At 45.1% G+C, this 72,089-nt stretch overlaps 1 pseudogene; it reads right to left on the reverse strand.

The window, feature by feature from the left end:
* Positions 1–47,659: 47,659 nt before the first annotated feature.
* Positions 47,660–53,524, reverse strand: LOC102392984 (annotated as a pseudogene).
* Between the last annotated feature and the right edge of the window lie 18,565 nt (positions 53,525–72,089).

Raw genomic sequence — 72,089 nt, forward strand, 5'->3', positions numbered from 1 at the left:
GGCATTTCAGGTGGTCTGGTATTCCCATCTCTTTCAGAATTTTCCACAGTTTATTATGATCCACACAGTCAAAGGCTTTGGCATAGTCAATAAAGCAGATATAGATGTTTTTCTGGAACTCTCTTGCTTTTTCCATGATCCAGTGGATGTTGGCAATTTGATCTCTGGTTCCTCTGCCTTTTCTAAAGCTAGCTTGAACACCATAAGTTCATGGTTCATGTATTGCTGAAGCCTGGCTTAGAGAATTTTGAGCATTCCTTTACTAGCATGTGAGATGAGTGCAATTGTGCTGTAGTTTGAGCATTCTTTGGCATTGCCTTTCTTTGGGATTGACCTTTTCCAGTCTTGTGGCCACTGCTGAGTTTTCCAAATTTGCTGGCATATTGAGTGCAGCACTTTCACAGCATCATCTTCCAGGATTTGAAATAGCTCAACTGGAATTCCATCACCTCCACTAGCTTTGTTCGTAGTGATGCTTTCTAAGGCCCACTTGATTCACATTCCAGGATGTCTGGCTCTAGGTTAGTGATCGCACCATTGTGATTATCTGGGTCATGAATATCTCTTTTGTACAGTTCTTCTGTGTATTCTTGCCACCTCTTCTTAATATCTTCTGCTTCTGTTAGGTCCATATCATTTCTGTCCTTTATTGAGCCCATCTTTGCATGAAGTGTTCCCTTGGTATCTCTAATTTTCTTGAAGAGATCTCTAGTCTTTCCCCTTCTGTTCTTTTCCTCTATTTCTTTGCATTGATCGCTGAGGAAGGCTTTCTTATCTCTCCTTGCTCTTCTTTGGAACTCTGCATTCAGATGCTTATATTTTTCGTTTTCTCCTTTGCTCTTCACTTCTCTTCTTCTCACAGCTATTTGTAAGGCCTCCCCAGACAGCCATTTTGCTTTTTTGTATTTCTTTTCCATGGGGATGGTCTTGATCCCTGTTTCCTGTATAATGTCACGAACCTCATTCCATAGTTCATCAGGCACTCTATCTATCAGATCTAGGCCCTTAAATCTATTTCTCACTTCCACTGTATAATCATAAGGGATTTGATTTAGGCCATACCTGAATGGTCTAGTGGTTTTCCCTACTTTCTTCAAAGTCTGAATTTGGTAATAAGGAGTTCATGATCTGAGCCAGTCAGCTCCTGGTCTTGTTTTTGTTGACTGTATAGAGCTTCTCCATCTTTGGCTGCAAATAATACAATCAATCTGATTTAGATGTTGACCATCTGGTGATGTCCATGTGTAGAGTCTTCTCTTGTGTTGTTGGAAGAGGGTGTTTGCTATGACCAGTGCATTTTCTTGGCAAAACTCTATTAGTCTTTGCCCTGCTTCATTCCGTATTCCAAGGCCAAATTTTCCTGTTACTCCAGATATTTCTTGACTTCCTACTTTTGGATTCCAGTCCCCTATAATGAAAAGGACATCTTTTTTGGGTGTTAGTTCTAGAAGGTCTTGTAGGTCTTCATAGAACTGTTCAACTTCAGCTTCTTCAGCATTACTGGTCGGGGCATAGGCTTGGCTTACCATAATGTTGAATGGTTTGCCTTAGAAACGAACAGAGGCCATTCTCTCATTTTTGAGATTGCATCCAAGTACTGTATTTTGGACTCTTTTGTTGACTACGAGGGCTACTCCATTTCTTCTAAGGGATTCTTGCCCACAATAGTACATATAATGGCCATCTGAGTTAAATTCACCCATTCCAGTCCACTTTAGTTCACTTGTTCCTAAAATGTTGACATTCACTCTTGCCATCTCCTGTTTGACCACTTCCATATTTCCTTGATTCATGGACCTAATATTTAAGGTTCCTATGAAAAAGTTGGCTTAAAGCTCAACATTCAGAAAATGAAGATCATGGCATCCGGTCCCATCACTTCATGGGAAATAGATGGGGAAACAGTGGAAACAGTGTCAGACTTTATTTTTGGGGGGCTCCAAAATCACTGCAGATGGTGACTGCAGCCATGAAATTAAAAGACTCTTACTCCTTGAAAGGAAAGTTATGACCAACCTAGATAGCATATTCAAAAGAAGAGACATTACTTTGGCAACAAAGGTTCGTCTAGTCAAGGCTATGGTTTTTCCTGTGGTCATGTATGGATGTGAGAGTTGGACTGTGAAGAAGGCTGAGCACCAAAGAATTGATTCTTTTGAACTGTGGTGTTGGAGAAGACTCTTGAGAGTCCCTTGGACTGCAAGGAGATCCAACCAGTCTATTCTGAAGGAGATCAGCCCTGGGATTTCTTTGGAAGGAATGATGCTAAAGCTGAAACACCAGTACTTTGGCCACCTCATGCGAAGAGTTGACTCATTGGAAAATACTCTGATGCTGGGAGGGACTGGGGGCAAGAGGAGAAGGGGACTACAGAGGATGAGATGGCTGGATGACATCACTGACTCGATGGACGTGAGTCTGGGTGAACTCCGGGAGTTGGTAATGGACAGGGAGGCCTGGCGTGCTGCGATTCATGGGGTTGCAAAGAATCGGACATGACTGAGTGACTGATCTGATCTGATCTGATGCAATACTATTCTTTGCAGCATCGGACTTTGCTTCTATCACCAGTCACATCCACAACTGCCTGTGTCTCCTGCATTGGCAGGCATATTCTTTACCAGTGAGCCTCCTAGGAAGCCCATCTTAACCATTTTTAAATATACATTTCTATAGGGGTAAGCACACTAACATTGCTATGCATCGAAACTCCAGAGTCATACATGGGTTTGAAGCCAGAATGGTATAAGAGCTTTAATGTAAGTAAGCTTTTACTCTAGGATTTTAATGATGTTTTAGTATTCTGAGTTTTTCTGTTACTCCACCAGTGTTTTTTTAATTCATGCTTCTGAAATATGTAATAGAAATAGAAGGAAATCCTTGGTTACTTGTTCACTGCTATCCCCTCTCTGAATTTACTCCTTTCTTGAAAGTTCTTGGTCAACTCAGTTTCTCTTGTAATTACTTCTAAAGGAATCTTGACCTTTTATTTCAGGCTTCCCAGGTGGCTCTAGTGGTAAAGAACCTGCATGCTAATGCAGGAGACTTAAGAAACATAGGTTTGATCCTTGGGTTTGGAAGATCCCCTGGAGGAGGCAGGGAAATCCATTCTTGCCTTGAGAATCCCATGGACAGAGATGCCTGATGGGCCACAGTCCCTAGGGTCACAAAGAGTTGGACACAACTGAAGCAACTTACCACGAAAGCACACATGACCTTTTATTTCAAGAGACATGCAAAATTTCAGACTCAAAATGGTGTGGAAATATTAACACTTTCTTCTGTAGGACTCATTCCTTGGAGAGTGGCATGTGAAAGAAAGTGAAAGTGAAGTCACTCAATGTGTCTGAGATTTTGCAACCTCATGGACTATAGCCTACCAGAATCCTCCATCCATGGGATTTTTCAGGCAAGAGTACTGGAGTGGGTTTCCATTTCATTCTCCAGCGGATCTTCTGGATGCCGGGATCTAACCCAAGGCTCCCACATTGTAGGCAGATGCGTAAAGATGGTAAACATCTGAGCCACCAGGGAGAATGGCATATCTCTTGGGAAAAAGGAAAAGGTTTCAATCTTGTGTTCTTTTGCAAAGGTTTTGATCTAATTCAGTTTTATGTGCCATCCATATATGAGTTGTAAAATCATTTTCATTCTAGCTTAGCAACTGCTTTACCAACAGCTCTCTTGGTGATTTAACCTTATCTTCAGTGAAAGCTCTGCATGAAAGTTGTTAATGGAATATGTACATAAAGGCTTTTAGAACTTTTCCTCTTACAGGTTGAGGATTTCATCGCAACCTGCATGTTGAGGTCTGACTACTAACATTGTTTTGGATTGAACAAGAGAGTTGTTGTCCAGGACTCAGGAAGGGATGTGATGAACAAGGAAGCCCAGGAGGCCGGGACAAAAACTCACATTTTTGCTAATGGTTCTGATAACAATATCCTGTACATGAGGATCACAATTCATTAAAAAATTTATGGGCAGTTTGCATACCTAAGACTAGTGAATGCAGTGTCTGTTCTCTGGGACAGAGGAGGGCGTTAGATTTTACTAGAAACTGCATTGACCATGTGGCTTCATATCCTGTATTAAATGTAGCTGTCACATCATAATCCATTGTGTATCTCACATTCTTCCCTTGGAAGCTGATATCTTACCTAGTTGTGTATAGACAATTAAATTCAAACACTAGGAACCTCAAAATTGTTGACATTTGACTTTGGGGTATTTACTTCTTACATTGTTTCCTGTAGATGTTGCTAGCTCTGAATATTCAGAGGTTGATGGCATAAGAAAGTTATCCTAAACACTTCAGTAAATTGGCCACAAAACAGACACTAACCGAGTACTGATGTTATTAGAATAGGAACTCTGGGCAAAGCCTGGTCTACATCCTTTACCACCAAGGGTCATTTAGAAATGGAAGGGCTTCCCCGTCTCTTCTGGCTGTGGGTTTTCAGTCTCCCTACTGCATTCTCTCATCATCTTGTGTTTCATTTTTCTCTCCATTGGTCTTGTCCAGCCTCCTGCCTCTTCAGGGAAGCCAGGGAGGGTGTAAAGTGGACTCCGTGGAGAAGAAAGGGGGGGGAACCAATGAAAACATCTTTCCTTGTAGAATCTTTAATCTGTCGTATCTTCTTGGCTCTTTACTTAGAGATTTATCTCCCTCTCGTGAAACCAAACATACTTATATTAGAGATAATTTAAGTTTGGATTTTTTTTTTCTGACTGTTTACATTTTCTGAATCCTGTATATATAAAGAATCACCGTTTGCATCTTTGTAACTCTGCCTTTCTGTTTTAGGCTTAGAGGTGGAGGATGGTGATAGAACTAGAAGATTTATATTTTTCTAATTATAAAAGGAATATGTACCACAGCTTTCTTATCCATTCATCTGCTGATGGACATCTAGGTTGCTTCCATGTCCTGGCTATTATAAACAGTGCTGCAATGAACATTGGGGTACACATGTCTCTTTCAATTCTGGTTTCCTCAGTGTGTATGCCCAGCAGTGGGATTGCTGGGTCATAAGGCAGTTCTATTTCCATTTTTTTAAGGAATCTCCACACTGTTCTCCATAGTGGCTGTACTAGTTTGCATTCCCACCAACAGTGTAAGAGGTTTCCCTTTTCTCCACACCCTCTCCAGCACTTATTGCTTGTAGACTTTTGGATCACAGCCATTCTGAGTGGCGTGAAATGATACCTCATAGTGGTTTTGATTTGCATTTCTCTGATAATGAGTGATGTTGAGCATCTTTTCATGTGTTAGCCATCTGTATGTCTTCTTTGGAGAAATGTCTATTTAGTTCTTTGGCCCATTTTTTGATTGGGTCATTTATTTTTCTGGAGTTGAGCTGTAGGTGTTGCTTGTATATTTTTGAGATTAGTTGTTTGTCAGTTGCTTGATTTGCTATTATTTTCTCCCATTCTGAAGGCTGTCTTTTCACCTCAGCCATTAAAAAGAATACATTTGAATCAGTTCTAATGAGGTGGATGAAACTGGAGCCTATTATACAGAGTGAAGTAAGCCAGAAAGAAAAACACCAATACAGTATATACTAAAGCATATATATGGAATTTAGAAAGATGGTAACAATAACCCTGTATATGAGACAGCAAAAGAGACACTGATGTATAGAACAGTCTTTTGGACTCTGTGGGAGAGGGAGAGAGTGGGATGATTTGGGAGAATGACATTGAAACATGTATAATATCATATATGAAACGAGTTGCCAGTCCAGGTTCAATGCACGATACTGGATGCTTGGGGCTGGTGCACTGGGACGACCCAGAGGGATGGTATGGGGAGGGAGGATGGAGGAGGGTTCAGGATGTGGAACACATGTATACCTGTGGCGGATTCATTTTGATATATAGCAAAACCAATACAATATTGTAAAGTTAAAAAATTAAATTAAATTAAAAAAATAAAAGGAATATATTTAAAAAATTGAAGGTTCGAAAAGATAAGAGCAACTCTACCAGTAGTTAGTCCCATGAAGACCATTACTATTCATATTTTGATATTTTCTTTTCTATTTGTTTAAGTGCTGTTGACCTTATACTGTCTCTTTAGGTTTACTTACTTTAAAAAAAAAATTTTTTTCACTAAAATACTTCATTGTATTACAAGTTCTTTACAATACTTTTAATGACTTCATAACATTTCACTGGGTTCCTGGACTACTAAAAGCGGGAGGGGATTGTGGGTCGAGTCACAGAGTATGTCGAGTTTTTAGATAACAAAGATTGTAAAATTCTTTCAAAGAGTCAAAAATACTCTAACAAAATGACTCCTTCTTTGTCATTCATATATGTTGTGTCAGTTCAGACTACAGTCACCTACTTCTGGAATGTGGGGCACTTTATTAACTTTCATCTAGAAACATGATACATGTTAACACTTTGAAAGGAGCCTCTTAAAAAGTTAGGGTTGTGATTGACTCTAATCTCAGCTTTGTCAGGTTAGAGAAGATATGGTTTGTTACCTGATTTTATGCAGATGTGAAGGAGGAAGAGTCCAGTTGTAGGTGTTTAAAATTAAGTTTTAAAAAATGAATTTGATTAAAACTAAAAAAAATTGAGGAAGTTCTAAAGATGGAATCCCTTATAAGGTACCTCTCACAGTAGTTATGCTTCAAGAAGAGGGGTAAACACAAAAAAATCGGAGTTGTTTTTGGATCTTACATAGCAGAACACATGTAAATCAGTTTCTGAATGTCTTCCTCTTTGTGAAAAAATAGTAAGGTGAGGAGTCAAGATATGTCCAGAAAGTTTGGAATGGTAACAGGCTGCTTTAATCAGACAGTTAGCTAGCTCTGGTATTTGGCCCTTTTCTTTTGTTCATCTTGGCCTTATAATGTCCTGCCTTTGGGGCCAAGGATGCTGTCTGCTTGACCTCCCCCTCCAAGAAAGTAGTCAGCAACATCATTTCTGACCTTGATTAATAGATGCACTTAAAAGTCAGCAGGCCAGCAGAAGAGGCTTGGAGAAGTCACTGCAGCACTTTGTTAAGTGGAAGTGCTTACACTCTGCGGCAGGCTTCTCAACTTACTGTTTTCTGTTAACACCAATAAATCTGCTTTAAGATGGCAACAGATACCTATTAAAATAGATAAATTTTTGAAATTCCTTGGTCAGATGTGTTTGAGAAATATTGGATTAAACAGAATTTATTTACTGCAGGATCTTTTTAAGTTTACTTTTACTGGCTGTGCTGGGTCTTCATTGCTGCTTGGTCTTTTGCTTAGTTATGGCAACCAGGGGCTACTTGTTGCTGTACTCAGGCTTCTCACTGTTTGGGCTTCTCTTGTTGCAGAGTGCAGGCTCCAGTTCATGCAGACTTCAGTAGTTGTGACTCCCAGACTCTTGAAACAGGGGCTCAGTAGTTGGAACGCATGGACATAGTTGCTCTGTGGTATGTGGGATCTTCCCAGATCAGGTATTAAACCCATGTCTCCTGCACTGTCAGGTGGATTCATTACTGCTGAGCCACCAGGAAAGCTCCCCAGGAATTCTTAAACATATTTAATTTTCTTAGGGCCACTTTTTGTTGGGGTCCTTTAATAGACTGGAACCTGGTGGTCCGGAGTCGACAATAAGAAAGTGAAAGAGAGAAAGAGGCTGATATTCCCTGGTTTATGCAGAGAACCAATAAAGCCCTTGACACAGGGCTTGCATTGCTCACAAGGCACAGGGTGACTTCTCGAGGGGTTCTTAGAAGCTTGGGCAGGAGAGTGAGCACGACGGGTTTCTACGTTTCAGAGAACTAGTTGGGAAGAGAGAGAGAGGAAGAAAGAAAGACATGGGGACCGAAGCTCTGATGGAGCAAAGGTGCTTTAATGATCTTTCTATGAGTATATATAGGCTGTTGTACAAGAAATTTCTTTTGACAATGATAAAGATCAGAAAACCAAACATATAGCAACCGTTACCAAGGGAACAAGGGATTAATAATGGTCACAAGGTCAAGAAAGAGGATCGAGACTAAGCAGTTTTGTGGTAAGGAGAATGTTTACTGAAGGATATTCAAGCCTGTCGCATCCTATGACCTCAGTCCTGGGAGTGGCATGCTCCACTGGTTTCTGATAACAGAAACTAATAGGGAACAGAGGATTTATGAGAAACAGCATGTAGGAATCCTCCTGTTAAACGTTCCCTGATAACTTTTCAGCTGTAATAAGGGGGAATAAAGTAAGAAATAACCTCAAAACTCATTTTGCCCATTTAATCCTTTTTATTTATTTTTTTTTTAGAAGGACCTCTGTTGATGTCTGGGCTTCCCTTATTGCTCAGCTGGTAAAGAACCTGCCTGCAATGCAGGAGACCTGGGTTTGATCCCTGGATTGGGAAGATCCCTTGGAGAAGGGAAAGGCTACCCACTCCAGTATTCTGGCCTGGAGAATTCCATGGACTGTATAGTTCAGTCAGTCAGTTCAGTTGCTCAGTCCTGTCTGACTCTTTGCGATCCCATGGACTGCAGCACACCAGACTTCCCTATCTTTCACCAGCTCCTGTAACTTGTGCAAACTCATGGCCATTTAGTCAGTGATGTCATCCAACTATCTGGTTCTCTGTTGTACCCTTTTCCCACCTTCAATCTTTCCCAGCATCAGGGTCTTCTCCAGTGAGTCGGCTCTTCATATCATGTGGCCAAACTGTTGGAGCTTCAACTTCAGCATCAACCCTTCTAATAAATGTTCAGGATTTATTTGCTTTAGTATTGACTGGTTTGATCTCCTTGCAGTCCAAGGGACTCTCAAGAGTCTTCTCCAACACCACAGGTCAAAAACATCAATTCTTCACTGTTGAGTCTTTTTTGGTCCAACTCTCACATCCATTCATGACTACTGGAAAAAACATAGTTTTGACTAGACAGACCTTATTTGGCAAAGTAATGTCTCTGCTTTTTAATATACTGTCTAGGTTTGTCATAACTTTCATTCAAAGGAGCAAGCATCTTTTAATTTCATGGCTGCAGTCACCATCTGCAGTGATTTTAGAGCCCAAGAAGATAAAGTTTGCCACTGTTTTCATTGTTTCCCTGTCTATTTGCCATGAAGTGATGGGACTGGATGTCATGATCTTCATTTTTTGAATGTTTAGTTCTAAGCCAGACTTTTCACTCTCCTCTTTCACTTTTATCAAGAGGCTCTTTAGTTCATCTTCACTTTCTGCCATAAGGATGTGTAATCTGCATATCTGAGGTTATTGATATTTCTCTCAGCAATCTTGATTCCAGCTAGTTCTTCATCCAGTCTGGCATTTCACATGATGTACTCTGCATATAACTTAAATAAGCAGGGTGACAATATACAGCTCTGATGTACTCCTTTCCCAATTTGGAACCAGTCTGTTGTTCCATGTCTGGTTCTGTTGCTTCTTGACCTGCATACAAGTTTCTCAGGAGGCAGGTAAGGTCATCTTGTATTCCCATCTCTTTAAGAGTTTTGCATTCTTTGTTGTGATCCATGTAGTCAAAGACTTTAACGTAGTCAGTGAAACAGAGTAGATATTTTTGTGGACTTCTCTTGCTTTTTCTATGATCCAACAGATGTTGGTAATTTGATCTCTGGTTCCTCTGCCTTTTCTAAATTCAGTTTGAACATCTGGAGGTTCTTGGTTCACATACTGTTGAAGCCCAGCTTGAAAGGTTTTGAGCATTATTTTGCTAGCATGTGAAATTAATACAACTATCTGGTAGCTTGAACATTCTTTGGCATTGCCTTTCTTTGGGATTGGAATGAAAACTGCCCTTTTCTTGTCCTGTGGCCACTGCTGAGTTTTCCATATTTGCTGGCATATTGAGTACAGCACTTTCACAGCATCATCTTTTAGGATTTGAAATAGCTTAGCTGGAATTCCATCATCTTCACTAGCTTTGCTTGTAGTGATGCTTCCTAAAGCCTACTTGACTTCTCACTCCAAAATGTCTGGCTCTAGGTGAGCGATAACACCATGATGGTTATCTGGGTCATTAAGCTTCCTAAAGCCTACTTGACTTCTCACTCCAAAATGTCTGGCTCTAGGTGAGCGATAACACCATGATGGCTATCTGGGTCATTAAGATCTTTTTTGTATAGTTCTTCTGTGTATTCTTGCCACCTCTTCTTAATATCTTCTTCCTCTGTTAGGTCCATTAACTAACAGAAATCTAAAGGTTTCTGTTCTTTATTGTACCCATCTTTCATAAAATTTTCCCTTGGTATCTCTAATTTTCTTGAAGAGATCTCCAGTCTTTTCCATTCTGTTGTTTGCCTCTATTTCTTTGCATTGTCCACTTAGGAAGACTTTCTTATCTCCCCTTGTTATTCTTTGGAAGTCTGCTGTAACCAGGAACAAAACAGGCAGAAATCTCTATTCCCATGTCTAGGTGGGAAGGACAATTTCACAGATAAACAGATTGATGTCAGTTAGCAGTGGAAAACTTTACACAGATAAAATAGGAAATGAGCGATAGAGAAATGGGTCAGGAAAGGCCTCTCCAAGAGGTTGATGTGAGGGAAGAGGCAATGTGCAGTGTGTGTGTGTGTGTGGGCGGGGGAGTGTTCTAGGGTTGGGGACAATCAGGGCATGGCACAGAACAGGAGGATTGAAGGCAGGGCCAGAGAGACTGAAATGGAGTAAAGAGAGTGAGAGATAGCAGCACTGTGGAGATTTTGGCTTTATCCCGTGGATGTTGGGGAGTCATTTGAGGGTTTTGAGCAGAGGAGGACCATGATCTAACAACTTCCATGTTAACAAGACCACTCTGGCTGTAGGTAAGAGATCTTGTGGCTGGGGCAGCAGTGGTTGGACTAGAGGTGGTGAAAAGTGTTCCAAAAGGGAGAGATGCCTCGAAGATGGAGCTGATGGCATTTGGGAATGGATACAATGAAGAGACCATAAAGAGGAGTGGATCAAAGGTGACTTCTAACTAGAAGGTTGGAGTTACCTGTAATTAAGGTAGAGAAGCCTGTAGAGAGGGCAGGGGTTTGTTTTGTTTTTAGTGTGGATTGAGTGGAATGATAATGTATCCTGTTGGATGGTTAGAGGGAGGAGTGTAGAGGAGCACTGGCTTTTGCCATTCCTGTGTCCTGACAATGGAACCCTCAGATATTGCAGACCTCTCAAACTTACAGAGACATCTGCCCATAGCACTGTTGTTCTTGTTCAGTCACTAAGTCATGTTTGAGTCTTTACAATGCCATGGACTGCAGCACACCAGGCTTCCTGGTTATTCACTATCTCCTGGAGTTTGCTCAAACTCATGTCCATTGAATCATTGATGCCATCTAACCGTCTCATCCTCTGCTGCCCCCTTCTCCTTTTGCCTTCAATCTTTCCCAGTAGCAGCATCTTTTTCAATGAGTCAGCTTTTTACATCAGGTGGCCAAAGTATTGGAGCTTCAGCTTTAGCATCAGTCCTTCAAGGAATATTCAGGGTTGATTTCCATTGTATATATGTACAGCAACTACTTAATCTAGCCATCTGTCACTGGCCATCTAGGTTGCTTCCATGTCCTCTTGCTGCCTCTTTTTAATCTCTCTGCTTCTGTTAGGTCTTTACCATATCTTTCATTTGTCGTGCCCATACTTGCATGTAATGTTCCTTTGATATGTCCAATTTTCTTGAAGAGATCTCTAGTCTTTCCCATTGTATTGTATTCCCCAGAGAACTAGAATTCAGCATTTCCCTTGGAGGATCATGGGGCCAGGCTTGCAATGTTGCCAGGCAGAGACCTTAAGAAGCAGCCTTAGGAAATCATAAAAGGGATTCCAGTTGGGTCAGAGCTTCCTGATGGCACAGACCCTCAGGAATGGGTCTTCTTTCCTAGGGTCACTTAGTTTTCGATTTCTTTCATTACCTCATCACTGCCATTACTGCTGAGTCCAACCAGGGTTTCTCTGTTGCCCTCTCTGTCCAGAGTTTCTCTCTTCCTCCCTTGTTTACTGAGCAGCACAGCCCCCTTAAGATGCAAGTACACCCTTCCCTTGGTATCAGTGGGAGACTGTTCCCAGGACCTCCATGGATACTAAAATCCATGGATGCTCGAGTCTCGAGTCTCATGTATAAAATGGCATGCTACATGTTACAGGTGGTTCTTTCTTTATTCTCCCATGCCCCTTCTGTTTTTATCCATTTTGTTCCAATATGTGAGAATTTTACCATCACTGGGTTGCACAAATGGATATTTACCTCGTAAAATAATCAGAATTTATCTTATTTTGCAAAAATACACTTACTAGGGAAAAGGAGTCTGGTATTTCTAGGCCTTTTAGCATCAAGCTGGGAAAGGACGCTAGTGGTGAGGAGGGAAGCCAAGTAGGGAAGTATCGCCCTTCTCTCTTCCATCCTCCCTCTCATGCTCCTCCCCATTTGTCTGTCTCTCACTTCACTCCTCTGCGCCAGGTGCCATGCAGGTCCTTGTGGAAGCAGGGTGGACCTAGGGCTCCTCAGCAGGCAGGAAGTCTTCTGAATTCTCAGGTAGGCAGTGGTATAGTCCTTGAAAGTGTGGGTCTGGAGAAGAGCAGGACCAGATTGGGGTAGAAGGAGGACCCTGGCATAAACAGAAGGTCAGATACTGGGGGAGAAGCAGAGACAAGCTGGTTAGAAGCTGCTTAAAGTATGTTGTGGAGATGAGAGTGTCTCAGAGAGCCTTCTGGAGAGGAAAGCAGAGCAGAGGAGGATGCAGTGACTGGAAAGATGGGGAACGACCACAGGGTGACGTGAAGCCAAGTGGTGAGAGGTGCTGGAGTATCACTGAGGGCAGGAAACAGGAGAAGGTCACTGGAAGTTATGTCAAGTCTGAGGGCCTCATAACATCCCCATGTGAGTGAAAACAGTGTTCTGAGATTGCCACCCAGAGCCATGTTGAAGGCAGATGGAAGCACAGGGTGAGCTCAGGGAAGATTCAGAGATTAGAGAAAGACTTGAGAGTTCTGGGTATAGATTGTGGTGATTGAGGGGATAAAAATGGGACATGCTCTGGAGGACGGCTCTCAGGAGAAGATCGCTCTGTCTCTCTTAGATGCGTTTTCTTGAGAAACGTTTTTTTCCAGGGCATGTTTTGTGCTGGAAGTATGATGAAAGAGTTTGGCTTGAACAGAGATTAAATTATTTGTCACTAAACTCACAACAGCTGGGCTGTTACTCATCGCATAGCCCACATTAGTCGCATACCCTGGAGCATCCCTTGGAGTTTTGAGTTCCTTTCAGCAGTTTGTTGAAAAGGCATTCATGACAGAATCTGTGCTAATGGGAAATACGTCATGCACATGAACTAATCCTTCATGTGTCTGCTGGGGGCTAAGAGACGGCACCACCAGCTGCAGTTCATCACAGACACCAACGGGACCTTGAAGTCTTTGGTGGTGCTCTTGTGTCTAACGTTCTCAGCTCCTAATTTCCTCTCAGATCTGTTCTATAGCCCCAGAATAATTTTATAAACTTGCTTTGGTAGCTTAGGTTATAAAGGGTTCAAGTCTCTTCTCAGTGTAACTTCATGTGCATGGAAACCTTGTAAGTAGATCATTTTAAGAATAAAGTTTATTGTTTGAAATGTTCATTATCAAGGTCATGTTTCAGAGGCTTTGCTGCACCAAGAATTAAATTATTGGACAGCATTCCTGCATTGCTCCATACCTATGACATGCAATTCTTGTAAAGGTAGTAGTTTGTAATTCATTCCTCTGACCTGAAGGGTGTTTTCCTTTGAAGGGGTTTAGTAACATTTACAGAAATTGGAAGCCAGTGCCAGAACTAATCCGACTGCTTTTCCTTTGTCAAAGAGCCTCTTCCTAGCTCTCTTAGGAGCCAGGAGAAGCCCTTATGCCCCACAAGGCTTGGGCTCAGGGTGGCCCACCACAGTTTCTGAAATTGAAATCCATCAGTGGACTGCACTGCCATGGTGCTGCTCTGCAGAGCAAATACCACCAACCCACCTCGCAGTCCACAGAAGGTGCCAAAAGGAATTGCCTGTGGAAATAGATCTAGGAGACAATTCATTTGGCATTAGTCTGTGTTTTTCCCTTTGACCAAGTCAGGAGAAAGAAATATAATTTTTATAAGGTGTGTTTGATGTAGATTTTATGTGCTATCAATGTACACTTGTGTGGTGAAAAATTTTCATGAATTAGGAATTAGGAAGGTGATTTTTCTCAACAAACTGATATCACACTGTGTAAATGTTGTTTGTCTCCTTAGTTATTTAACACATGCATAATTTTCTTCTCACTGGGCTGTGGTCTCATAAAAAAGAGCAAAGTGCTTTTGCTATTGTGATCCATATAATTCTTGTCACAGGACAAGGCATATTATAGACTATTTCCTAGTAAATTTGTTTTGGCTAGAACTCAGATATAGTAGAAAATTCATGTTTCATATTTTCATAATCTGGATTTACTTTAGACTGAGCAGGAATTTCAATACATAACCACATTATATTCTCTCTCTGCTTTTTCTCTGTGCATACCCATGTTAGTAAATTTGGTGTGTCAGGATTATTCTTCGATTCATTTGGAGAGCAGTAACAGTCCTCAGGATTTAACTGATGTGTGAGAAAGTAGTTCTTCCTGATTGATTTTGAAGGAATCGTTCGGCTGCCACAATTTGTGTTCCTATGATATTATTGTCACCATGTTACTCACATAGGTTACTTTCACTAACATATGAAGCAGTAATGCTACTCTTTATTCTATATTCCCCATATCTCAGTGAATAAATTTGAGCAGCCAAATCATTCTTTGTGTTTCAAAGATCTCATCAGAAAATTGAAGATTCAGATCTGTGATGAAATTCTTGCTCATCTGATTTCTGCAATAAGGCCATGCAGTTTCCCTGCTCAGTAGTGCAGAAATAATGAGGGGTCTTGGAAGGGAGGCACTGTGGGTAGTGATGTAGAGAGACACTTCCCCTGTGGCTGCTTGTCATTGTGGGAGGCCCAAGTCAAGACAAAAGGAGACAGTGGCATTAACTTGCTCTGCTCTCAGGCAGCCTCTCCTGCAAGATTACAGATACTGTTGATAGAAAGTTCTGGAACATTAGAGAAGGACTTTAAAAAAATACTGTATGACTTAACCTAGGGAAAACTTTGACCTACTGCACAAAGGAGAAAAGACTGCATGTTTCATTAGGGGGGGGAAAAAAAAGATCACCTCAACCAACAGAAGATCAGTTCTTCAGGTTTTAATGTACTGGATTACAGCATTTTCATTATATCATTTAAAGCCATTAATTAGAGTCAGTAATTAACCTGTTGGTTGAAGAGAAGCTTATCCCCTTCTGGCCATGGTGGTCGCTAATCATTAAGCTCTGGTTGTTGACAGGCTCTAGCAATTGTATCTCACAAACTCTAGCCTTCCCAAAGATTCTTGAGTGCTTCTTTCACTGTATTTAAGAAATGGTGGTTGCTGAAAATCATGCTGGATTGGGTTATGTATGTGAAGTGAAACTGATCTTGTATAGTTTCACACCCCAGGTTTTGGCATCTGGACACAGCTTGAAAGTTAAAAGTTGTCTTTCTTACTCTTCTAGAATGTACCTTATAAAAGTAATTTTTGGCTAAATATAGTGATGAGTAGTATAAAACTTCACATCCAATGGAATCTTGACAGCATGTTAAGAAAAAATATGTAACATGAACTTCACAGTTTAAAGGGCTTCCCTAGTGGCTCAGACAGTAAAGAATCTGCCTGCAATGAGGAGACCAGGGTTTGGTCCCTGGGTCAGGAAGATCCCCAGAAGAAGGGAACAGCAATGCACTTGTTATTCATGCCTGGGAAATCCCATGGACAGAGGAGCCTGGTGGGCTGCAGTCCATGTGGTTCCAAAGAGTTGGACATAACTGAGTGGCTGACACTTCACTTCGATTGCAGTTTAAAATACTGACCAAAGAGGAGTACCTATGGGGTGCAAAGTCATTAATAGCCATCTATTAAAAAAATACTCACTATGTACCAAATACTGTGTTAAACATGGTGTGTTTGTATGTATGTGTATACATACCCATGTACACATTATACTTCACTACAGCCTTGTGACTATAAAGAAAGCTGAGTGCCAAAGAATTGATGCTTTTGAACTGTGGTGTTGGAGAAGACTCTTGAGAGTCCCTTGGACTGCAAGGAGATCCAACCAGTCCATCCTAAAGGAAATCAGTCCTGGGTGTTCATTGGAAGGACTGATGTTGAAGCAGAAACTCCAATATTTTGGCCACTTGATGCAAAGAGCTGACTCATTTGAAAAGACCCTGATGTTGGGAGAGATTGAAGGCAGGAGGAGAAGGGGACGACAGAGGATGAGATGGTTAGATGGCATCACTGACTCAATGGACATGAGTTTAGGTAAACTCCGGGAGTTGATGATGGACAGGTAGGCCTGGTGTGCTGTGGTTCATGAGGTCGCCAAGAGTTGGACATGACTGAGTGACTGAACTGAACTGAACAGCCTTGTGAAATAGGTGGCATTATCTCTGTTTTATAGACATGAAAGGTTCTAGAGGTTAAGTAACTTGCCCAAGGTCACCCATCTAAAAAGGAACAGAGTCAGGATCTAAACTCAGGATTTTCTACTTCTAAGTCATATTATCCTAATCACTAGGCCTCTTTCTATTTCTAAGTCATATTCTCCTAATCACTAGGCCTCATTTTTAAAATAATGTAATACAGTTATTAGGTAAATTTCAGAAGCAGTGAACATGTAAGATGTGGTTCTTACAGCTGTAACAGAAAGACAGGCACATTAAAAAGCTAGCTTATAAAATAGCTGACAGTTGAGCACCAAAAATCATAATGTATAGATAGTAAATCCAAGAACAGTAACAGAGAGCTTGGTTGAAGAGACTGGACTTGAATCAGCTTTGAAAGCAGTCAGGCTGCGAGCAGGTGGAGGATGTGTACTCTAGCTGTGGGATTTAATAAAGAAAAGTAAAAGACTTTTTGAACAACAGATTAACATGATATAGACATTTAAGAAAGAAGAAAGAGTTGGAGATGGGGAGATGGATGAAAATCTAGTTTGAGAGGCTGATGAAAACCTAGTTTCTTGTGGTGTTTTGGGGAACCACAAGAAAAGGGAGCATAAAGAATTGTTTAAAAATCAGTAGGACTAGGTAAAGGTAGAGGAGGGTCAGGTAACCAAAGCTGTGAACTTAATGGAAAAGTGATGATACTCTTAGAATTTTGAGTAAAGTATATGGAAGGAGAGATGACATAATTTTGGACACACTGAGTTTGAGGACAGAAGGGTGTAAAAATATTCAGGAAACACATGGAGATATGAATTTGGAACTCAGGTCAGGACTAGAGTTAAGGGAACCACTCCAGGTTGTCGATTGAAGAGCAGACTGGAAGATGCAGTCTTGGGCAGCACCCAAGATAAAAGGGAGGTAGGGAGATGAAGCTTAAAACTCAACATTCCAAAAACTAAAATCATTGCATCCAGCCCCATCACTTTATGGCAAATAGATGGGGGAAATTAGAAACAGTGACAAACTTTATTTTCTTGTGCTCCAAAATCACTGCAGAGAGTGACTGTAACCATGAAATTAAAAGACACTTGCTCCTTGGAAGAAAAGCTGTGACAGACCTAGACAACATATGAAAAAGTAGAGACATAATTTTGCAACTAAGGACTGTCTAGTCAAAGTTTTCCCACTGGTCATGTACAGATGTGAGAGTTGGACCATAAAGAACACTGAGCACTGAAGAACTGATCCTTTCAAACTCTGGTGCTGGACAGGACTCTTGAGAGTCCCTTGGATAGCAAGGAGATCAAACCAGCCAATCCTAAAGAAAATCAATCCTGAATATTCAATTGGAAGGGCTGATGCTGAAGCTGAAGCTCTAGTACTTTGGCCACCTAATGCAAAGAGCCAACTCACTGGAAAAGACCCTAATGCTGAGAAAGATTGAGTGCAGGAGGAGAAGGGGATGACAGAGGAGGGGATGGTTGGATGGCATCACGACTCAATGGACATGAGTTTGAGCAAACTCTGAGAGACAGTGAAGGACAGGGATGCCTGGTGTGCTGCAGTTCATGGGGTCACAGAGGGTCAGACATGACTTAGCAACTTTACAACAATGACAAAGGGAGGTGAGGAGACTGTGATAAGAAGTGGATATACTTCTTATTGGAAGTGGAAGTTTTTACCATGAAAGTAAAATTCAAGAGAACCTCTAGAAAGGAGGGGTGGACAGCAGAGTGATGGCTGTATATTTGATTGAGGTAATCTTACTGGAAAAAAAACTCTGAGCTAAAAGACTGAATAAATTGAGGTAAGTACTAGAGTAGAGATGAGAATAAAGAGCATAGGAGAAAAATTCATGTCTTCAATTGATAGCTGTCCAGCCTGGAATAAGGAAACTATCTTTGAACTGAGAATGTAGACCTTGATTCTTAATTCTTTCAAACAGTATGACCTTGGCCAAATTGAGTGGTGGACCAGACAGTATCTAAGATCTAAAATTCCCCGGTTTGTTATCTAAGCATTTATGAAGGGACTGTTTTGCTTCCCCACTTCACAGTGTAGTTATTCCTGTTGGCAGTGGTCTGAAAGCTTTGTTATCCAGCTGTTAATAGCACCACATAGGATATGAGATGTTTGCATACATAATTCAAGAGGCAGTTGTCATCTATCATGACCCTGAAATGCATTAAAGGAAAGAAGAAGTGACATCTGTAAAGTGGAGTTGTTAAAGTACTCTTCAGAGCTTTTGTGTAATTAGGGGTCATTGGAAGGGGGAGAGCAGATTCCCGCAATAGAGTTTACTGCTCTGTGTATTCATCTCTTTTTCCTCAAACTTGGGGGTTTTGTAGCTATCTTTTAAAGAAATCCTCCTTGTTAAATAGTTTATTTCTTAGTCTCAGCTTAGGTTCATCAAGGAAAAGTCCCTTTCATCTAAAATATTATATGTAAAATTCTACCCTGGAAGAAAACACAAGTGAGTTTTCATATTAAAGTAACAGGAGAAGGCAGTGTGTATAGAAATAAAAATGCCTTGATAATTTGGTCAGATTTACAGCTGCTGGATTTACACAAACATGAATAGTAAAAATGTTTCATCTACATTTCTAGCGAGTTTCAAGAAACAACCACCTTCACAAGTGCCTGAAACCTAAAGAAGAAACCTTGTAAGAAGTTTTCAGCTCAAGGTACAAGGGTGTGACTGTAATGGACTCCTCCCATTATATGAACTCTACTGTCATGCCCTGGGCATTATTATCTGAAAATACTTTGGCTTTCCCTGCTCTACATAGAGTTCCTGCCTTAACATCTTAGCCACCCTTCTCATATCTTCTGACCATACACATTTTGTTAACTTTAAACCTTCTCTTCTTCATTTCCTCTGAGTCTCTGTTAGTCGGATAAAGCTGGCAGGCTAGAAAGAGTCTGTGGATGATACAGTCTGCCATTTTCTACACCAGAACTTTAGAGAATTATTTTATTTTTCCACATGAATTCTCCCAGGTTACATGACAAAAAGTGTGTTCCAAATTAATGATGCAAATTTTATATATTTGTTTTACAATCTAGGATAAACTAGACATAGAGAAGAGTTTTTAGTCAGTGAAATATTGCTTTCAAAGTCATAGTTCTTAGGATGTAAATTTAGGAAATAAGCTAAACTTTGAGGCATTTTCAAGAACTGAGAAGTACTTGGGCATTATCCAAACACAGGATGTGGCAACATGGACATCCTTAAAGATCAGATAGAAACTGAATCTGGACTTCAGCTCATGCTGCCTTAAAATCAACATGTTAAACAAACCACGTTGGGTTATTTCTGTTACTTCAGGCTCAATTTTCTTGTTGTAAATTGTGAACATAAGAAAACACAAACATCCTAGTAAAGTTGGTGATTTTCATTCACATGATCCAATTGACGAACTGCTGAGGTGATGTGAGCAAGGCCAAGTTGTGAATCTAACATATTAGATGCATGTTTGATGGCATGGTTATATGAGTGGCACTTATGAAAGGGTTGTGGGGGGAGCTGTGATGTGGTTATCTGTGCTGCTTGTCCAGTGAAGGGAGCCATCACTCAGATAGTAAAAGAGAACCATGTTGAGTGTCTGCACTGACCTGGTGATGGTAGTGATGAAAAGTTTGTGGCCACGTTTTAAGAGATGAATTCAAATGAAAAATATAGTGTACAGAATTTAGGAAGAGCAGTCAGAATCGGATGAGAACAGAATCTAATACTCTGAGACCATTTAAGTAGACACTCGCACACCTTCATCAGTTTAGTCGCTCAGTTGTATCCAATTCTTTGCAACCCCATGGACTGCAGCATGCCAGGCTTCCCTGTCTATCACCAACTCCTGGAGTTTGTTCAAGGTCATGTCCATTGAGTCGGTGATGCCATCCAACATCTCATCCTCTGTCGTCCCCATGTCCTCTTGCCTTCAGTCATTCCCAGCATCAGGATCTTTTCCAATGAGTCAGTTTGCAAAAGGTGACCAAAGTATTGGAGTTTCAGTTTCAGCATCAGTCCTTCCAATGAATATTCAGAACTGATTTTATTCTAGGATGGACTGGTTTGATCTCCTTGTGGTCCAAGGGACTCTCAGGAGACCTCCCAACACCACAGATCAAAAGTTTCAGTACCTGTGGCGGATTCGTTTTGATGTTTGGCAAAACTAATACAGTGTTTCAGGTTTAAAAATAAAATAAAATTAAAAAAAAGTTTCAGTTCTTCAGTGCTCAGATTTCTTTATAGTCTAAATCTCATATCCATACATGACTACTGAAAAAGTGATAGCTTTGACTAGATAGACCTTTGTCAGCAAAGTAATGTCTCTGCTTTTTAATATGTTGTCTATGTTGGTCATAACATTTCTTCTGAGGAGGATGTGTCTTTTAATTTCATTGCTGCAGTCACCATCTGCAGTGATTTTGAGGCCCAAGAAAATAAAGTCTCTCACTGTTTCCACTGGTTTCCCACCTATTTGCCACGAAGAGATGGGACTGGATGTCATCTCTTCAATTTTCCTCTTCACTTTCTGCCATAAGGGTGATATCATCTGCATATCTGAGGTTATTGATATTTCTCCAATCTTTATCACAACTTGTGCTTCATCCAGCTTGGCATTTCTCATGATGTACTCTGCATATAAGTTAAATAAGCAGGGTGACAACATACAGCCTTGATGTACTCCTTTCCCAATTTGGAACCAGTCTGTTGTTCCATGTCTGATTCTAACTGCTGCTTCTTGCCCTGCATACACATTTCTCACAGGCAGATAAGGAGGTCTGGTATTCCCATCTCTTGAAGATTTTTCCACAGTTCGTTGTGATCTGCACAGTTTAAGTCTTTGGCATAATCAATAAAGTAGAAGTAGACATTTTTTCTGGAACTCTTTTGTTTTTTCAATGATTCAATGGATGTTGGCAACTTGATCTGTGGTTCCTCTGCCTTTTCTAAATCCACCTTGAACATCTGGAAGTTCATGGTTCGTGTACTGTTTAAGCCTGGCTTGGAAAATTTTGAGCATTACTTGTCAACATGTGAGATGAGTGGTATTGTGTGGTAGTTTGAACATTCTTTGGCATCGCCTTCATTTGGGATTGGAGAGAAAACTGACCTTTTCCAATCCTGTGGCCACTGCTGAGTTTTCCAAATTTGCTGGCATATCGAGTGCCTCACTTTCACAGCATCATCTTTTAGGATTTGAAATAGTTCAACTGGTATTCCATCACCTCTGCTAGCTTTGTTTGTGGTGATGCTTCCTAAGGCCCACTTGACTTCACATTCTAGGACATCTGGTTCTAGGTGAGTGATCACACCATCATGGTTATCTGGATCATGATCTTTTTTGTATACTTCTTCTGTGTATTCTTGCCACCTCTTTTTGATATATTCTGCTTCTCTTAGGTCCATGCCATTTCTATCCTTTATTATGCCCATCTTTTCATGAAATGTTCCCTTGGTATCTCTAACTTTCTTGACGAGATCTCTAGGCTTTACCATTCTATTGTTCTCCTCTATTTCATTGTATTGATCACTGAGGAAGGCCTTCTTATCTCTCCTTGCTATTATTTGGAACTCTGCATTCAGATGGATATATCTTTCCTTTTCTCCTTTGCCTTTTGCTTCTCTTCTTTTCTCATGTATTTCTGAGGCCTCCTCAGACAACCATTTTGCCTTTTGCATTTCCTTTTCTTGAGGATCATCTTTGTCACCAACCTCTGTCCATAGTTCTTTGGGCACTGTGTCTTTCAGATCTAATCCCTTGAATCTATTTGTCACTCCCACTGTATAATCGTTAGTGATTTAATTTAGGTCAAACCTGAATGGTCTAGTGCTTTCCTCTACTTTCTTCAACTTAAGTCTGGATTTTGCAATATGGAGTTCATGATCTGAGTCATAGTCAGTACCTGGTCTTGTTTTTGCTGACTGTATAGAACTCCTCCATCTTTGGCTGCAAATAATATAATCAGTCTGATTTCAGTATTGACCATCTGGTGATGTCAATGTGCAGAGACTTCTCTTGTGTTATTGGAAGAGGGTGTTTGCTATAACTAGTGCATTCTCTTGGCAAAACTCTGGCAGTAAAGAGATGCTACACGATAGCCAGTACATGGAAGCAACCCAAATATCCATCGACAGATGAAGACCTAAAGAAGATGTGGCACATAAATGCAATGGAACATTGCTCAACCATAAAAAAGAACAAATTTGAGTCAGTTGTAGTGAGGGGGGCGATCCCAGAGCTTGTCATACAGAGTGAAAGTCAGAAAGAGAAAAGCAAACATCATACACAGTGCTGATGAACGTATTTACAAAGAAGAAATGGAGACACAGACGAAGAGAACAGACCTGTGGACACAGCTTGGAAGGGAGAGGCTAGGACAAACTGAGAAAGCAGCATTGACATATATATACTCATGCTCAGTCACTTCAGTGGTGTCCAACCCTTTGCAACCCCATGGACTATAGCCTTCCAGGCTCCTGTGTCCATAGGATTTCCCAGACGAGAATACTGGAGTGGGTTGCCATATGTGTAAAATAGATAACCAATGGGAAACCACTGTATAACACAGGAAGCCCAGCCTGGCACTCTGTGATAACCTTGAGGGGTGGAATGTGGGTGGGGAGGGAGGGCCGTGAAGGAAGGGACACATATAATTGTGACTGATTCACGCTGATGTATGCCAGAGACCACCACAATATTGTAAAGCTATTATCCTCCAATAAGGAAAAAAAAAAGATGCTATAGACCCACATGGATATTTTCCATTCTGAGAATATGGTACCCTATCTCAACATGAAAAGTTGCAGAAAACAGCCTATGATCCCATAGAAATGGAATCATGTTCTGACAAGTGGGGATTTGGAGGCAGCCTTGGGTAGAAAAAGGCTCTTCAAAGGAAAGAGCTCTCTGCAGGAGGCACCCTCTTCTCTTCTGCAGTATTCTTGTCTGGAAAATCCCATGGACAAAGGAGCCTGGCGGGCTACAGTCCATGGGGTTGCAAAGAGTCAGACACAGCTGAACAACCAACACTTTCACTTAAACATTAAAGTCACCTCCAAGCTCTACTCACTCCAGGCCTAGCAGACCTTTCAAATATTTTAATCAAACAATATCTTGCCTAACTTGTCAGGTGTTTCTATATATCAAAGAAGTAGAAATGAAGAAAGGGTAATTAAGAGATGATGAAGATCAGTTTCCTATTTTCCTCTTGAGAAATCTCATGAACAAACCGTGTGACCAAGATAACATCTAGAGCTTGGAATTCCCTGGAGGCTCAGTGGTTAGGACTTGTGCTTTCATTGAGGTGGCCAGGGTTCAATCCATTGTCAAGCAATTCCTCTTTCTGGTAAGACAAAAAGTGATATATTTTTCTACATGTCTCTGAGGTAAAGATGTCTATTTTTGTTCCTGTCATATCTAGGCAAAATAACCATTTGGAATATTTGTCTTCTATCAGTGTCTGCTTTCAGTTGAAAATTCTTGACACATGTATTTGAGAGATCTCCACAGAGATCAGGTTCCTGTAGGTCTCCCAAAGTACATCTCTGTACAAGGCCCTCTGAGCCGGATCCAGGCATTCCCACTCCTCCTGCATGAATTCTGTGGCCACATCCTTGAAAGTCATCTGTTTCTGAGGAAGAGCCATTCCTAACACCTGTTCTTTCCTCTTTTGCCTCTTCAGGAATTCTTTTTTTAAAAACTTTATTTATTTTAATTGAAGGCTAATTACTTTACAATATTGTAGTGGTTTTGTCATACATTGACATCAATCATCCATGGGTGTACATGTGTTCCCCATCCTGAACACCCCTCCCACCTCCCTCCCCATCCTGTCCCTCTGGGTCATCCCATTGCACCAGCCCCGAGAACCCTGTCTCATGCATCGAACCTGGACTGGGGATCTATTTCACATATGTTAATATACATGTTTCAATGCTATTCTCTCAAATCATCCCACCCTTGCCTTCACCCAAAGAGTCCAAAAGACTGTTCTATACATCTTTGTCTCTTTTGCTGTCTCGCAAATAGGGTTATCATTACCAATTTTCTACATTCTAGTACATCATGAGAAATGCTGGGCTGGAGGAAGCACAACCTGGAATCAAGATTTCCGGGAGAAATATCAATAACCTCAGATATGCAGATGACACCACCCTTATGGCAGAAAGTGAAGAACTAAAGAGCCTCTTAAGGAAAGTGAAAGAGGTGAATGAAAAAGTTGGCTTAAAACTCAACATTCAGAAAACGAAGATCATGGCATCTGGTCCCATCACTTCATGGCAAATGGATGGGGAAACAGTGGAAACAGTGTGAGACTTTATTTTACTGGGCTCCAAAATCACTGCAGATGGCAATTGCAGCAATGAAATTAAAAGACGCTTACTCCTTGGAAGGAAAGTTATGACCAACCTAGATAGCATATTCAAAAGCAGAGACATTACTTTGCCAACAAATGTCCGTCTAGTCAAGGCTATGGTCTTTCCAGTGGTCATGTCCGGATGTGAGAGTTGGACTGTTGAGAAAGCTGAACGCAGAAGAATTGATGCTTTTGAACTGTGGGAGAAGACTCTTGCTAGTCCCTTGGACTGTAAGGAGATCCAACCAGTCCATCCTAAAAGAGATCAGTCCTGGGAGTTCATTGGAAGGACTGATGTTGAGGCTGAAACTCCAATATTTTGGCCACCTGAAGCGAAGAGATGACTCATTGGAAAAGACCCTGATGCTGGGAAATATTGAGGGCAGGAGGAGAAGGGGATGACAGATGATGAGATGGTTGGATGGCATCACTGACTTGATGGACATGGGTTTGGGTGGATTCTGGGAGTTGGTGATGAACAGAGAGGCCTGGTATACTGTGGTTCATGGGGTCACAAAGTGTCGGACACGACTGAGCGACTGAACTTAACTGAACTGATACTGTATTGCTGTTTTTCTTTCTGGCTTACTTCACTTTGTATAATAGGCTCCAGTTTCACCCACCTCATTAGAACTGATTCAAATGTATTGTTTTTAATGGCTGAGTAATATTCCATTGTGTATATGTACCACTGCTTTCTTATCCATTCATCTGCTGATGGACATCTAGGTTGCCTCCATGTCCTGGTTGTTATAAACAGTGCTGCGATGAACACTGGGGTACACGTGTCTCTTTCAGTTCGGGTTTCCTTGGTTTGTATGCCTAGCAGTGGGATTGCTGGGTCATATGGCAGTTCTATTTCCAGTTTTTTAAGGAATCTCCACACTGTTCTCCATAGTGGCTGTACTAGTTTGCATTCCCACCAACAGTCTAAGAGGGCTCCCTTTTCTTCACACTCTCTCCAGCATTTATTGTTTGTAGACATTTGGATAGCAGCCATTCTGACCAGTGCGAGATGGTATGTCATTGTGGTTTTGATTTGCATTTTTCTTATAATGAGTGATGTTGAGCATCTTTCCATGTGTTTGTTAGCCATCTGTATGTCTTCTTTGGAGAAATGTCTGTTTAGTTCTTTGGCCCATTTTTTGACTGGGTCATTATTTTTTCTGGAATTGAGCTGCAGGAGTTGCTTGTATATTTTTGAGATTAATTCCTTGTCAATTGCTTCGTTTGCTATTATTTTCTCCCATTATGAAGCCTGTCTTTTCACCTTGCTTATAGTTTCCTTTGTTGTGCAAAAGCTTTTAAGTTTAATTCGGTTCCCTTTGTTTATTTTTGCTTTTATTTCCATTACTCTGGGAGGTGGGTCATAGAGGATCCTGTTGTGATTTATGTCGGAAAGTGTTTTGCCTATGTTTTCCTCTAGGAGCTGTATAGTTCCTGGTCTTACATTTAGATCTTTAATCCATTTTGAGTTTATTTTTGTGTATGGTGTTAGAAAGTGATCTAGTTTCATTCTTTTACAAGTGGTTGACCAGTTTTCCCAGCACTACTTGTTGAAGAGATCATCTTTTCTCCATTGTATGTTCTTGCCTCCTTTGTCAAAGATAAGGTGTCCATAGGTGTGTAGATTTATGTCTGGGCTTTCTATTTTGTTCTATTGATCTACATTTCTGTGTTTGTGCCAGTACCATACTCTCTTGATTCAGGTAGCTTTGTAGTGTAGCCTGAAGTCAAGCAGGTCGATTCCTCAAATTCCATTCTTCTTTTGCAAGATTGCTTTGGCTATTCGAGGTTTTTGTATTTCCATACAAATTGTGAAATTATTTTTTCTAGTTCTGTGAAAAATACTGTTGGTAGCTTGATAGGGATGGCATTGAATCTTTTTTTTTTTTAATTTTATTTCATTTTTAAACTTTACAATATTGTATTAGTTTTGCCAAACATCAAAATGAATCCGCCACAGGTATACCTGTGCTCCCCATCCTGAACCCTCCTCCCTCCTCCCTCCCCATACCCTCCCTCTGGGTCGTCCCAGTGCACCAGCCCCAAGCATCCAGTATCGTGCATCGAACCTGGACTGGCAACTCGTTTCATATATGATATTATACATGTTTCAATGCCATTCTCCCAAATCTCCCCACCCTCTCCCTCTCCCACAGAATCCATAAGACTGATCTATACATCAGTGTCTCTTTTGCTGTCTCGTACACAGAGTTATTGTTACCATCTTTCTAAATTCCATATATATGTGTTAGTATACTGTATTGGTGTTTTTCTTTCTGGCTTACTTCACTCTGTATAATAGGTTCCCGTTTCATCCACCTCATTAGAACTGATTCAAATGTATTCTTTTTAATGGCTGAGTAATACTCCATTGTGTATATGTACCACAGCTTTCTTATCCATTCATCTGCTGATGGGCATCTAGGTTGCTTCCATGTCCTGGCTATTATAAACAGTGCTGCGATGAACATTGGGGTACACGTGTCTCTTTGCCTTCTGGTTTCCTCAGTGTGTATGCCCAACAGTGGGACTGCTGGATCATAAGGCAGTTCTATTTCCAGTTTTTTAAGGAATCTCCACACTGTTCTCCATAGTGGCTGTACTAGTGTGCATTCCCACCAACAGTGTAAGAGGGTTCCCTTTTCTCCACACCCTCTCCAGCATGTATTGCTTGTAGACTTTTGGATTGCAGCCATTCTGAGTGGCATGAAATGGTACCTCATAGTGGTTTTGATTTGCATTTCTCTGATAATGAGTGATGTTGAGCATCTTTTCATGTGTTTGTTAGCCATCTGTATGTCTTCTTTGGAGAAATGTCTATTTAGTTCTTTGGCCCATTTTTTGATTGGGTCATTTATTTTTCTGGAGTTGAGCTGTAGGAGTTGCTTGTATATCTTTGAGATTAGTTGTTTGTCAGTTCCTTCATTTTCTATTATTTTCTCCCATTCTGAAGGCTGCCTTTTCACCTTGCTAACAGTTTCCTTTGATGTGCAGAAGCTTTTAAGTTTAATTAGGTACCATTTGTTTATTTTTGCTTTTATTTCCAATATTCTGGGAGGTGGGTCATAGAGGATCCTGCTGTGATGTATGTCGGAGAGTGTTTTGCCTATGTTCTCCTCTAGGAGTTTTATAGTTTCTGGTCTTACGTTGAGATCTTTAATCCATTTTGAGTTTATTTTTGTGTATGGTGTTAGAAAGTGTTCTAGTTTCATTCTTTTACAAGTGGTTGACCAGTTTTCCCAGCACCACTTGTTGAAGAGATTGTCTTTAATCCATTGTACATTCTTGCCTCCTTTGTCAAAGATAAGGTGTCCATATGTGTGTGGATTTATCTCTGGGCTTTCTATTTTGTTCCATTGATCAATATTTCTGTCTTTGTGCCAGTACCATACTGTCTTGATAACTGTGGTTTTGTAATAGAGCCTGAAGTCAGGCAGGTTGATTCCTCCAGTTCCATTCTTCTTTCTCAAGATCGCTTTGGCTATTCAAGGTTTTTTGTATTTCCATACAAATTGTGAAATTATTTGTTCTAGCTCTGTGAAGAATACCATTGGTAGCTTGATAGGGATTGCATTGAATCTATATACTGCTTTGGGTAGTATACTCATTTTCACTATATTGATTCTTCCAATCCATGAACATGGTATATTTCTCCAGCTATTAGTGTCCTCTTTGATTTCTTTCACCAGTGTTTTATAGTTTTCTATATATAGGTCTTTAGTTTCTTTAGGTAGATATATTCCTAAGTATTTTATTCTTTCCGTTGCAATGGTGAATGAAATTGTTTCCTTAATTTCTCTTTCTGTTTTCTCATTATTAGTGTATAGGAATGCAAGGGATTTCTGGGTGTTGATTTTATATCCTGCAACTTTACTATAATCATTGATTAGTTCTAGTAATTTTCTGGTGGAGTCTTTAGGGTTTTCTATGTAGAGGATCATGTCATCTGCAAATAGTGAGAGTTTTACTTCTTCTTTTCCAATTTGGATTCCTTTTATTTCTTTTTTCTGCTCTGATTGCTGTGGCCAAAACTTCCAAAACTATGTTGAATAGTAGTGGTGAAAGTGGGCACCCTTGTCTTGTTCCTGACTTTAGAGGAAATGCTTTCAATTTTTCACCATTGAGGATAATGTTTGCTGTGGGTTTGTCATATATAGCTTTTATTATGTTGAGGTATGTTCCTTCTGTTCCTGCTTTCTGGAGAGCTTTTTTTTATCATAAATGGATATTGAATTTTGTCAAAGGCTTTCTCTGCATCTATTGAGATAATCATATGGTTTTTATTTTTCAATGTGTTAATGCGGTGTATTACATTGATTGATTTGCTGATATTGAAGAATCCTTGCATCCCTGGGATAAAGCCCACTTGGTCATGGTGTATGATCTTTTTAATGTGTTGTTGGATTCTGATTGCTAGAATTTTGTTAAGGATTTTTGCATCTATGTTCATCAGTGATATTGGCCTGTAGTTTTATTTTTTTGTGGGATCTTTGTCAGGTTTTGGTATTAGGGTGATGGTGGCCTCATAGAATGAGTTTGGAAGTTGACCTTTCTCTGCAATTTTCTGGAAGAGTTTGCACAGGATGGTGTTAGCTCTTCTCTAAATTTTTGGTAGAATTCAGCTGTGAAGCCGTCTGGACTTGGGCTTTTCTTTGCTGGAAGATTTTTGATTACAGTTTCAATTTCCGTGCTTGTGTTGGGTCTGTTAAGATTTTCTATTTCTTCCTGGTCCAGTTTTGGAAAGTTGTACTTTTCTAAGAATTCGTCCATTTCTTCCACGTTGTCCATTTTATTGGCATATAATTGTTGATAGTAGTCTCTTATGATCCTTTGTATTTCTGTGTTGTCTGTTGTGATCTCTCCATTTTCATTTCTAATTTTATTGATTTGATTTTTCTCCCTTTGTTTCTTGATGAGTCTGGCTAATGGTTTGTCAATTTTATTTATCCTTTCAAAGAACCAGCTTTTGGCTTTGTTGATTTTTGCTATGGTCTCGTTGGTTTCTTTTGCATTTTTTCTGCCCTAATTTTTAAGATTTCTTTCCTTCTACTAACCCTGGGCTTCTTCATTTTTTCCTTTTCTAGTTGCTTTAGGTGTAGGGTTAGGTTATTTATTTGACTTTTTTCTTGTTTCTTGAGGTATGCCTGTATTGCTATGAACTTTCCCCTTAGGACTGCTTTTAAAGTGTCCCATAGGTTTTGGGTTGTTGTGTTTTCATTTTCATTAGTTTGTATGCAAATTTTGATTTCTTTTTTAATTTCTTCTGTGATTTGTTGGTTATTCAGCAGCATGTTGGTTCAGCCTCTATATGTTGGAATTTTTAATAGTTTTTCTCATGTAATTGAGATCTAATCTTACTGCATTGTGGTCAGAAAAGATGCTTGGAATGATTTCAATTTGTTTTAATTTACCAAGGCTAGATTTATGGCCCAGGATGTGATCTGTCTGGAGAAGGTTCCATATGCTCTTGAGAAAAAGGTGAAATTCATTGTTTTAGGATGAATTATCCTATAGATATCAATTAGGTCTAACTGATCCATTGTATCATTTAAAGTTTGTGTTTCCTTGTTAATTTTCTGTTTAGTTGATCTATCCATAGGTATGAGTGGGGTATTAAAGTCTCCCTCTATTATTGTGTTATTGTTAATTTCACCTTTCATACTTGTTAGCATTTGCCTTACATATTGCAGTGCTCCTATGTTGGGTGCATATATATTTATAATTGTTATATCTTCTTCTTGGATTGATCCTTTGATCATTATGTAGTGACCTTCTTTGTCTCTTTTCACAGCCTTTAAAGTCTGTTTTATCTTATATGAGTATTGATACTCCTGCTTTCTTTTGGTTTCTATTTGTGTGGAATATCTTTTCCCAGCCCTTGACTTTCAGTCTGTATGTGTCCGTTGTTTTGAGGTGGGTCTCTTATAAGCAACATATATAGGGGTCTTGTTTTTGTCTCCATTCAGCCAATTTGTCTTTTGGTTGGGGTATTCAACCCTTTTATATTTAAGGTAATTATTGATAAGTATGAACCCGTTGCCATTTACTTTGTTGTTTTGGGTTCGAGTTTATGCACCTTTTCTATGTATCCTGTCTAGAGAAGATCCTTTAGCATTTGTCAGAGAGCTGGTTTGGTGGTGCTGAATTCTCTGAGCTTTTGCTTGTCTGTAAAGCTTTTGATTTCTCCTTCATATTTGAATGAGATACTTGCTGGGTACAGTAATCTGGGTTGCATGTTTTTCTCTTTCATCACTTTAAATCTGTCGTGCCATTCCCTCCTGGTCTGAAGAGTTTCTATTGAAAGATCAGCTGTTATCCTTATGGGAACCTCCTTGTGTGTTATTTGTTGTTTTTCCCTTGCTGCTTTTAATATTTGTTTTTGTGTGTGTGTGTGTGTGTTTGATCTTTGTTAATTTGATTAATATGTGTCTTGGGGTGTTTTCCCTTGGGTTTATCCTGTTTGGGACTCTCTGGGTTTCTTGGACTTGGGTGACTATCTCCTTCCCCATTTTAGGGAAGTTTTCAACTATTACCTCCTCAATAATTTTCTCATGGACTTTCTTTTTGTCTTCTTCTTCTGGGACTCCTATGATTTGAATGTTGGGACATTTAACATTGTCCCAGAGGTCTCTGAGGTTGTCCTCATTTCTTTTAATTATTTTTTTCTTTTTCCCTCTCTGCTTCATTTATTTCTACCATTCAATCTTCCCCCTCACTTATCCTGTCTTCTGCCTCCGTTATTCTACTGTTGGTTCCCTCCAGAGTGTTTTTTATTTCATTTATTACATTATTCATTATTGGTTGACTTTTTTATTTCTTGTAGCTCCTTGTTAAACCTTTCTTGCATCTTCTCAATCCTTGTCTGTGGGCTATTTATCTGTAACTCCATTTTATTTTCAAGATTTTGGATCATTTTTACTATCATTATTCTGAATTCTTTTTCAGGTAGACTTCCTATCTCCTCCTCTTTTGTTTGGTTTGGTGGGCATTTATCAAGTTCCTTTACCTGCTAAGTATTTCTCTGCCTTTCCATCTTGTTTAGATTGCTGTGTTTGAGATGGCCTTTCTGTTTCTGGCAGTTTGTGGTTCCTCTTTTTTGTGGAGGTTCCTCACTGTGGGTGGGATTGGACGGGTGGCTTGTCAAGGTTTCCTGGTTAGGGAAGCTTGTGTCGGTGTTCTGGTGGGTAGAGCTGGATTTCTTCTCTCTGGAGTGCAATGCAGTGTGCAGTAGTGAGTTTTGAGATGTCTATGGCTTTGGTGTGACTTTGGGCAGCCTATAAATTGAAGCTCAGGGCTGTGTTCCTGTGTTGCTGGAGAATTTGTGTGGTATGTCTTGCTCTGGAACTTGTTGACTCTTGGGTGGTGCTTGCTTTCAGTGTAGATATGGAGCCTTTTGGATGAACTCTTATTGATTAATGTTCCCGGGATTCAGGAGTTCTCTGGTGTTCTCAGGTTTTGAACTTAAGCCTCCTGTCTCTGGTTTTCAGTCTTATTCTTAGAGTAGCCTCAAGACTTCTCTATCTATACTACACAAATTAAAAAATATCTAGGTTAATGATGAAAAGCTTCTCCACAGTGAGAGACACCCAGAGAGGTTCACAGCGTTACATGAAGAGAAGAGGGAGGAGGGAGATAGAGGTGACCAGGAGGAGAAGTGGGGGAATCAAAAGGGAAGACAGGAAGTTAGCCAGTAATCAATTCCTTTTGTGCAGTCCACAGTCTGGACTCCTCAGAGAGGTTCACGGATTTACACTCAGAAGAGAAGAGGGAGGAAGGAGACAGAGGTGACCAGGAGAAGAAAAGGGAATCAAAAGTAGGGAGATCCAGCTAGTAATCAGTTCCCTAAGTTTTCTCCACAGCCTGGAACACACAAAGAGATTCACAGAGTTGGGTAGAGAAGAGAAGGGGGAGGGAGGAGATAGTGGCAGAGAAAAAGGAGAGTCAAAACGTACAGAGAGCAATCAAGCCAGTAATTACACTCCCAAGTAAAAATGGGTACTGAAGATTGGGTTTTTAAAGGTACAATTGATAACAAATACCAAAAAGAAAAGTTTAAAAATCTAGAGTAGAGGTTAGACTCTCAAAAATACAATATTAAAAAATCAAAACCAAGTCACAAAAATTATAATATATATATATATATATATATATATATACATATATACATATATATATATATATATATATATATATATATATGGTTTGCTTTAAAAATAGTTTTTTTTTGGCAAGGTTATAGTAGGTTATAAAAATGAAAATTAAAGAAGTAATAGAGGACTTAAAAATTTAAAAAAAATTAAAAATTAAAACATGGATAATAGTAAAAATATATCTAGGAATTTCTCTGGAGCTGTTGCAGGCAGTGTGGGGTCAGATCAGTTTCAGATAGTTCCTTGATCTGGCTTATACTTCTCAAAATCTATAGGCCCCTTCCAATGTAGTTGGTGCTAACTACAGGGTTTTAATCTTTTTCACCTGTCACTTCCAAAACAGTTCCCTCTGTTTATTTAGGCTACTTCTGTTTTCTGGTTTCTTTAGTGTCTGATTTCTGCCCTGACACAAGGGGGTGAAGGTGGTCAATTATTTACCCTCATTTGTTCAGTCGTGCTGTGGGGAGGGAGGGACACTGCAAACAAATATCACTGGCATGTGTGGGGAGTGCTCAGTGTCTTGGCCGCACTGGGTTTGCCCCCGCTCATGGCATGTGCGCTTTCCCAGTCTACACTTCTCAGGCTCTAGGTTACTCTGTCAAGGAACTGTCTGAGGCAGGCCCTGGGTCGCATGCACTTCCCAGGTCTAAGCCACTCAGGTTCAGGTACTCAAGTACTCCACAAAGGTGCAGACTCAGTTGGGCCTGCATTTTGTGCCCTTCCCAGATTAGGTCTGAGCAGCTCAGGAGACCAGATGCATTGCGAGCGCAGTCTTCCCAGGTGGGCAGTGCCTGTTATCACTTCCCTAGTCCCAGCCACTCAGTTTCCTGGGTGGCTGCAGGTGCGCCTGTCTCAGGTGTGCCATGTATCTCTTCTGGGGAGCTGATCTCTGACTGTGACCCTCCTGGCAGATGTCAACCATCCGGAATCCCAAGAAGTCTTGGAGAGCAACTGGAAGCCTGCTTGCAGTTTAGTAGAGGATGCCTTTCTGGGGCCAAGATTGCCCCTTTCTAGCTCTCGCTGCACCCCCCCCCCCGCCTCCCTGTCTCTGGCGGGGGATGGGCCAGTCTGCAGCTGGCTAGCTTTTCTCTGATGTTCGCTTAGTCCTTTGTTCTGTGAGTGGGCCTGGCAGTGCCTTAGGTTAGAGCTTTTTGTGGGATAGTTTTCTCTCTCTGTCTCTCTCTCTTTTTTTTTTCCTCTATCTCTGGCTATCCCACTGTTTGGGTTGCTATCTCACATTAGTTCCCTCAGAGTACCCTCAGGGAATTCAGGCCCAGTCCTTACACTAAGCAATGCAGCCCGCGCCTCCCTATTCAACCCCTGCTTGCTGGTGGTGGATGCAAGTGCTGGGAGTTGCCATTAGGTGTGTAGTCTGTGGGTTTTATTTATTTATTTTGCCTCACATTTATATTCCCCTCTGAGATTCCAAAACTCCCCACAGACCCACCAGTGAGAGTGTTTTCTGGTGTTTGGAAACTTCTCTTCTTTTAAGACTCCCTTCCCAGATGGATCTCTGTCTCTACCTCTTTTGTCTCGCTTTTTATCATTTATCTTTTGTACTACCTCCTTTTGAAAACAATGGGCTGCCTTTCTGGGTGCCTGATGTCCTCTGCCAGCATTCAGAAGTTGTTTTGTGAAATTTGTTCAGTGTTCAAATGTTCTTTCAATGAATTTGTTGGGGAGAAAGTAGTCTCCCTGTCCTATTCCTCCACCATCTTAGGACCGCCTCTTCTTCAGGACTTCTTCCTTAGATAAAATTAATCTTTAGAGGTTTGCCCACTTGAACTCCATTTCAGCTCTGTCAGAAACTGTCCCATTTCATCCTAATGTATAGTTAAACCACTATTTTCAGGTCTTCTATTGGCTACTTTCACATCTTTAAATAATATGCTTATTTTCTCTTTCCAACTTTCTGTCAATTTTTGTTGCAGGTTAGGTTCTCACAAAAGCAGGCTCTAAGATGAGATTAATATGCAAGAGCTTCTTTGGGAGTTCTCTAAAGATAAACACCTGTGGAAGGGAAGGAAGGAAGAGAAAGGAAGGGAAGGAATTGCAACTGGGTAGATGGAGAATGTGGTCTGTGATGCCATCTCACAAAATGCTTCATCCAACCCTACAGAAATTTCTGAAGCTTGGATGGTCTTTCAGATATAATTTGATTTTATATTATATTGATTATATTAATAGATATATTTTTCTAGTGATATGAATATACATATATACATCAATAAGTTATGGTGAGTTTAGCGATGGTAGTGTTCCTTCATATTTCCTTTGGTTGCTAGAGTACACTCTTAAGTAACCTCTTATTAAAGGGTCAAGCAGGAGATAAGTTTTTGAATTCTTGCATGTCTGAAAAAGCCTTTTTTCAGTTCTCCTACTTACTTGACAGTTTGGCTGTATATAAAACTTCACGCTGATATTTTGTATGTTTTTTTGTAGTATGTGGAAGCTTTTAGAGTCTTTTCCTATCCTAGATGTTCTGAACTTTCACAAACTATGCATAAACTTGGGTGTGTGTTCATTTGTTGTGCTAGATACTCAACAAACCTTTTCAGTATGAATTGGTTTTTCTTTAGCTCTAAAGTTATTTTTCTAATATACCTTTAATTTCCTCCCCTCTATGTTTTCTTTTTCATTTCTGTAACTTAGTAAGATCTTGGTCTTCCTGTCTCATATTTTGTTTCAAACTCCCTTGATTTTGTTTGCCTATGTTATTGAAGTATAACTTACATACACTAAAGAACACATATCTTAAGTGTAGAGCTTAATTTGTTTCATATGTACTCACACATGCAATCACTAATCAGATAATGTACTAGAACATTTCCAGCACTCCTGAAGGCTTCCTCGTGCCCTACTCCTGTTCCATACCTTCCTCCAAAGATAACCACTGTTCTGATCTTATTATCACAGAGCTTATTTGCTGTTCTAGAACTTCCTATAAAGGTCATTGCACACTATATGCTTTTTGATGTCTGGCTTCTTGCAATCAATGTTATGTTTTTGGAATTTAACTATGTTTTGTGTGTATCAGTAGCTTGTTCTTTTTCTTGCTGAATTGTGTTCCATTTTGTTATGATATCACAGTTTGTCTACCCAAATTATTGTATACACTCGAAGGACCTTTGGGTTGCTTCCTGTTAGGGGCTGTTCTGAGTAAGACTATGAATATTTTTGCCCATGTCTTTTGGTGGCCAGAAGTCTCACATCTGTTGGGCATATGCCTTGGAGTAGAGTTGCTAGTTCATGAGGTAGGCATATGTTTAACTTTAGCTTTTGGTAAATTCTACCACAGAATTTCAAAAAATGGCTGTATCAGTGAACACTCCTACAAGGGATGTGAAAATTTGAATCGCTGTACATTCTTGACAGCTCTTGATGGTGTCCTTTAGTGTATTTCTGCTCAATATTGTAAAAGTTTCTCTCAACTTGACTTTTCAATTATTTTACTTGATGTTGAATTTTGCAACTATAGTTTTAATTTCCAAGTGTTATTTTATGTTCTGTTGGAATTTTTCCATAGCAATCTATTCTTATTTCATATATTCAATTGCTTCTCAAATCTTTATGATGATGTTTATAAAAGGTATTTTGTTTTATCCTTTAAAAATTATTCTTGGAGGGACTTTCCTGGTGATCCAGTGATTAAGAATCCATCTGCCAATGTGGAGATACAGGCTCAATCCCTGGTTCAGGAACTAAGATCCCACATGCCACGGAACAACTAAGCCCATGCACCCTAGGGTCTGTGCTCCACAAGAGAACTCACCTCAATGAGAAGCTTACAGAAAACAAGAGTAGTCCCTGTTCACTGCAACTGGAGAAAGTCCATGTGTAGCAACAAGACCCAGTCCAGGCAAAAAAAATAAAAAAAAGAGAAAACGTTCTTCTTAGACTTCCCTGGTGGTCCAGTGGTTAAGATGTCACACTTCCCCTGAAGGGGTCTTGAGTTCAATTCCTGGTCAGAGAATTTAGATCCTGCATGCTGAACGGCATGGCCAATAAATAAATAAAATTATTTTCTATGTCTTAGTCCTTTAGGGCCAACACAACCATTTGTTCTTCTTGTTTTTTTCTCTGTCACCTTGTTTGCCATCGTCAAATCTTTGGCCTTTCTTTGTCGTCTGATTATACTGAAGAATGAGGCTGCCTGGCAGCTCTGTGTACAGGGTGGGAACTATTGATTTGCAGGCTTTGTTTTAAGATGAAGAGGCATTGTGCTGATAGTTTTGTTGAGGGTCCTGCAAAATGCCATAATATGGAGATTGTGTGTGTGTGTGTGTGTGTGGTAGTGGTTTCAACACTCACTCCAGCTTTCCTAGCCTTCCCCCAGATAATTTATTCAATTTATTTAGAGCAGAACCCTTCTTTTCTTTTCTTTTTTTCTTTTTTTTTTTTTTTCATTTTTTGGTTAAAGACTGAACTGAGGGCTTTCTGGGGGAAGGTTACCATCCATATAGAAAACTTCAATTAATCTCTCTGGTTTATGTCCTGTGCCCACTATCATGCCTGTTCTCTTGGAGTTGGGAGACTGTCCAGGCTAATTTTGTGCATCATTAGTTGAAATCCCTTTGTAGGTATTCTAGACTGTGGCTTCATCAGTCTCCACTGTGGCAGCTTCTAGAAACTTGCTGAAATTTTTAAGCCATTGCAGATACCCTCCTGTTTTGTTTTGTTTTTACTTTTTAAAAATTGAGATAAATTCACATGTGAAATAAATCATTTTAAAGTAAACAATCCAGTGCATCCACAACTGTTGTGCAACCACCACCTCTGTCTAGTTCCAGAATATTTTACCATCCCTGAAGGAAACCCAGTACCCATTAAGCAGTTGCTTCTCATCCCCTCTCCCCAGTCCCTCAGTTCAGTTAAGTTCAGTCGCTCAGTCGTGTCTGACTCTTCGCGACCCCATGAATTGCAGCACGCCAGGCCTCCCTGTCCATCGCCAACTCCCAGAGCTCACTCAGACTCACATCCATTGAGTCAGTGATGCCATCCAGCCATCTCATCCTCTGTCGTCCCCTTCTCCTCCTGCCCCCAATCCCTCCCAGCATCAGAGTCTTTTCCAATGAGTCAACACTTCGCACAAGGTGGCCAAAGTACTGGAGTTTCAGCTTCAGCATCATTCCCTCCAAAGAAATCCCAGGGCTGATCTCCTTCAGAATGGACTGGTTGGATCTCCTTGCAGTCCAAGGGACTCTCAAGAGTCTTCTCCAACACCACAGTTCAAAAGCATCAATTCTTCGGTGCTCAGCCTTCTGCCCCAGTCCCTGGCAACCACCAATTTGCATTTTGTCTCTACGGATTTATCTATTTTGAATATTTTCAAGAAATGAAATCATACAATACATGACCCTTTGTGTCTAGATTGTTTCAACTAGCAGGGTGCTTTCAAAAGTTACCCATGATGTAGCATACATCAATACTTCATTCTTTTTGTATGTCAACAGGATATTCCATTGTTTGTTTCTCCCACGATTCGTTTATCTGTTCCTGTGTAGATGGATAATGAAACTGAATGTCAAACAGTCATGTCCAACACTTTGCAATCCCATGGACTATAAATTCCATGGAATTCTCCATGCCAGAATACTGGAGTGAGTAGCCATTCCCTTCTCCCTGGGATCTTCCCAACCCAGAGATTGAACCCATATCTCCATAATTGCAGGTGGATTCTTTACTGATTGAGCCTCCAGGAATATTTCGGCTTATTTCACTTGTGGCTATTACATGTGCTGCATGATGTGTGCATTAAATCGCTTCAGTCGTGTCTGACTCATTGCCACTCCATAGACTGCAACCCACCAGGTGTCTTTGTCCATGAGATTCTCCAGGCAAGAATACTGGACTGGGCCATGCTCTCCTCATGGGAATCTTCTCGACCCAGGGATCAAACCTGTGTCTCTTACACCTACTGCACTGGCAGGTGGGCTTTTTACCACTAGTGCCACCTAGGAACATGCATTACATATGTTTGTTTGGGTACCAGTTTAAACTGGAATCAAGATTGCCAGGAGAAATATAAATAACCTCAGATATGTAGATGACACCACCCTAATAGCAGAAAGCAAAGAGAAACTAAAGAACTTCTTGATGAAGGTGAAAGAGGAGAGTAAAAAAGCTGGTTTAAAACTCAACATTCAGAAAATGAAAATCATGGCATCCAGTCCCATTCAGTTCAGTTCAGTCGCTCAGTCGTGTCCGACTCTTTGTGACCCCATGAATCGCAGCACACCAGGCCTCCCTGTCCATCACCAACTCCCGGAGTTCACTCAAATTCACGTCCATCGAGTCAGTGATGCCATCCAGCCATCTCATCCTCTGTCGTCCCCTTCTCCTCCTGTCCCCAATCCCTCCCAGCATCAGAGTCTTTTCCAATGAGTCAACTCTTCGCATGAGGTGGCCAAAGTACTGGAGTTTCAGCTTCAGCATCATTCCTTCCAAAGAACACCCAAGGCTGATCTCCTCTAGAATGGACTGGTTGGATCTCCTTGCAGTCCAAGGGACTCTCAAGAGTCTTCTCCAACACCACAGTTCAAAAGCATCAATTCTTCAGTGCTCAGCCTTCTTCACAGTTCAACTCTCGCATCCATACATGACTACTGGAAAAACCATAGCCTTGACTAGATGGACCTTTGTTGGCAAAATAATGTTTCTGCTTTTCAATATGCTATCTAGGTTGGTCATAACTTTCCTACAAAAGAGTAAGCATCTTTTAATTTCATGGCTGCAGTCACCATCTGCAGTGATTTTAGAGCCCCCAAAAATAAAGTCTGACACTGTTTCCACTGTTTTCCTATCTATTTCCCATGAAATGATGGGGCCAGATGCCATGATATTCGTTTTCTGAATGTTGAGCTTTAAGCCAACTTTTTCACTCTCTTCTTTCACTTTCATCAAGAGGCTTTTTAGTTCTTCTTCACTTTCTTCCATAAGGGTGGTGTCATCTGCATATCTGAGGTTATTGATATTTCTCTCAGCAATCTTGATTCCAGCTTGTGCTTCTTCCAGCCCAGCGTTTCTCATGATATATTCTGCATAGAAGTTAAATAAGCAGGGTGACAATATACAGCCTTGATATGCTCCTTTTCCTATTTGGAACCAGTCTGTTGTTCCATGTCCAGTTCTAACCGTTGCTTCCTGACCTGCATATAGGTTTCTCAAGAGGCAAGTCAGGTGGTCTGGTTACCTCATGGGAAATAGATGAGGAAACAATGTAAACAGTGACAAACTTTATTTTCTTGAGCTCCAAAATCACTGCAGATGGTGACTGCAGCCATGAAATTAAAAGACACTTGCTCCTTGGAAGAAAAGCTATGACAAACCTAGATACTGAATTTAAAAGCAGAGACATTACTTTGCCAACTAAAGTCCATATAGTCAAATGATAGTTTTTCCAGTAGTCATGTATGGATGTGAGAGCTGGACCATGAAGAAGGCTGAATACTGAAGAACTGATGCCTTTGAACTGTGTTGTTGGAGAAGACTCTTGAGAGTCCATTGGACTCAAGGAGATCAAACCAGTCAATCCTAAGGCATATAAACCCTGAATATTTATTGGAAGGACTAATGCTGAAGCTGAAGCACCAACAGTTTGGCTGCCTGTTGGAAAGAGCTGACTTATTGGAAAATACCCTGATGCAGGGAAACATTGAAGGCAGGAGGAGAAGGGGACAACAGAGGACAAGATGGTTGGGTGGCATCACAGATTCAATGGACATGTGTTTGAGCAAGCTCCAGGAGATGGTGAAGGACAGAGAAGCTTAACATGTTGTAGTCCATGGGGACGCAAAGAGTCGGCCATGACTGAGCAACTGAACAACCACCAGTTTTCAGATCTTGAACCTTTCTGCCAAAGAGTAGAACTGATGAGTCATATGGTCATTTCATTTAATTTTTGAGGAACTTAAATCTGTTTTCCACAGTAGTTGAATCATTTCACATTCCTAAGAGCAATGTATAAGGGTTCCAATTTTTCCACATCCTCATCAACACTTGTTATTTCTGGTGTTTTTTTTTAGCTGTTTCAGATCTTCGTTGCTGCACAGGCTTTACTCTAGTTGTGGAGAGCAGGGGCTACTCTCTAGTTGCGGTGCAAGGGCTTCTCACTGTAGTGGCTTCTCCTGCTGTGGAGCATGGGCTCTAGGCACCCAGGCTTCAGTAGCTGCAGCTCATGGATTCTAGTGAAAGTCGTTCAGTCTTGGCCAACTCTTTGTGACCCCATGGACTATACAGTCCATGTAATTCTCCAGGCCAGAATACTGGAGTGGGTAGCCTTTCCCTTCTCTATGGGATCTTCCCAACCCAGGAATCAAACACAGGTCTCCTGTATTACAGGCAGATTCTTTACCAGCTGAGCCATAAGGGAAGCCCAAGAATACTGGAGTGGGTTGTGTATCCATTTTCCCATGGGTTCTAGAACACAGGCTCACTTGTTGCAGCACACTGGCTCCGTGGCATGTGAGATCTTCCCGGATCAGGGATCAGACCCATATCTCCTTCATTGGCAGGTGGATTCTTTACCAGTGAGCCACAAGGGAAGGCCAAGACTTTTGTTTGTTTGTTTGTTTTTGTTTTTGTGAGCACTTTTCTTGGCTCGTACGGTAAAGTGTCTGCCTACAATGCAGGAGACCCATGTTCGATCCCTGGGTTGGGAAGCTCCTCTGGGGAAGGAAATGTCAACCCACTCCAGTACTCTTGCCTGGAAAATCCCATGGACAGAGAAGTGTGGTAGGCTACAGTCCATGGGGTTGCAAAGAGTCAGACACAGCTGAGTGACTTCACTTCCCAAGGGCACAAAAATATAGAGATGGTACAGTGATTTTCCATTAACTTCCTGACTCCAAACAAATGTAGCCTCCTCAGTTATTAAGAACCCCACCAGACTGATACATTTATTATAACTGCGGAACTTACACTGATATGTCATAATCACCCAGAGATTATAGTTTACCCTCTTGGTGTTGTACATTCTATTGGTTTGGACAATTGTAAACGAAATTCCAGTTTCTAGATGTACCAAAGTTTATCCTTTCACTGACTCAAGGATGTCTGGTTTATGTCTATGTTTTGGAAATAATAAGTAAAGTTGCTAAAAACGTTCATGTGTACATAAGTTCTCAAGTCTTTTGAGTAAAGACCCGTATGGTTGCTGGATCATACAGTAAGAGCATGTTTAGTCTTGTAAGAAACTGCCACGCTGTCTTCCAACATACATGTGCCATTTTGTATTCTCACCAACAATGAATGGGAGTTCTCAATGTGCCAAATCCTCAACAGAGTGTGGCGTCATCCCAGGAGCATATTTTGCCATTCTTATAGGTGTGTAGATACTTTGTGTGTGTGTGCCTGGATATGTGGCATCATCAAGTTACTTCTAAGATTGACTCATAATTAGGGATCAAGCTGGGAAAGACATAACCAGACTAAAGCATTTTAGAGTCCTACCTGAACCATCAGGAGGCAGCTTTGGGCACATTATGTGAGCAGGTTCATATCCTCTGGAATAGGACATGATTCCTATTCTGACTGCTTTCCAGAAGGAAAAGCAGAAAACGAAATTGAAAATAGAAGAGAAGATAGCACTTTAGGATCAGAAATGGGTATCTCAGACTGTTTCACACTTGAAAGACTTCGTGTGAGGAAGAATGGTTTTGAAGTAATGGGGTGGAGAGGAGACCATCCAGTTCCAGGCTGGGCAGGGGAGATTTGGAATGAGGTTCCACACTCAAGGAAACATGCACTTGGGAGAAGAGGCAGTAGGTCCAAGGCAGAAACTTTCCCTAAATATTCAGTGGGTCCCCCAGGAGGACTCTCTTTTGCAGAGACTTGTGGAGGGTGTTTGGATCAGGATGGTCCACCTGGAGAAGGTCTTTATGCTCCTTCTTGTTGCCATTTCCCACTGGCCATTGCATTTGCCCTGCCCTGGGCCAAGACCATGACCATCACTCAGGCTTGTTCTAGACAAGTTATGCCATACTTAACAGTTCTGACATGTGAGATGTACCATTCTCCATAAAAGATTTTTTATGGAGAAAATAAAAACTACATCAATCAATGAACATGAGGTTCAAAAGATATGTACTGGTTCAGAACCTTCACAGTGTTGGGGATAGTACATCTCTGACCCCCGGGAACAATAGCTACATCCACTGACCAGGCTTTTTACAGACAGTTCACATCAAATGGAAACTCACACCAATACTTTCACCTTGTACTGTTATAAGGCCCATTTTACAGCTGGAGAAATCCAGATTTTGAGTGTCCATGATTTCATTGGGTTATCAGTAGCATGATACATATTCAAACTGAGTTTTGTATGGGTACAAAGCGCCTTCCTCCCAGGGGCCTGACCTGTCTCCCTGACTGTCAAGTGGGATGTCCTCCCACCTGATGCCTCAGGTTACATAATGGAGAAAACACAGGGAAACCAGACATCATTGCCAATTAGAGATTGACACAGGATTCTTCCTCTGTGGCCTTCCCAGCTGCACCAGGTCACCATCCTTCCTTGAAATGGACACAAGGGCCATGAAGGAGGGATAGGGTGTAGGATGGAGGGTGTGAGCATGGAGAAGGCTCCTGGATGTGGGGGTCAGAGGCACAGCCCGCTGAAGATGGCTCTTATATTCAGGCTACAGCCCTGTTCTCTCATTCCACTGCCCCCTCTCCTCCCTTCTCTCCCAGCTCCTGGGGATTCCAAGATCTCCTGCAGTCTCACTACCCCGAGAAGACTGTATGTCAGGCAGGTGGAAGCTTGTCCTTTAAAGCACAGTGATCATGGGGCTGGTGAACTCTCATGGCATCCACAGGGGGGTGAGTATTTGTGCCCTTTAGGGCCGTGTGGACACACCTCCATCTGGGTACTGGTGCATACAGGACATGCTCCCTACATATACTTGGTATATCCATACATAAGTATATAAGCACATGTAATCTCCAGACGTTATACATATATATCGGGCACATACCACACAGACATATGAAATGTATTCCTCTATATGAATGAGGAGTAAACAGTGAAAATCATGGCACTCCAGTAGGTAATATTATCTAATCCTCAAGCCAAGGGCTCCCCTAACTCATCTGCTACTGTTCACCCTCTTCAGCTAAAACATCTTTTCTACAAAAGGTTTCCAAATTCTGGTGCCCAAGGGGCCCCCATGAGAAGATGTGTGGTTCCCTGTGCTCCCCCCACCTTCATGGGTGCTGCAGCCCCCCATGAATCATCTGTGTTGGGACTGCCTTCTGCGAAGGGTCAAGGAGGACCCTTCCAGTGAGAACAAGGGGATCCAGTCACCCTAGAAGCAAGGGTTTCATAAAATACAACTTCACCTCTACTGGGAATCCTGTGGACCCAAGGCCAGCCTGTCAGACTGTGCCCCCCGCCTGGCTTCCTCAGTGAACTTGGGGAGTCAGAGGCTTGGTCCGTTGACAATTCTCATGTGGACAGAGGGAGGGTCCCACATCCTGCAGAGACTCGAAGTGATGACCAGAGGAGACTGTGGGTCCCCAGGGGATGCATGTGTGGCCCTCCTGACAGCCCTGAGGGACCACGGGGCATGGCATCCAGATGTGATCTCACTGATCCCTCTGGCAGGTAGGGAAGTGAGGACCTGGGTCACAGAGCTCGGGTTCAGGTCAGCAGAGTGAAGCAGCCCAGCTGTGCTAGAAGTCAAGGTAGAACCCTGAGGGGGGCTCTGGGGCCCCAGGACATACATGTCATCACTGCTTTTAGCCCTGGGAGACCCTGGCAGGGTTGTGGGAATGAGCCCCCCAACCCCACATACCCTCTTGGTTGTCCTGGCTCAAGAGGGCCTGGGTCTCTAAGGGAAGCAAAATCAGGTGGGCAGAGGGCAGTGTCCAGACTAGCTGAGAGTCAAGGCAAAGACTACAGGGAAGGCTGAGTGACTCCAAGGACATCATCTCAATCCATGGCATCCTCAGCCACTAAGAAACCCTGGGCTTGGAGCCCTGCTGTAATGTCCACAGCTTCCTCCTGGGGCCTCAGGGCAGTGAGGCCCTTGGTTTGAGGGTCTGGTCTCTGCTTGGGACTTTGGTATCCCAGGACCTGCCAAGGCTCAGGATGAGGACCCAGAGGGAGAACACAGGTGACTCCACAGTCCCATGCCTCTGTTGCCAGCCCTGGGCATCCCTGGCAGTGGGATGAGCACTTCACAGGATGTCCTGACTTCTGCAATGGGGTTAGAGAGATGGGACCTAGGATAAGGGGTGAGATCTCATGTGGGCAAAGGGGAGGGTTCAGGTCCTCCAAGAATTCAAAAGGAGTATACTGATGGAGGACTCAGGGAACCCTGGACCCCAATCTGAGGGGACCCCACAGATCACACCCCTACTTTCAGTCCTGGGAGTTCTCGGTGTGAAATTAGCACTCTAGGTGGGTCCTCACTTTGTGCTATCTGGGTCTCAGAAAGACTGTGGACCTGGTAAGAGGGACGGGGCCAGGTTTGGGGAGAGGAGAGAATCCCAGGTCCTGCCTGGAGACAAGGTAAGGTACTGTAGGAGGACTGAGGGGACCCCAAGGGAAGACTGATGGGACCCAATAGATCCCCGCCCCTATCATCCACCCTGTCAGACCTTGGGGTGAGAAAAGCACACTAGGGCTGTCCTGTCTTCCTGACATCTGGGTCTCAGAGAGACTGGGGCCCTGGTGTGAGGAGCTGGGCCTCAAACTGGGAGAGGATGGAGCCCAGGTCCTAGCAGGAGTCAAGGTGAGGACCCTGAGGGAGGTCTGAGGGGAGCCAGAACACAGGGGACCCTGGTAGTCCCCAGGCAGGACGACCTCCTGTAGCATTTCCTGACATCCATGTCTCAGAGAGACTGAGAACCTCGTGAGAGTGGTGGGGCCTTAAAATGGCTGACGGGAGAATCCCTGGTCCTGCCTGGAGTCCAGGCTCCATGCAAGGGAGGACTGAGGCTGTTAGACCCCAAGGCAGATAGTGGTGGCCCTTGTGGTGGGTCTTGGAGGCCCCAGAGTGGGTTGAGCAGTTTATTCACCTCTGGCTTATGGGCCTCAGGTGAGTTATTAGGGCAGAGGGTGGAGGCTTCATATCTGCAGAGGATGGACTCCCAAGACCCTGAGGCAGGACAGAACAGAACCCCATCTCTGTGGTCAGTGTTAGGAAGCCAGGCAGGACATGAGGGGGAGGTGAGGACCGAGCATCCTCCCAGCCTAGGACATGTGGGTGGCCCTGGGCAGGTGACACCACACGTGGGGTCCCTCAGTGCTTTCTGTTCAGACTCAGGTTTTGTTCTGAGTTTCCCTGCAGTCCCACAAGGGGGATGGACTGGACCATGCCAGGAGAACAGTGGGCAATACAAGGGAGCCCCGAGGGGATCACCCACTGCACAACTGGAGGGACCTTTCAGATTCCAGCCCTCCTACCAGCAGAGAAGGGTCATATCTGTGCCAGTCTATCCCCGAGGTGCCCCCTCCATTTCTGACAGAGGAGCTCCAGGAACCAGGAGGCTAAGGCAGAGGTCTATGGCCTGTGTCCACAGGTCAGAGAACAGAGGAGGTTCAGGCAGTACCAGGAGTCAAGGTGAGGAGGGTGCCCTGAGTGTGCATCAGGGGCTCCCCATTCCAGCACAGAGGGGAATCCACAAGGCCCTAATCCCCCCAGCATATCAGCCTCAGAACCTCACACTGTGCTGACTTCACACTGGGAAGCCACCTAACATCCTCCTTCTGGTTGCCAGGGGCCAAGCCACTGAAGAGGAGCTCCTCTATGAGGCCCAAGAGCACCCCTCAAGAGGACACCTGTAAGTGGCCCAAGTCAGACCACCCAGGGTGGGTTTCTCAGCTGAGGCCACTCACAAACCCCCTCTTCTGCAGGCCCATGGTCCCTATCTGTCCCCCTGCCTCACTTCTCTCTGCAATTTGACCCCAGTCATCATGCCTGGGATGCATGAGCTCAACCAGCCTGAGAGTCTTTCAGGATCCAAGAGAGAACTAGGGTCTGATGGAGGCACAGTTCATTTGGGGTGAGGAGTAGGAGAAGGAGGAGGAGACAGAGGTGGAGGAGGTGGAGCAGGTGAAGGAAGGAGATGCTGCTTCCTCCTCCTCCTCTCTCCAATTCTGGACCACCAGGGAGGAGGTGGCTGCTGCTGCCACAGCCAGTCCCCCCCAGAGGTCTCTGGATGTCTGTCCCACTCCCACTGCCATGGCTGCCACTCTGGGGAGCCAATCTGAAGACCATGGCCTCAGCAGGAAAGATGAAGTGCCAGGCATCTCACATGACCAGGAAGATGCCAGGTCCTCGCTCCCAGATGCACTACAGGTGAAGAAGAATGAGCTGATGGAATTCCTGTTCAGCAGTTATCTCACCAAGGAGCTGATCACAAAAGCAGAAGTGCTGAATAGTGTCCTCAAAGATTACCAAGACCACTTCCTGGTGGTCCTCAGTCAAGCTACAGAGTAAATGCAGCTTGTCTATGGTTTGGAGGTGAAGGAGGTGGACCAGAGTGAGCATACCTATATCCTTGCCCCCCTGGGGCCTCACCCTCAATGAGATGCTGAGGGATTGCGCAGGGGTTGGCCAAGGCCAGCCTCCTGGTGGTGATCCTGTGCCTGATCGCTGTGGAGGACGACTGCACGACTGAGGAAGAGATCTGGGGAGCACTCAGCAGGATGGGGGTGTGTTCCAGGAGGGAGCACTTCATCTATGGGGAGCCCAGGGAGCTGCTGACCCAAGTGTGGGTGCAGAAGGGTACCTGGAGTATCTGCAGGTACCTGACAGCGACCCTGCTTGCTATGAGTTCCTGTGGGGTCCCCGGGCCTATGTGGAGACCAGCAAATTTAAAGTCCTGGAGTATCTGGACAGAGTCAGTTGAAGTGGTCCCATCTCCTTCCACCCCCTATTCAGAGGCTGTGAGGGAGAAGGAAGGGGTCTCTGAGCCAGAGTATCAGCCAGGCTCCTTCCAGGCCCACATCAAACAGCTTGTTGTGGGGGACAGGAAGGGAGGTTGATCCTTCCCTCAATGATTGAAGGGGGAACAGACAGTCTTTTCTCAGCAGTGAGAGCCTGGGCCCGTTGGGGGAACCCAGTGTGTGGCATCTTTGTGTTCCTGTTCTCTACAATGACATGGAGGCTCATCTCTGTTTTCTTTAGGAATTTTTCAAATGTTATTCCTTTTTATAGAAGACAATGCATTCCAGTATCTAACTATGTCAGTGATATTGATCACAGTGTGTTTGTACTTAGCTAGTTCAAGAACAAGACTTTTCCTGTTTTGTAAGAGACTGGGAATGCTTCCATTTTATTTCATGGTCCTGCACAAGATAACATGGATTTAGAATCAGAACATTTTTGGAAACGTGAATTTATTTTGCAGTGATATAGTTGGTGGAAGAATTAAAAAATAAAAAGTGATAGTACTGAATTCTTGCTTCTTATACTTTTTGTGTGCCATTTTGTACAGCTAAGGGATCTCAGTTTATTTGGAATTGCCTGGGTTATCAAAGAAAGTAGCAATTAATCAGAGTCAAGCAGCCTACTCCTCACTGGCTCATTTATTCCAAAGACCTTTATGGAGCCTCTGCTCCGTGAAAGGCCCTGTGTTAACAGTGGGGACACTGGGAGAAGCAGGACACCCCCACACCTAGAGCAATGGTCTGGGAGCCACAGTCACATGAGGTGCATTGTGGGAGTGAGGGGAAATGGCACATTGCTGTAAGGTGTACTTTTGGATCTTGGATAAACCCCACAGAGATTTCTTTCTGGGGCAGGATGGAAGGGGTCCTGGCTCTTATCGCATTGCTGCTTACCACAGGGATGGAGTATGTGTTTTCTACCCCGTATCTGCTAGGAATCCTGCAGAACTCTGGTCCCACTCCCTTGAAGTGATTCCCAGAAATCCATGGACTGACCCTCTCTTTGCTGGTCCTGGGGACCCAGAACTCAAGGTGTTAACTAGCTTTTAATTATCTTGATTGTAATTTGGCATTGTAATCAAAGACTCGACATTTATTGGTGCTGAAATGACAAAAATAAGGGTTGGGATGGAAGACCAGCTGGGACACAGGCAAAGAGTGGTACTTGCTTCTATTTCCTGGAGCAGCTTGGCTCCTGCTGGAATACTCCTCCACACCCAAATTTGACAGGTCCTCTAACTGGAAATGGGGCTTGCTGGGTGGCTCAAACGATGAAGAAACTTCTTGTGTTGTGGGAGAGCTGGGTTCGATCCCTGGGTCGGGAAGATCCCCCTGGAGAAGGGCATAGCAACCCACTCCAGTATTCTTGCCTGGAGAATTCCATTGACAGAGGAGCCTAGTAAGCTACAGTCAATGAAGTTGAAGAATCAGACATGACTGAGTGACAAACACTATGGTCCACTATGGTCTAACTAGAAAAATTTCTTAGTTTTACTTATGAAACATCCTATTTGGTTAATTAGGAATTTCACATCCTATTGAGGTGCATATTCTCTGACATGTCCTGGACCACAAAACAGCCAACCCTGTCCAGTGGAGAGTGGAGGAGTCCCTGGGGGCAACAATGTGAGAAATTCCTGCCCCGCCATCACATGGCCAATGGCCACGAGGCCCTGTGAGGTCTGTGTCATCCCTTAGGTTCATCCTGCTGCCCAACACATGGGGCTCCTCACACCTGCTCACCTCCCAGATGAAGAACTGAAGCCATGGGGCTTGGGTACCTTCCCAGGATCACGTGCTAGTGAGGACCAGGGTGGGCTCAGAAACCTGGTTTCAATTCCTCTGGAGCCCCTGCCCTTCCCGCCCACCCAAGGCTGTGGTCTGACCTTCCAACTTCTCCTGCCTTCCTCTTCTCAGTGATACAGTGTGCCTCTGAGGTGACAAAAAGCAGGCCCATGGAATGAACAGGACGAGGAGAATCAGAAGCACTGTGGGGCTGCTCTGGGGTTTCCTGGGCACTGACTCTGCCGGGGGCCAGCATCTCTGTCCAGTCCCAGTGCCTCCTATGTGAGGGCAGCACCCTGTCCCTGCTGCTGCCATGGGGACTCCTGCCTAACTGAACCTGCCAGGCTGACCAGCTCCTCCCTGAGCAGGAGGGAGGGAGGGCCTGTCTGTATGGCCCCAGTGTCCACTGTGATAAGGCCTCTACAGGATATTCCTCTGATACAATAAAGAAGGTAACATGGGCAGACCCCCAAAGTTCCAGTTCTCCCCAGCCACTGAGGGAGGGGAGCAGCTGGAGGGCCTCTTGGCTGGGGACACCGGGGCGGGGATGTCAAGTGAGGGGCAGGACAGCAAGGCTGAGAAAGGCAGGCCTTGGACATCATGAGGGCTAGTGTGTGCACAATACAAGTGTCCCGAGCCACAGCTGACAAAGACCCCTCAGCTCCCAGCCCCATCCCTGCCCATTCTCTGCAGGTCTCCCATCTTAGCCCAGGGCTGCTGAGGGCAGATCCATGCTAACCTGTCTGGCCTCAGCCCCGGGGCCACCCTGGACCTCAAACGGCCCTGCCAAGTGTCTTCCCCATACCTTTGGGAGCCACCTTCCTCCCAGTCTTTTCTGCACCATGGCCTTCACTGTCAGCAGATGCCTCGGCCCCTATGCAGAGCCTGGAGAAAGAACAAAGGAGAGCAGGAACTACTGGGATGGGCTCATTCCCTGTCCTTGCTGGGACCTGGGACAGCACCACACAGGGATCATAGAATTCAAACCTCAAATAACCCACTAGGTTACTGTCACCTGTTCCATGGCTTAGTAGGTGAAGAGGGATAGAGAGATAGCCCGTGACTGCATGGGACCTGACTACACGCACCTCCATCCTCACTTCTTTCCTTGTACCTAGAGAGGGGTCCCTGTTTACTGGAGTAGGGGAGGAGAGGAGCAGAGGCATGGGCCTGAAACTTGGCAGGGTCTCAGCACCTTGCAGGGAGCCTCTGTTTCCACATGGCTGTGAGGACAGGGACAAGGTCCCAGACAAAACCATCCCAGGGCTTCCCAGGCCTTTCCTTCCCTGAACACAGCAGAGCCACAGTTCTCACAGGCCCACGAGGCCCCAAGTGATCTGGCTCCTGCCCTGACGGCCTGCTCTCCTCAGCCCTGGATTCCCCCCAGTAGCCATGAAGGCTATCCTTCCATCCTTGGAACATTTCAGTGTGTTCCTACCTCAGAACCTTTGTAGGGTGTGAGGAGTCACATCGTGTCCCCTCAGAGTCAGGCACTGGAGTCTCAATCCCAAGTACCTTGGCGTGACCTTACAGACAAAGGAAAGGTTTTCAGAGAGCTGATGGAGATCAAGTGAGTTCATTAGGATGGATCCTCCTCTGACAGGACGGCTGTCCCCATACATAGGACACATTTAGAGACAGACAGACACACAGGAGAACTCAGATGAAGAGGAAGGCGAAGCTGTCCAAGCCAAGACACGCCTACCATGGCCAGAAAAGCCCCAGAAGTGAGGGGTGAGACATGGGACAAAATCTCTCCACAGCTCTCATGAGAGCCAATGTCAGCTGACACCTCGACCTTGGCTGCCACTCAGTAGACAGCCCAGCCAGGCTCCTGACCTTGGGGGTGTCAGCTTCCATGATTCATGCACCCTGAAGCAGAAGGTGCTCCTCAAGGGTTCCCCAATGATGCCACAAATTTCTCGTCAGCAGCTGAGCATCTCCAGCTCCCGATCCAGGGGCCTCCCCAAGAGGCTCACCAGAAAGCAGGGTCACCCCACCTGCGAAGGGTCTTGAAAACACATGACCCCAAACCCAAAGACAATTACAAGGTTTCCACAAGGTGAACACTAGCCCTTGTTGCTCTGACATCACAGCTGTATTTAGGAGCCTGTCTTTGGACATGAAGTGGCCAGGTATTGTGTCCAATCCACATGCTTTGTGAGCCAAGGGACACTTCACAGCAGGGCAAGAGTCACCTGTAAGGACAGACTGCAGCCCGTTTCTGGGCCCGTGGGCCTCTCTGCCTGCCGATGCTCATCCCAGCCTCCAGCCTTCCCCCATCCCTCCCTGGACACTTCCAAAATGGGGAGTTTGGACCAGAACAGAGAGGGAAAAACACTAACCTGTTTCCTAACAACACATTTCTCTCAACCACCCAGACCCAGCAGGGCCAAAATGACTAGTGATGCCATCTTTTCATAAAGATCAAAGTCCCGGAGACTCTCTGAGTCCAGAGCAGCACTGCATGAGGGGAGTCCCAGACCCCAAACCCCCACCAAGTGGGCAGCACACCCCAGGGTGGGGCCGATTCAGGCCGAACCAGACAGGCACATTCAGGGCACAGTAGTGACTGGACAGTGTCACAACGTGCTGGTCTCTTGGTCACATTCCTCTCGAGAGCCCAGTCTGGATAGGCCTCCTGCCCAAAGTCTGGATAGGCCTCCTGCCCAAAGGGGATCAGGTGCTCAGGGATGTACACCTGGAAGATGTCCTTCCCACCCCTCCCACACACACACACATGGGGAGTATCCAGTGGGGGTCGGTGAGCACAGTTGGGTACTTCTGTTGCAGGTCGGGTAGCAGGGCTTGATTCTCCAGCTCCTCTACCTCATTGGGACCTAGGATTTCTGGGCACAGCAAAGTGTCTCCAGTGTCCACAAGACCTGTGTGCAAAGACAGGACACAGAAGGAGAACAAGGTGATTCAAAGTCATACCTGCTAGAGACTAAGACAGCATCACAGAGGGGACCTAAGGTGAACTGGATCCTCTGAGCATTTCAGATAGGCTCACCTCAACAAAGGGAATTTAGGGCAAGGCCAATCAAGGGAGGGAGATAATGAAAGGGAGAGGCCTAGTGCTCCAAGAACCCACCAGGCCATGGGCAGCTCTCAGTCTTCCCCTGCAGTATGCAGGGACAGAGAAGGAGGGCCCCTGCAGGGAGCCTACAGGCATCAGGTCCCCAAGGGATTGACCAGCAGAGGGTTGTTGCTGTGGGGCCTCACCCCTGGGGAGTCAGGGGACTTGCTTAGGCCTGGCTGTAGGCACAGCACCCACCACCCATGGCTGGGTGCTGTGCTACCTCTCATGGTCTCTGCCGGGCACACACACACACGGGGATACACACACACAGACACAAGTGCCATCTGCAGACCTGGACCTGCCTCTGCCTAGAGCATAAACGGGGATTGAGGCCCAGAGTGGTGGTCAGGCACCTTGTGCTGGCATCTCCCAGCCCAGGGACCCTCGCTGCCCCTCTGAAGAAACCCTGGCTCTCCACCCCAACCAGCTGGTTCAACAGAAAACAAATGAGCACAACCCGGCTGAAATCAAGGGCAGTGCCAGGGGCCTTGCAGGCATTGCAGGGCAGGGCACTTGCCTGGCAATCGTCACTTGCCCACAGTCACTTTGCAGCTGAACTGGTCCCCGTCCCTCAGCAAGGCCTGGATCTGGGTGGGGCTCATCCCCAGCCTCTGCTCCAGCAGCACCTGCTAGGCTGCATCCTCCCAGTCCTGGTGCCTGATGTGGATGGCCAGGGTACACTGCTAGGTCCGCAAAGCACATGCCTCCACCGAGTTTGCCGGGTCTTGACACCACTTAAGACGAATCCCATGTAAGGCTGTCGGAAGGACAGACAGCCGAACTTCATCTCTCAGTGCTCCCAGGGCCTCATGTGGCTGCAGAAACACAGAACCACAAAGACCAGGAGCCTGACACTGATGCCTCCAAGCTCACAGCCCTGGGCCGGACCTCAGCCCCACATGCCCAAGCATCCTACAAGTCTGCTGACACAGAGGGGAGGGTCACAGAGGACTGGTTCCTTCCATCTGTCTCCACATGGTCTGCTGACAAGGGATGGTGACCCAGAGGACCTGTCCATCACATGCAGTCTGGGGAGGACAAGAAGAAGGGAAGGACAGTGGGAGAGAGGTACAAGGTGAGTTCCAAGACAGAGGGACTTGAAACCCTGGAAGCACTGAGGAGGGAGAGTGGTCCCCTGGCTACACAGCCCAGTGGCCAGGCTCTGGTCCTCTCCCAGCACAGACAGTCACTGTCCTGGGTTTGGCTTCCCCCACTCCCAGCTCCCACTGCACCCCTCAACTCCCTGGCTCCCATCTCTGCCCATGCTCTGTAGATCCCCCATCTTAGCCCAGGGCTGCTGAGGGTATATCTGTGCTAACAAATCTGGCCTCAACCCTGGGCCCACCCTGGAACTCAGACAGCCCTGCCAGGTGTATTCCCCTCACCTTTGGGAGCCGCCTCCCTCCAAGCCCTTCCCACACTATTGTCTCCACTGTAAGCAGATGCCCTGGCCCCTGCCCAGAGCCTAGAGAAAGAACAGAGAGCAGGAAGTTCTGGGACAGGCATGCTACATGTCCTCTCCAGGGCCTGGGACAGCACCACACAGGAATCACAGAATTCAAACCTCAAATAACCCACTAGGTTACTGTCACCTCATTCCACAACTGAGGAGGTGCTTAGAGATAAAGATATAGCCCATGACTGAAGCAGACCTGACCACACACACCTCCATTCTCACTTCTTTCCTTGTACCTGGATGGGAGGGTCCCTGTTTACTGGAGTGAGGTGGAGACGGAGGAGCAGAGCCGCAGGCTTGAACCTCACCAGGGTTTCGGTACCTCACAGGGAGCCTCCATTTCCATGTGGCTGTGAGGACGGGGACAATGTCCCAGAGGCACGCAGCCCAGAGCCTCCAGGGCCTTTCCTTCCCCAAGCACAGCAGAGCCACAGTTCTCACATGCCCACAAGGCTCTACATGATCCAGCTCCTACCCTGGCAGCCTGCTCTCCTCACCCCTGGATTCACTTCCATAGATATGAAAGCCGTCCTTCCATCCTTGGAACATTCCAGTGTGTTCCTACCTCACAGCCTTTGTAGGGTATGAATCACAACGCATTACCTCAAATCCTGGTGCTGGGGTCTCAATCCTAAGTATCTTGATGTGACCTTACAGACAAAGGAAAGGTCTTCACAGAGCTGATGGAGGTCAAGTGAGCTCATTAGGATGGACCCTCCTCTAACAGGATGGCTGTCCTCATACAAAGGACACATTTAGAGACAGACAAGCACACAGAAGAACTGGGGTGAAGAGGAAGGCAGAGCTCTCCGAGCCCAGACACGCCCACCATGGCCAGCAATGCCCGGGAAGGGAAGCGGGGAGAGATAGGACAGGCTCTCTCCACAGCCCTCATGAAAACCAACGTCAGCCAACACTTTGACCTCAGCTGCCAGCCTCCTGAACCAACACGGTTCATAGTTTGAGCCACCCGGCCTGTGTGATTGTTACACAACTGTGGGCAAATGAAGACAAAGGGTCAGCTCTCTCCAGACATCTCTTTGCGCGGGCAAGGGGGAGTGGGAGGATGACTTCTACACTCCCAGCACCTCAGGCACACTCTTCCACCTCTGCATATCTTCATGTGTCTGTTTTCACCCTTACACAGTGTCTGTTTACACCTCCCAGTGTTGGGGGTCCCACAGGTTACTGACTCTTCCTTCCTAATGGAAAGGAAGGGAAAGCTCGTCTTGCCAATACAGCCACTTGAAGTGACCACACACTCACTGACTGAGGAAACATACAGGAGGAGGCCCGGGGCAAAGAGTGTATACCTGAGGTGCTGACACATGCCAGCAAACGGCCTTCTGCAAAGGCTCACCCGTGTCCACTCCCCTGACCACAGGCAAGGGTGCCATGTCCTCATGCACTGGCTGGCCCAGAACACCATCATCCTGCTGAATCTTTACCTTCTGGGTGACAAAGGGTCACCCTCTTCACTGGGTGAACACATTATAATGTTTCCTCCAGCCTCACACCTCTTGTGCTGATACTGTGCATATGCATGGTAAGTTCAAGTATTCCCAGAAGCTATTTCAATAAAGCACAGCTAGGAATAACTTGAACATGTACAGAATTGTTAACAAGCCTCTAAAATATGTTTCTCAAAATCCAAACTACTTTCTCCTGATTTAATCTCCCTGTAGCAAGATTCCCAATATGCACATGGTCACTGTATAGCCACCCAATACAAGAGCAAGAGTGATAGAGACAGCAGAACAGACACAGAGATGCCCTGAACCAACTGTGGCTAAACCACCTTTTGTAGATTTTACAAACCAGATGACTGGCATATACCATAATGCTAGGGCCGCTTCCAGGCCTGGAAATGTAAATGACTCTGAAGCTTAATCTTAAACTTCATTAGCTTTGCTGTTCATCTCTGTCTGGTCCAAAGAGTTACAGAAGGGAAACCAAACGCTGAAAAAAATGCTTGAGACTCAGAAGGGAGGAAGGTACCTAACTAGAAGCAAGGATAAAGCAATCAGGATGAGTTCCAGATAACCAGAATGCAAACGTACCTGGGAGAGGGACTTCTCTAGTGGTCCAGGGGTTAAGACTCCTCACTTCCACTGCAGGGAACATGGGTTTGATCCCTGGCCAGGGAACTAAGATTCCACATACCTAACAGCAGGGCCAAAAGAAATAAGTAAAAATTAAAAAGACATCTACATTTACTGAGGGCTCAAAAAATAAAAAGTGCTTAGGAGTAAGTGACTAGCATTTGACCTAAGGAATAGAAAGACAGCCTTGGCTGGGACACTACACAAGGGCCCAAACTACAGAGCTGTCTTTCCTCCATGGCTGAGGTGAGAAACCTGGCGTGACATTGGGTAGACACTGAGTGGTAGGAAGAGGAAGCAGTTCAGGGGAGGTGGGCTTCTTGAACCAGCATCAGAGAAGAACCATGCTGGGCGAGCACAGAATTAAGTCAAGCAATGCAGAAACCAAAGATGGCTGACAAAGACAATGCTCTGAGTGTGTCAAGGCTGAATTCCCAGATGGTACACTCATAGCGTCCAATGTGTGCCAAGCTTGAAAGGACCTTCTAGGTCCCACATTCCACGTCCAACCCTCTATGAGGACAGGGAGCAGGTCACTGGTGCAGGAGTCAGGACTGGTCCCTTGGGGGTGGACTCCTGTCTCGCTACCATCCACACCCCACCCACTCTGCAGTGTACCACTCAGAGCCCACCTCCCTCTTCTCACAGGGAGAGGTATCCTGGCATTTCAGATGTTTCTACAGAGAGCTGTCCTGTGTGCTATGAGATTACTTGCCTTGCTTACCTGCCTTGCACACACTGATGCCTGGGCAGGGCCCATCTCATCACCTGCTGAGTCCAGAGTGGTACAACAGAGTTGATGAGTGCTAAGTGACTCAAAGCCAGCAGTCAGCACCTACTAAGTGTCTCCTCTGGCAGAGGCAGCTCTGGTGACAGTACCAAGGTAAACTGGGCGGGATCTTTATCTTCAGAGTGCTTGTGGTCTAGCTGGGATAACATTGCATGCACACACACGTGCTCACACACACACAAACAGACTGCTCAAGGTAATCTTGCACCAAAAGAGTACTATAGAGTTCTGGAAGGTTCAGTGTGCACATACAAACACACACACACACACACACACACACACACAAACAGAAACCGCCCAAGCAAACCTTGGACCAAAAGAGTACTATAGAGAGGGTTATGGAAGGTTGCCCCCCCCCCACACACACACACCAGAAACTGCCCAAGGTATGGATCACAATAAACTGTGGAAAATTCTTCAAGAGATGGGAATACCAGACTACCTGATCTGCCTCTTGAGAAATTTGTATGCAGGTCACGAAGCAACAGTTAGAACAGGACATGGAACAACAGACTGGTTCCAAATGGTAAAAGGAGTTCGTCAAGGCTGTATATTGTCACCCTGTTTATTTAACTTATATGCAGAGTACATCATGAGAAACGCTGGACTGGAAGAAACACAAGCTGAAATCAAGATTGCCGGGAGAAATATCAATAACCTCAGATATGCAGATGACACCACCCTTATGGCAGAAAGTGAAGAGGAACTCAAAAGCCTCTTGATGAAAGTGAAAGTGGAGAGTGAAAAAGTTGGCTTAGAGCTCAACATTCAGAAAATGAAGATCATGGCATCCGGTCCCACTGCTTCATGAGAAATAGATGGGGAAACAGTGGAAACAGTGTCAGACTTTATTTTTCTGGGCTCCAAAATCACTACAGATGGTGACTGCAGCCATGAAATTAAAAGACACTTACTCCTTGGAAGGAAAGTTATGACCAACCTAGATAGCATATTCAAAAGCAGAGACATTACTTTGCCAACAAAGGTTCGTCTAGTCAAGGCTATGGTTTTTCCTGTGGTCATGTATGGATGTGAGAGTTGGACTGTGAAGAAGGCTGAGCGCCAAAGAATTGATGCTTTTGAACTGTGGTGTTGGAGAAGACTCTTGAGAGTCCCTTGGACTGCAAGGAGATCCAACCAGTCCATTCTGAAGGAGATCAGCCCTGGGATTTCTTTGGAAGTAATGATGCTAAAGCTGAAACTCCAGTACTTTGGCCACCTCATGCGAAGAGTTGACTCATTGGAAAGGACTCTGATGCTGGGAGGGATTGGGGGCAGGAGGAGAAGGGGACGACAGAGGATGAGATGGCTGGATGGCATCACTGACTCGATGGACGTGAGTCTGAGTGAACTCCGGGAGTTGGTGATGGACAGGGAGGCCTGGCGTGCTGTGATTCATGGGGTCGCAAAGAGTTGGACACGACTGAGCAACTGATCTGATCTGATCTGATCTGAACCTTGCACAAAAAGAGTAGTCTAGAGAGGATTCTGGAAGGTTGTGCACACACATACACACACACAGACACACACACAGAGAGAAACTGCCCAAGGTATCCTTTTACAAAAAAAGTACTATGGAAAGGGTCCTGGGAGTTGTGGGAAGGAAGGAACAGTCCTGAAGCCAGCCTCAGCAGTTTCAGGAGGATACAGGAAGTGAGGAAGGAGGGATCTGCCATGAGCAGCAGTGTGGGGAGCTGGACACTCAAAGAGTCAGGCTGTGGGAGCAGAGGCACGGCCGTGACCATCAAGGAGGCAGGGGGATGTCCTGCTGTGAGGAAGGGAGGAAGGCCCGTGGTGGGGGTCAAAGCCCCGAGAAGCATGGAGAGTGATGGCTGAGCCTTGGAACAGAACTGTTTTAAATTACCTCATTTGACAAATGGGCAAGATGAGGCTGGAGAGCTGCCGGCACTTGAACACCAAGTTATGGGAGTCAGGGGTTGCCACAGGGAAAGCTGTGTTTTAGGATTCATGGTTATGCTACCAGGGTGGCCTGGGTGGCAGGGGCCAGAGAGGGATTAGTAATCTGCCTGCATCATGTCAGCAAAGGCCCCGGGTTTAAGAGTGCTCAGGAAGCACTAGACGAGCAGGGTATTCTTCCAGAAACTTCTTAAGGATTCTATCTGAGACTCCTCTATTCCTAACTGCTGATTTTATGCCAGGGGGAACTGAGTGGGAGAGGGATGGCTAGGAAAAGAGATTCTCATGCTTTGCCAAAGGTGTGCAAGGAAGGCTCAGGCACAGGCCCTCCAAATGTACCTGCGGTGACCCAAACGCTCTGGGGATATGACGGGAAGGCAATGCACTCTAGATCAGTACCCCAGACACACACTGAGCTTCGTGGCCCCTGTGCCAACATCCCTGGCATCCCTCCTCAGAGATTCCAGATTCTAGGAGCTGCACCTTTCTTAAGGCCCCTTGTGTGGTCTGCCTGTCTGGGGCTTGTCAGCAAGTTCCCCATCTTCTCCACCTTTGTACTCCTAATTCCAGGCAGCAAGGAGGTGCTCACACACCAGAAAGAAAGGGGATCACAGAAGGAAGAAAGGTGACTGGTGGCCATTGACAAAGCTATTGATGGACCAGTCACCAGATTGTCAGCGTCTGGAGGAGAGGGGTGGTTGGGCACACTCTGTCTGTGCTTCCCACATGCTTCATACTAAAGAAGCCCGTTGACAAGTCCTGGGAACACACATCCACTAGACTGTTCTCCTCACTGACTGACCACCAAAGGAACAACTCTGTGTTTGGATCCAGCCTCCCTGGTGTTCAATCTCACCTTGCTTCCTTATATGGTGCACAATGCCACCTCCACCCCCATGGGAAAGTGGTCATCCTTCTTAATGAAGGGCTCATGCAATGCCACAGAGCACATACTGTTCTGCCATATTCCACAAAGGATACGTGCCATTTCAACACATTGGCTACTCTAGCAACTGGGCTTTTGTCTCCTTGCTAAAGTGGGTTCCTCACCTTAGCCATGATGTTACTGAATTGAAACAGACAAAGACTGACAAGCAAAGCCCTATGGTCTGTCAAAGCAGCCAGTCTTCTGGACACACACCAGAGGAGTCCCAACGTACAGAAGACAGAACACTCTATCGACACTGAACCTGGAGCACTCAACTCAGTAATGGACAGAAAGGGTGGAGGCCTCTTACATGAAGGTATCTTTCTAGATGCCATGTCATTATGAATATCAAGAAATCACATGGATGCCAGACACACCAATAGCTGTCCACAGTTCTGAACCTTCACTTTGACTTAGAGTGTGGAGACAGGAGTCATCTAGAGTCTGAAAGCAGGTCAGTTGTTTCCATCAGAAATTCCCTTAGAAAAGTGTCTATTAGTTTACCTTGTGGCTCAGATGGTAAAGAATCTGCCTGCAATGCAGAAGACCCAGGGTTTCTCCCTGGGTTGGGAAGATTCCCCTGAATAAAGGAATGGCTACCCACTATAGTATTCTTGCCTGGGAAATTCCTTGGACAGAGAAGCCTGGCAGATTACATTCCATGGGTCGCACAGAGTTGGACATGACTCATCAACTAACACTTTCGCTATGATCCAGACTACAACCAAACCAAAGTGCAACTCTTCTTAAAAAAGTGCAACAGCTTCTTAACCCAAATTGTGTTCTTCAGAAAATATTTTACAGATGTTTCAGACACTCGCAGTTGAGAAACAAATACTTTCTGTCTCCTTCATATCCTAGGTCAGTTTCCAGATCTGTATACTTGAGGATGTTGCCCTTAATAGAAATGCTCTTTCAACACAGATTTTTATTTTATTACACAATCAGAGTAAGAGTAAGAAGTCTTAACCAAAGGATGTGAAAGGTCAAAGGCACTCTGTGATCAGACCCTTGCTTTTCAAAATGCTATCCACAGACAAGACACTTAAGCATCAACTGGGATCTGGTCAGAAGCACAGAATCTCACATCCACCTCAGAACATCTGAATCAGAAGCCACATTTGACAAGATCACTGAGGGATCTGAATGCACACTGAAATCTGAGATCTAGGTCACTGGTTTTCAAACTGTGTTCTGTGGCACACTTTGGGGGCCTCTATGAGGAGTGGGCCAGGAAGAGATTAAGAATAAGGGAGATGGGGAGCAGGCCTCACTTCAGCTGAGCAGCCTGCCTCTGATCTGTTTTGGAGGCAGAACCCCACTCCACCTGCTGGCCAGATATCCCATGGGCACAAAGGTTGGAGAATCACTGTTTTGGACCAATCATCTCATTTTCTACACACACAACTGAGAACTTCCAAAAAGCATAAGAGACTTGCACCAAGATCACATTATAGTCCCTTAGCAGTGTTATAGAATTCTGAAATTTACAAAGCCTGGGAATTAAGAAAAGTCTTCATAGGCAGTATTGCTGGAATCACTGCCCAACTGCAGAAGTATAAGCAAAGACAGACCCTGAGCCCCAGTGGGAGACAATCTGATGTCCAAGGCTGTGCCCTAGAAAAGCACTGTGACATGAGCTGCATTTTGTGCTACCTGGTTTTCAGCAGAGGAGAGAGACACCCAGAGATAGGCTACACAGTAAGAGAAGAGCTGACATCCAAACCCAGGTCCCTGGATCCCAAAGCCCAGGCTCTGGATCATGTCATTCACATCATGAGCACACATAGGGAGCCCCTCTGTGTGCCGTATGCATTGGCCCAGCCTATGAGCTACGTGGACACACATCCACTCAAAAAAGGAGCCATCCACCCTCATGGACCCGTGGGATACAAATAATGGGCTTCTGTGCTAATGCCTGGGCTCCTGCTATAAGCTCAAGGCACAGAACATGCAAATTCAGTTGCTATATCTTTGTGGTAATGAGAGTTAAGAATCCATTTTAATATCCATTGCTATATATCTAACATCTCCATGTATTGGGAAAGTTGGAAAGATTAAGAAGGCAGAAATGGTCAAAGGAGGAAAAGGGAAAGAAATAATTTACAATGTATTGATATATTAGGTTTAGCACCTCATTTTTATATTCATAACCTCCAAGCACTGCATGGAACTTTCTGCCATGGAAGTTCTTATTACCAACCACTTTTAATTAAAACTGAAGCTGAAAAAAAAGACAATCCAATCAAAAAATGGTCAGAACACCTGAATAGACATTTCCCCAAAGAAGACACAGATGGACAAAAGGCACATGAAAAGATGTTCAACATTCTTAGTTATCAGACAAATGTAAATCAAAACTCCAATGAAGTATCACCTTACACTGGAGAGAATGGCCATCATCAAAAAACCTATGAAGAATAAATGCTGAAGAGTGTGCAGAGAAGAGGGAACCCTTGTACACTGTTGGTGGAAAAGTAAATTGATACACTCAATATGAAGAACAATATGGATGTTCCTTAAACAACTACAAACAGAACTACCATATAATCCAGAAATCCCACTCCTGAATACATACCTGGAAAAGACAAAACCTCTAGTTTGAAAAGATACATGCATCCCAATGTTCACTGCAGCACTATTTACAATAGCCAAGATATGGAAGCAGTGTAAATGTCCATCAACAGATAAACAAGATAAAGAAGATGTGGTATACACACACACACACACACACACACACACACACACTCACACATACACACATGAATATTACTCACCCATGAAAAATAATGTAGTAATGCAATTTGCGGAAACATGGGCAGACCTAAAAATTACCAAACTAAGTGGAGTATGTCAGAAAGAGAAAGACATATATTCTGTGATATCACTTATATTTGGGATCTAAAAAGATGATACAAATGAAATTATTTGCAAAGGAGAAATAGACTCAGAGAATAAACTTTAGGTTACCAAAGAGGAAAAGCAGGGGAAGGGATAAATTTGCAGTTTGTGATTAACAGATACACACTACTCTGTATAAAATAGTAATACTGTGGTGCTGGAGAAGAGTCTTGAGAGTCCCTTGGACAGCAAGGAGATCAAGTCAGTCAATTCTAAAGAAATCAACTCTATAATGGAGTATTACTCAGCCATTAAAAAGAATACATTTGAATCAGTTCTAATGAGGTGGATGAAATTGGAGCCTATTATACAGAGTGAAGTAAGCCAGAAAGAAATACAGTATACAGTATGCTAACACATATATATGGAATTTAGACAGATGGTAACAATAACCCTGTGTACGAGACAGCAAAAGAGACACTGATGTATAGAACAGTCTTTTGGACTCTGTGGGAGAGGGAGAGGGTGGGATGATTTGGAAGAATGGTATTGAAACATGTATAATATCATATATGAAACAAGTCACCAGTCCAGGTTTGATGCACAATACTGGATGCTTGGGGCTGGTGCACTGGGATGACCCAGAGGGGTGGTATGGGGAGGAAGGAGGGAGGAGGGTTCAGGATGGGGAACACATGTATACCTGTGGTGGATTCATTTTGATATATGGCAAAACCAATACAATATTGTAAAGTTAAAAAATAAAATAAAAATTAAAAAAAAAAAGAAATCAACTCTGAATATCCATTGAAAGGACTGGTGCTAAAGCTGAAGCTCCAATATTTTGGCCACCTAATGTGAAGAGCCAACTTACTGGAAAAGACCCTGATGCTGGGAAAGACTGAAGACAGAAGAGGGTGACAGAGGATGAGATGTTTGGATGGCATCACCGACTCAGTGGACATGATTTTGAGCAAACTCTGGGAGAGAGTGAAAGACAGGGAAGTCTGGTGTGCTGCAGTCCATGGGGTCACAAAGCTGGACATGACTGAGAGACAGAACTACAATGTATAAAATACATAAATAAGATCCTACTGTATAGAACAGTGAACTATACTCAATATCTGCAATAACCTAGAAAGGAAACAAATCTGGAAGTGTTTTATATATATATATAAAGTGAATCACCTTGCTGTACACCAGAAATGGACACAACATTGTTGATCAACTATGTGAAAGTGAGTGAAAGTCACTCAGTCATGTCCAATTCTTTGCAACCTTATGAACTACACCATATACCGTTCATGGAATTCTCCAGGCCAGAATACTGGAGTGGGTCGCCTTTCCATTCTCCAGGGGATCTTCCCGACCCAGGAATCGAACTGGGGTCTCTTGTGTTGCAGGTGGATTCTTTACCAACTGAGCTATGAGGGAAGCCCTACCTATACGTCAATTAAAAAAACAAAACAAAACAAAACAAAACAAAAACAAAGGAAGTTGGCAGAGCAGGCCAGCAGATGGCACAACAAGCAAGCAGCACATTACTGTCAAAGCTTAGTATCATTTCAGAAACATAGCTGGCCCCTTTCCTAAAGCCTCCTCCAAGTGTCATTTGGGAACACTAGGTGGGCAACAGGGCAAGGCCACCCTCCCCATATCATCTTATCTTCACTGCCTGCACTATTCCTTCAAAGGCAGTAAGTGAGGGGCCAACACTGGTAAATTCCTCCTGGTGTTGAAGCTGCCACAGCTCAGGCCATTGGGGAGTTGGTCTGGGGAAACCTGTACCATGTCTTCCTTCTGTGCACAATGCATGAGCGGCAGCCACTCTGCTCAGCCTGGGGGACACTGGGTGCCACAGGGGGCAAATCAACCTTCTGCTGGGGGCCAGGAGAATCTTGGCCCAACACCCTCACCTCTGTATGTTTACCATCGCTAAGTTGTGTCTGACTCTTTGTGACCTCATGGACAGCAGCACACCAGGCTTCCCTGTCCTTCACCATCTCCCAGAGTTTGCTCAAATTCACATCCATTGAGTTGGTGATGCTATCTAACTATCTCATCCTGTATCTGGGCAATAACTCTCAGAACATAAAGACATAATGTCATCTCTCTAAACCTATTTCTGAAGTCAGGAACAAGAATTGGAAACCTCCACACAAGCCAGGAGAAGTCAGCCTGCAGAACATGGTGCCCGTGTCCAGTTCAGAGAGGACAGGTATCAACTGCAAGAGCCACTCATCCTGGAAATAGCCATTCAGGTCATCGCCTGACTAAGCTGTGCACCCCTCTTGTCTACTTGCTGCCTGACCCTGTGTATGGGAGCCACACAAAGTTCTGCCCAATCACTGACTAACCAAGTGACTGAATCAATGAATTCTTCTCAGGGAGTGAAGCAATGGCTTGCCTTTAAAACTGCAAGTGAGGGCACCGATCAACTGTATGCAGGGCACAGGCCAGACGCCTTAGGGTGGCCTCTGAGTTGGACCCAGTCTAGTATCCCAGCCCCTTTCCCATGACCTTGCTCCAGCTATACACGTGGGCTCAGTTCCCTCCATGGGTCTAACCCTTCTGGGGGCCCATCCCCTATTTCCCAGCCAAAGGGACCCTCTTCACTACAAAATCCAGTCTAGATGGCCCTCCCATCTAAAAAGCCCTCCATGGTCCCTTGATGTGAGTTAGTGTTTGTTTCCCCGCACTTTATTCTCTGCCTCGTTTCAGGCTCTGCACTTTACAGGTCTGCCCGGAAGATGCACTCCAGCCTCCCCACCCACCAGCCCTGAGTGATGCAGGGGTGAGTGGACACCTGACACCCTGCACATTGGAGGAGCGTCTTGCAGGACAGGTGTCCTTGGACTTGAATGGGTGGGTGGCCAGTGCACTAGAAGCAGTTCTCCAGCCCAACCCTGCAGTTGTCTGATGCAAAAGATACCAAGAGCCCCTCCCATCAGGCTGCATGCAGGGCAGAGCGTGGTGCCACCCAGGCAAAGGCAAATTGGCATCTTGTGTGTACACACAGCCACCGCGCAGGCAACAATTCCTGGTGTCAGTTCTCCCACTCGGTCAACAGCAATCATGAAGCCTCAGGCACTGTGAGGGCCTGTCAGTGCTCTGCACCTCCAGACAGGCTTGCAGGAACTATCAGGTCAACATCTCAGGTTGAAGGGATACCCAACCCACTACTGTCTGCTCCCTGTCCCCTTAGTGGTGAGTCCCCAGCCATCCTCCAGCACCAACTACCCCCACCAACTGACAGGAACAACCTCACGAAAGACCCATCCTGATAAGGCTGGCCCTGGAGTGGTCTGAGGAGAGGTGGCAAGATCGGGCCTTTGTACAGGGTTGAGATCCCCTGCCCCACTGATTATGAGGAGCCATCCTCGAGATAGTCGGTGTGCACTCAGCCCTGGGCTCAAGGCCACAGCCCAGCTGCTAGAACTTGCACTGGGCTGGCAGGGGTAGATGAATTCCCTGTCAGGTGAGAAGATCCAGGTGTGTGGGACAAGGGAGGAATAGAGGGAAGTAACTTCTTTGCTCTACTGTCCTCGGGGAGATGAGCAGCTCAGGGTGAAGAACAGTGAGAAACAAGGACAGAGGGCCCAGGGTCTCCCCACTAGCTGACAAAGCTTCAGAGAGTGGACAAACGTTGGCCCAGGATTCTACAGGAGTGGCTGAACCTCAAAAACACTGAACATTTCGCCAAGGCAGGCCTGACCTGCTGGCATCAGAGGTCCTCTTGGGAAAAGCTGCATCCCTGACACAAGGGTCAGTGAGACTGAGAGGCAGGCCCCTGAAGACCAGGAATCCTCAGACATCTCTGAACTTCTGTGCATGTGGCAGCAGCCCATCCATCCCACCCCATAAAGAGCTGGTGACTCCCCGCACCTCCACCCCAAGGCAGCAAATGGGATGGGAGCCCTCCCTCACAGGTGCCCTCCATCTCAGAAAGCAGGGGAGCTGGCCATCCCTGATCTGCTGCAAGACCCACAGCACTACCAGCAGGAGAGCCCAGGAACCACGGGAAGAGCTGGTCACCTACTGCCTGGCCACCAACCAAAGTGAAGTCACTGTGCAACATAGGCTGGGCTCACTGGGTTTCATTATGGAGGAGACGGATGACACCCCCACCCCCAACCCCCATCTCCATCCCCACTGCCCAGGGACTGCAGCAGAGGTCACAGGGTCACACTGAGGTGCCAGAAGCCAGGGACCAAGACGAGGGCTGCTGCCATCCAGGAGGCTGGACCCACAGAGCAGGGCAGGTGGTCAATAATGGATGGGCAACCAATCATGGTGCAATCCAAAATGACAGTGAAGCCAAGGGCAGCCACCACAGTAAACAGGTCAAGATCCATCATCCAGTTTGGCCTCTGAGCAAGTTCTCAGGTCTGAAACTGAGGAACAATGATGGGGCAGGTCCCTGGGGGAAGGACCACAGCAAACGGACATGGGAACAATCCCAGTTCCTCCTAAAGGTTCCTCAGGCTCTGCAATGGTGAACCCACTCAGGGAGGTGGGACCACCAGAAGTGGAAGTTGCCAGACCCAGGGTGAACTTGACACTGATGTGAAATTCCCAGTTAACTCTGACTCTGTGGCTGCTTTGGGAGGACCCCCTGGGCTGGAGTTTCTGGACACAGGGGGTCAAGTGGGAAGGGAAACAGGGCCAGTCCCGAGGATTTGTCAGTCAGTCTTGAGTTGGGAGATGCAGTATCACCCAGAGCCAGGTGCAGGGCTTAGTGAGACATTTATCAAGGACTCCTTCAGAACCTGGGGGAACATGTGATGTGAGGGAAAAATGGTAAGGCTGAATGGAAATCCTGCATAAACTCCAGCGAGTTAAAGAGAAACACACAGAAAAAGAGGGGGATGCTCACCCCACTCATGAACTGGAAAACTTTCTCACCGCTGGTGTCACCTCATGGGGATTCTCTGCTCCTGATTCCTCACATCCTCTCTATGCTTGGCCAAGTCACCACGGTGGGCACGAAAGTACTCAAAGGATAGACAGACAGGGCTCACACTCTGAGTACAAGAGTCCACTCACTGAAGTCCTCTCACCATGGGTATGGGATGGCAATGTGCACTCCAGACCACCCTCCCTGCTCCTCAATCTCAAACTGAACAGATGGACCCATTCAGTGGGCCACAGCCTGGTGTCCAGAAGCCTGCTCCCGTGGCGGGCTGCTACGTGCTGCCCCTACCTGGGCCTGACCATACAGGGTCAGCTGCTTATCTGCAGTTCTCCTCCTGGTGGGACCCAACCATGAGTTCATGGGGAGTGGCCAACTGACTGTGGCAGACCTCGGATCCTTCTGAACTGGCAGTGTGAGGGGAGGAGTTGTTTTTTCTTATTCCTTGCAGGGTCTCCTGGGCTGTAAATCACCATCACTTCTAGGGAATGGGTTTCTGTGCTGAGCACTGAGACATCGTGGGGTCCCTGTCCCAGCCATGTGAGGACAGACCAGCTGCTGTGATGAGCAGAACCAACCCTAAGGGAACCTGCACATGTGTGTCTCATCAGTTGGGCCCTCCTGGGTCCCTGTGGTCTGAAGCCCCTGTCAAGGAGAACACTGTGATGGCTTGTTCAACATTTCTGTCTTGTCACAGGTGATTTTCTCCCTGTTCTTCTCATCCTCGTGAGGGTAAAGACACCCAGTCAAGTACACAGAAGAGTGTTTCCTCCTCCAGCCACCAAGCAGGCACCCTCTGCTTCCAGAGTTAGGAGAACTTGCAGCCCCTTCTTGCTCAGGGATGATACCCACACAGTTGAGCTTCAGTGGTGCCCAGGAGGAAGGGGTTTGGTTGGCTGAGAAACTGAGTGGTGGAAACTGGGCAAGCCTGGGATCCAGTCACATACCCCGGTAGAAGACACAGCAGTGGCCAAGCCCCAGGGGCCAGCCAAGCTCCCTGGTCACCAAACCAGGCCCAGTGAAGAGGGTGACCCTTTGTCACCCAGCAGGTGGACAGAGGTTCAGTGGGATAATGATGCTCAGGGCCAGCCAATGCATGCGGACATGGCACCCTTGCCTGTGGTTGGTGGAGTGGACATGGGGGAGCCTTTGCAGAAGGCTGTTTGTTGGCATGTGTCACCACCTCGAGTGTGTGCCCTGTGCCCCGGGCCTTCTCCTGTATGGCTCTTCGGTGAGTGTGTGGTCACATCGAGGGGCTGTATTGGCAGAAATTTTCCCTTCCCTCCATCAGGAGGGAAGCATCAGTAACTTGTGGGACCCCGACACTGGGAGGTGTAAACAGACACCATGTAAGGGTCAAAACAGACACATGAATTTGTGTAGATGTGGAGGAGTGTGTCTGAGGTGCTGGGAGTAGAGAAGTCATCCCCCCACTGCCCCCTTGCCCCTGCAGAGTGATGTCCGGACAGAGCTGACTCTGTCTTCATTTACTGCCAGTCATGTCAGGATCTCACTGAGTGGCTCAAACTGCAAAACATGTTGGTTCAGGAGGCCGGCAACAGAGGTTGAGGTGTCAGCTGACATTGGCTCTCATGAGGGCTGTGGAGAAAGTCTGCACCATCACTTCCCCTATCACTTCTGGGACATTGTTGGTCATAGTGGGGTTCTCTGCTCTTGGAGAGCTCGCCTTCCTCTTCACCCGAGTTGTCCCGTGTGCCTGCCTGTCTCTAAACGTGTCCTTTGTATGGAGACAGCCATCCTGTTAGATGAGGGTCCATCCTAATGAGCTCACTGGACCTCCATCAGCTCTGTGAAGACCTTTCCCTTGTCTGTAATGTAATGCCAAGGTACTTGGGATTGAGACTCCAGCACCTGACTCTGATGGGACACAATATGACTCCTCACACCCTACAAAGGCTCTGAGGTAGGAACACACTGAAATGTTCCAAGGATGGAAGGATGGCCTTCATGGCTACCAGGGGCGAATCCAGGGGAGAGGAGAGCAGGCTGTCAGGGCAGGAGCCAGATCACGTGAGGCCTTGTGGGCCGGTGAGAACGGTGGCTCTGATGTGCTCAGGGAAGGAAAGCCCCAGGAAGCCCTGGGCTGGGTTCCTCTGGGACCTTGTCCCCATCCTCACAGCCATGTGGAAACGGAGGCTCCCTGCGAGGTGCTGAGACCTTGCTGAGGTTCAGGCCTGTGGCTCTGCTCCTCTGCCTCCAGCCCACTCCAGTGAACAGTCATCCCCTCCAGGGACGAGAAAAGAAATGAGGATGGAGCTGCGTGTCATCAGGTCCCCTGAAATCATGGGCTATCTCTCAATCTCTCAGTGCCTCCTCAGTTGTGGAACCTGACACCTTGCACAGTTGGGGAGCCTCTTGCAAGAAAGGTGTCCTTGGACTTGAAGGCACTTTGCCTTGTGAGGTCTGGCACCCAAAGCTGCCCTCTCCCATCATGCTGTGCTTACACCATGGACAGCAAATGGCTAGGTGGCCAGTGCACTGGAAGCAGTTCTCGTGCCCAATCCAGCAGTTGTCTGATGTGAAAGACGCCAAGAGCCTCTCCCACCAAGTTGCATACAGGGCAGAGTGTAGTGCCACCCAGGCAAAAGCACTTGGCGTCCAGGGTGTACACACAGCCACCGTTCGGGCACCAGTTAGTAGTGTCAGTTCTCCCACTTGGCCAATAGCAATCAAGAGAACTCAGGCCCTGTGAGGGCCCAACCACTGGGGCCCTCTGGGGACACCTCCAATACCTGTCTGTGCTCTGCACCTCCTGACAGGATGGCAGGAACTGTCAGGTCACCATAGCAGGTGCAGGGATGCCCCGCCCAACCCTATCTGCTCCCTGTCCCCTTGGTGGTGAGTTTCCAACCAGCCTCTGGCACCAACTCCCCACCCAACCCACGAGAATACCCTCATGAAGGACACATTCCGAGAAGGCTGACCCTGGAGTGGTCCCAGGAGAGGTGGCGAGATCAGGCCTTGGTTTGGGGTTGACATCTCCTGCCCCACTGGTTATGAGATCCCATCCTGGGGGTAGTCAGTGTGCCCTCAGCCCTGGACCAAGGCCATAGCCCAGTTGCTAGAACTTTCGCTGGGCTGGCAGGGGGAGAGTTATTTCCTGGCAGGTGAGAAGATCCAGGCATGTGGATCATGGGAGGGATAGAGGGAAGTGACTTCTTTCCTTTGCTATCGGCCGGGGGATGACCAGCCTAGGGTGAAGAACAGTGAGAACCAAGATGGTGGGGGGGGGTTGCCAGGGTCTCCCCGGTACTTGACAAAGCTTCAGGGAGTGAACAAACGTTGACCCAGGATTTGACAGGAGTGGCTGAACCTCAAAGACACTGAACATTACACCAAGGCAAGCCTGACACTCTGGAATTGGAGATCCTCTTGGGAAAACCTATATCCCTGGCACGAGGGCCTGGGAGACTGGGAGGCAGGCCCCCGAGGACCAGGACTCCCCAGATGCCTCTGAACTCCTTAGCCTGCGGCAGCAGCCCACCTCCCCCACCCCCAAGGGAGCAAATGGGACTGTATTCCTTCATCACAGGTGCCCTCCATCCTAGGAAGCAGGGGAGCTGGCCACCTCTGATCTGTTGCAGGACCCAAAGCACTACCAGCACGAGACCCCAGGAACCACGGGAAGAGATGGTCACCTACTGCCTGAACGCCAAGGAGAGCAAAGTCACTGTGCAACACAGGCCAGGCTCAGTGGGTCTGGTGAAGAAGGAGACAGACGACACCCCCCTCTCCCCTTCCCCACTGCCCAGAGACTGCAGCAGAGGTCGTGTTGTTGCACTGAGTGGCTAGGAGCCAGGGGCCAAGATGAGGGCTTCCACCACCCAGGAGGCTGGACCTGCAGAGCAGGACAGGTGGTCAGTAAAATGTGGCCTCCTGGGGGCTTGATGGATGGGCAACCAACCAAGGTGCAGTCCAAAATGACACTGAAGCCAAGGGCAGCTGCCCCAGTAAAGAGGTCAAGATCCCTCACCCAGGTTTGGCCCCAAAGCCAGTCCTCAGATGTGGAACCAAGGAACGGGGGCTGGGCAGGTACCTGGGGAAAGACCACAGCAAACAGACATGGGAATGGCCCCAGCCCCTCCCAAAGGGACCTTGGGCTCTACGATGGTGAACCCATGCAGGGAGGTGTGACCATCAGAGGGGTGCAGGTTGCCAGAACTATGGTCAACTAGATACTTATGTGAGAGACCCAGTTTATTCTGACTCTGCAGCCACTTCAAGATGACCACATGGGCTGGGGTTTCTGGGCACAGGGGGTCAAGGTACATGGGGCCAGTCCCGAGGATTACTCAGTCAGTCTTGAACTGGGAGAGCCTAGAATGCATGGGAGTCCGCTCACTGAAGTCCTCTCACCATGGGTATGGGATGGCAATGTGCACTCC

This window comes from Bubalus bubalis, chromosome X (genome assembly GCF_019923935.1).
Source record: "Bubalus bubalis isolate 160015118507 breed Murrah chromosome X, NDDB_SH_1, whole genome shotgun sequence".
Lineage (NCBI taxonomy): Eukaryota > Metazoa > Chordata > Mammalia > Artiodactyla > Bovidae > Bubalus > Bubalus bubalis.